We start from the raw sequence: 71,382 nt of genomic DNA, 5'->3' as shown, positions 1-71,382 counted from the left end.
CATGGAATTCTCCAGGCAAGAGTGGGTTGCTGTTTCCTTCTCCAGGGGCTCTTCCTGACCCTGGGATCAAACCCAGGTCTCCCGCATTGCAGGCAGACGTCTTTACCATCTGAGCCACCAGGGAAGCCTATTCCTGCCCTGCAAATAGGTTCATCAGGACCAATTTTCCAGACTTCATATATATGCAGGGAACAGCATGTTCGTCTTTAAGACTCTTCTCTCAGGCCCCAGAGAAACGGTTGATGAGGCAGAGCACTCTAGGAGATGAAGCACGGTCAGCAGAATTTGTCAGTGAAGAGCACGGTTAGGGCTAGGAAGGTGGAAACGTGGAAGGGAGATCCCATTTTCTAACTCACGCAAGTGCTAAATTTTGTGTTTCTATATTAGGGACTTATCATATTTTCAAGACATGGTTACAAAATCTGAATACCATCTGGGTTACAGCAAAAGATATTTCTACATGTTACAGCTGCTAAACATGGCAGGATTTTACCTGAGTTCTTGGACTGGGCACTCTTGGTTTCCGACAGGAAGACGTAATTAACCTTAAGGCTGGGTACTAGAAATTCAATTACGCCTCCATGTAGCATTGGTACAACAAGTCTCAAGGCTGACAGCTTTATTTTACTTATTTGTTTTATTTGTACTTTATTTTATTTATTTACTTATTTACTTAATTCATTTTACTTTATTTTACTCTTTAGCCAGGAGCTATTCTCACCTAGTAAAGAGAGAATGGAGAAAAAAAAAAGTGCCTCTGACTCCATCCTGTTATTTACATCAACCAAAAAAGCTTTGTTTGAAACTTTCTTTAGAACACTGTAAAATGTCTCCAACTTTCCCAGAAAGCACATGAGATTCTGTTGCCAACTCTTCAAACCCAAAAACAATTTCACAAGAAAGATCTCTCAAACCATCATTAAGATGTCACCACAGGTCATCAACAAAATGCTGTTCTTTTCCGAGCTTGCCTTACATTTTGGAATCGACATAATGAAAACCTTTCTGTATTTTTTTCCTTTTATTTGCCAAGATAAATTTTCAAAGAGTGCCATCTTTGGGGTTTATTTATTTTTTTAATATCCATGGATGTCTAAGTTAGAATGCTTCTAGAAGCTTGCTATGCACTGGCCCTGCACAGATAGAGAAGTATTTGCTCTCTACTTCCAGCCACCTGGGTGGTGTCAAAAGTCTCAAACTCGAGTTCAATGTCTGAGAACTCGACCCAAGCTTCTTGATGAGCTCAGGCTGGAAATCATTCCAACAGGATGGGCGTTGCCAGAGTGCAGCACTTACAGACTGGGAGGCCGTGTCAAGGGCCTTAGTGTCTGGCAAATACACTTGGTCTCCCACATCAGGGACAGTTTGCTGTCCCTCTTTTGCCAAAGGGACCAGAGCTCCACACACCACGTACTTTCCAGCTCTCATTCATATTCAAACTGGCATCAACCCTGGAACCTGAAGGTTACTTATTCCAACACAAAATACTGCAATTTCTCTTATTCATTTGAGTCACTAAGTAATTTATCACATCAAATGTCTTTTTTTGGCAGTTTTTATTGAAGTATAGTTGATTTACAATCTTAATTTCTGCTATAGAGCAAAGTGGTTCAGTTATACATATGGATGTGTATTTTTAATGTTCTTTTCCACTATGGCCTACCCTAGGATGCTGACTGCCGTGCTCCCCTCATGGTTCCTCCATCCCACATATCAGAGCTCACATCTGCTAATCCCAAACTCCCACTCCACCCCTGCTCCACCGCCGGCCCCCCGTATCACATCAGATTTTAAACCTCTGACTTACTCTAGAGGATTCAACATGTATCCAACATGACAAAGTAGTAACCCTCCTGATGATAACAATCTTAAAACTCAGTGCAAATATTCAAAAGCAGTGGAGAACAATCAGAGCATACAAAACCTGGATGGAATACGACCCTTGAAAGGGATGCTCCATATGCGTCCAGCTTTCCTCCGGAGGGAAATCTCTGATACTTACCAATTCCAGGAATTGAGCCTAAGCGGAAGGTAGCAGTCATAGTGGATTCAGGAGACAGAGTCCAGAGTTCACAGCTTTAACAGCAGCTGGAAAATAATCCTAGAAAGGAGGGAACCACAGACTGTGAGCCCCAAATTCCACACACAACGGCCCTGTAATAGTAAGGTGTATGAGAAGCCCGTACACCTTAAAGAATCCACTGGCCAACGCAGGAGACACAGTTTTGATCCCTGGGTTGGGAAGATCTCCTGGAGAAGGAATGGCAGCCCACTCCAGGATTCTTGCCTGGGAAATCCCAAGGACAGAGGAGCCTGGTGGGCTAAAGTTCATGGATGCACAAAGGAGTCAGACATGACTTATCGACTAAAAACGCTGGTGTATACCTGAGCAGCCTGTGCGTATATTAGAGCTCAGAGAAGTCTGGTGGAAAGCAGCAGAGAGAGGGGTTGAACTGCTCACGGAGATTCAGAAGCTACCTTGTAACTTGCAAAGTCAGCAAGGATAGAGGGGTTTTTCTGTTTAAATACAGAAAAGCAAAACCCAAGTAGACAAACCATCACAGAACTCACCATCAAGGGGGACTGCTGGGTCTCCACCTGCTGCCAGAAGAAAACTCGTTTGGAAGGAAAAAATCTCCCAGAGACCCTAAACGTAGTCAAGGATAAAAAGAGAGTCAGTTGACTGTCAACGAAGAGAGACAGCCCAATCTTGTTTCGTTGGCAGGAACGTATGTTTGAACCATATGGAGTTGCCATTTCTATAGGTTAAAAACAGTCAAAGTGAAAGTGGAAGTCGCTCAGTCGTGTCCGACTCTTTGTAATCCCATGGACTGTACAGTCCATGGAATTCTCCAGGCCAGAAAACCAGCATGGGTAGCCTTTTCCTTCTGCAAGGGATCTTCCCAACCCAGGGACTGAACCCAGGTCTCCCACATAGAAGTTGGATTCTTTACCAGTTAAGCTACAGGGGAATCCAAAAACAGTCAGACACTGGCAATTTCATGTATTTCTATCTAACAGTCAAGACATACATGCTGCAACGTGGATTTCAAATTTTCTTTCCCCTCTGTGCTCACATCTGTAAGATGTAAATCAGTTGTTTGCTTGGAAAATTAAAGCCCATTGAACCTAACGCTTTGCATAAGGGAAACAAAATACATGAATAATCAGGGTCTGCAGGCATTTTTGTTTTGTTTTTGTTTTTGTAACTTTTCAGCCAGTTATCTTCATGGGTGTAAACACTTCCTCCGCCCTGTTCCCAGCTTTTTCCCAGGTGGCTTATTTTTCTGCTCTTGGGTTTACCAGCTCTCTGCCTTATTTCCATCATTTTCTTTCTAGTTCGCTTGTGGGTTTTTGGTGGGTTTTTTTTTTTTTCCCCGACCCTTAAGAGACTACACAAGCTTCCACATTGTGTGGTGGTGAGAGTATCGGATTGTTCTGCAAACAATATGGAGAAACGGGAGTAGGTGGGAGTCCTGGAAACACTGTGTGCTCGAGTCTCAGAGGGCTTTCTGTGCTCGAAACTCCCAGCGAGAACATCTGGGGCTACGCGCAGCTGCAGACAGAGTGGCTTGTAAAGGAGGGACAAAGCCCTTTTATTTAACGGGAAACCGCGGTTTTCATCATTGCAGAGTTACAAGCGCGCCCTCTCCTTTTGTCCTGTAGTGTGTGCCTTCCCGGCGCTCTGCACATTCTGGGGTAAAGTCCTCAATGTAAAGGAGAGATCCCTGCAGGAAGGGCTCCTGCTGGCTCGGCGTCCGCCTGCCGATCCCTGGGCTGGGACGATCCCCTGGAGGAAAAAACAACCCACTCCAGTATTCTTGCCTGGGAAATCCCACAGACAGAAGAGCCTGGCGGGTTACAGTCCACGGGTTCTCAGAGAGTCAGACACGACTGAGAGAGTGAGCACACACAAGTTTAAAGCATGCTGTGCAGTGATTAGGCACACAGACGTGCATACACCGTGGACACGCAATCAGATCTAAAGTGGAGAGACGGTTCCAAGCAGGAGATGCCCTGGGAAGCGCTATAGAACCCGGCTTTTCAGTAGGACTTAAAAACAACAGCAACTGCTCCTATCCATTGCAGAAGCGGAGTAAAAACTCTCCGAGCTTCTCATTTTAATCTGTGAATCCCTTTTGTGGAAAGGGGAGAAATGTTAGCATTTGGGGGGTCTGATATCTCATGTTTTTGAGCTGATGGCATACAGGAAACAAAGCCGCTCTCTAGAGGAAACTGGACCTCCCTGACACTGGGCCACGAACCAGCCGTGTCATCACACCCCTTTCACTTCCAGCGCTCACTGTCGCAAGACGCCTCCAAGCCAAGCTCCATTAACCAAATGCTGATGCAGCCAAACTCTCCCTCTGCCTGAAAGATGCCTCCGCCTCAGTCACTCGAATAGGGACACAATCTGAAGACTCAGAATTTCATACAGAAAAGCTCTGTGGTCATTTAAGTGTCTCTTGGGTTTGTTAGAATGTGAGTCTCTCCCCTAACAGTTGGCACTCAAATCACGAAGATCAATTCACAGTATCACATACTTTAAAAATTCTCATGCAATATTTGCTTTTACTGTTATTAAATAAACATTGTTTTCTTAGTAATACAAGTTCCTGTGTTGGTGTGTGATAGTGTTTTCCAGTATCGTGGCAGTTAAGGGACAAAGAAAACGATGGAAAACCCACAGTGCTGCTTAGAAGCAAATGATCAGCTGAACAGACCATCACACATTCAGGTGGTCTGGGTCTCAGCGACCTGTTTCTGCCCCAGTGAAGCGGCCCCAGCTGGAAGGATTGTGTCCTTTGGGGTGCAAAGTTCCCCTGGAAAGATTTCTTATTATCACCATTTGGGGAAGGGTGGTACAGCTGGGGTTAGTATATAGAAGCACCACTAAATAGAACAGCCACCCCCACCAAGAAGCACGGGAACTGTATTCAACGCCTTGTAGTAACCCTTGTGTGTGTGTGTGTGTGTGCGTGTGTGCGTGTGCTAAGTCACTTCAGTCATGTCCTACTCTGTGACCCCATGAGCTGTGACCCATCAGGGATCGGGTCCACGTCTCTTGCTTCTCCTGCTCTGCCAGGTGGGTTCTTTACTAGCTGTGCCATGAAGCCATGGGTAGACGCCAAGTAAATAAACCAATATTCACTTAATAAGTGGATTGTGAATGAGTCCAGCGCTCAATAAGCAGCGCTAGGAGTGCCGGTCATGAGGACAGCCCAGCTGAAACAACGACCTCACCCATGAGTCCCAGAGTGAACCAAAAACACGAGTGAATCCACCCTTGTGGGATATGGAGATAAATGGAGCTTCTACTATCTGCTAATGAGGTCGACTGATGTGCTGGGTAAAGCTTGGACTAAATGTTCTCAAAGATCCTTTCCAGTTCCTAAATTCCATGAGAATAAGAACTGTCAAATGGTCTGATTGTAGAAGTCAGGAAGTTTCTATTCCTTCAGGGCGGCCAGAAAGGTCATGGAACTGGAACCGAGAAGCTGTTTCTAGAAGAGGAACAGAACACCCCTCTCCCCAGCTGTACCCCCCACTTGTTATTTACACACAAGAGTGCCTTGTTCCTGCACCTTTCTCTGAAAGAACACGCGAGGCTGTCTCTAAAATTCCCAGAATGTACGCCGGAGATTTCTTTTGTCTGTTCCCCGCCCCGCCCCCACCCCAGGCCCTTCCAAAGAAACACCCAAGGATGGCAGGAATCTCCAGGATGTGAATTATGGCCTTTGACAATATTTGGTCTTCTTCCAATTCTGCTTTGGATCTTTGACCTCAATGTGAAAAACAGAAACGCCTTGTTTCTACTGAAAGGAGGAAATAGGTTTTCTTCTTCTTTTTTTTTTTAACTTTTTCTTTTGTGTTGGGGTTTAGCCGATTAACAGTGTTGTGATAGTTTCAAGTGCACAGCTAAGGGGCTCAGGCCACACCTACGCACATGTCCATTCTCCCCCAAACCCCCCTCCCGTCCAGGCTGAGCTCCCTGTGCTGGACAGCAGGTCCTGCCGTGTGCACTGGTCCATCCCAAACCCTAACGGTCGCTTCCCCCGAAACCTTCCCCACCTCCCACAAACACCACCGCAAGTTCCTTCTCTCCATCCGTGAGTCTCTCTGAGATGAGGACGCAGGCTTGCGGCCGGCGCCACCTCCTGGCCCAACGTGGACGCTAGCAGGGCAGATCCCTCGTTCGCTCTCAGCGTGGCCGCCAGGGAGGCAGGAGAGGAAACGTCAATATTTCAGACAGCAACAGGATGGTAGTGCGAGTTGGGCATTCCCTGTGAAACACATCAACATAGATGTTTTAAAATTAAAAATAGAGTTGCTATACGATCCTGCGATCCCGATCCTGGGCAATCTGGAGAAAGCGCTAAAAGGAATTCAGAGCAGCCAGGACATGGAAGCCACCTAGATGTCCATCGACAGGGGCGTGGGTAAAGAAGAGGGGGCCCCTACATACAGGGGAATATCACTCCACCATAAAAAGGAACGAAACACACACAGGAACGAGTCAGAAAGAGACAAACAAGTATCGCCTAATTAATGAGAGATGAGGAATCAAGAGCGATGGGACTGATGAGCCCGTGTGCAGGGCAGCAAGGAGAACGCAGCCGTGGAGAACAGCCTTGTAGGCACTGGGGCAAGGAGAGGGGGACCGAACTGGGAGCGGCATTAAACGGACATATCGCCATGTGCAACACAGCCGGCGGGGGAGGTGCCGTGTGCTGCGGGGCTCGGGCCTGCTCGCTCATCCCTAGCTTAGAGGGCGGATGAGGGGTGGGGAGGCGACTCGAGAGGGAGGGACGTGTGCATACACGGACGGGAGATTCGTGTTGACGTATGGCAGAAACCAACACCATATGGTGAAGCAATTATCCTCCAATTAAAAATAACTTCGTAAAAAAGGAATGACATAATGCCATTTGAAGCACCGTGGATGGGCCTGGAGACGATCACACCAAGAACTGAAGCGAGTCAGAGGAAGACAGATGCAGCAGGATGCCGCCTACACGCGGAATCTAAAATACGCCGCAAAGGGACTTACCTACAAAACGGAAACAGACTCACAGCCCAGAAAAGAGGCTGGCGGCTGCCAAGGGGGAGGGGCCGTGGGGGGAGGCGCGGACGCGAGTCTGGGACTGGCAGACGCAAGCCATCACCTAAGGAGTGGATAAGCAGCAAGGCCTGCTGTGTGGCACGGAACTATATGGGTATCCTGTGATACATGAACAATCACGGGCTAGAATCTGAAAAAGAATATATGCAGCCGAATCACGTTGCTGTACAGTAGCCCTGAACACAATATTTAAATAGCAGATCAACTCTATTCAATAACATTAAATTTTTTAAAAAATTTAATAACTGCAACATTTAAAGGAAAATATAGAGAGACATTTTTAAAAGAAGCATGCCATCAAGACATAGTCATAATAAGCTTATCTATGTACCTGACCTGTCACAAGGTAAATTCTTGGACTATATTTATTTGCTGTTTAACAAAATTCTACATGGACACCTCATTTCTAGGTTCCCCCCCACCCACCCAGAGATACATAGCTGCCCAGAGAATAGGGCCTTAAGGGACAGAGTGAAGTAACTCAGCCTTTCCCAAAGTGTGTTCCCTGGAACACCAGTTCTTTAAGATGTTCGGTGGAAAAAAAGAAAAAAGTGTCTTTACTCCAACAAGTTGGAGAAATAGTGTGTTGTTTTTGCCTTCTAGGAGAGGCACAGTGCATACGAGCCTGTGAAGGATTGAGACACTTGGAAGTAAAAAAAAAAAAAACTCCAGCAGATTACATTTTACTTCCCATCAAAATTTTCAAACTTCACGCACCAAAGAACGTTTATGTAGAGGACCATGTAACCAGGAGCACGCAGGAGTCAGTGTTCTAAGGAACACGCCATAACACGCTGCTCATAGAAAAGCAGGTGTGTGAGCTTTTTGTTCTCGTTGATAGTAATTTCCCAGAACAAGGAGACGGGCCTCAGGATGGGCCTGACACGCGGCTGCTGGGTGAGGATGTGAGCAACTCTGTGAGCTGAGAGCAGAACGGAGAGGCTCATTTAGCAGGTCCTTGAATCGCTGAGACCCCATCTTTACCCTCCTTCCCTGGTGGCTCACACAGTAAAGAAGCCTGGCAATGCAGGAGACGCGGGTTTGACCCCTGGGTGGAGACGATCCTCTACCACTGAGCCACCAGGGAAGCCATCTGGAGGGCTGGATTCTATTTATTTACTTATCTTTGGCCATGCTGCACAAGCGAACTTAGTGGCCTGAACCCAGGATCAAATCCAAAGCCCCTGCTTTGGGAGTCTTAACCACCGGCGGGGAACTCCCTGAAGAGCTGGGTTCTAACATGAGAAATGTAATATTTTGTCTCCACTAAATCTGGTAGTGTTCTTGCTGTATCTATCACTCTTCCAAAAAGGATTGGGTCTTTGTTTTTTCTTTGTCAAATGAGAATGACTGTGTTGGACTTGGCTTTCCAAGGCTCTATCAGCCTTAAAAAAAAAAAAAAAATTGTTACACAAACAAGTAAAAAAGAAATTCATCACATTCTCCTGTTTGATGCCTCTGTAGAATTTTAAATTTGTAAGAAACTTCTTTGTATGTTTTCCATACTAAACATAACTCCTTCTAATTTCTCGGTCACTGTTGTGGGATACTGTGCTTTCTGGTTTGGAGGAGAGAAAGGGAGGATTATATACCATAATGATCGTCTGGGAATTTGCAAATGGGTTTATCTGGCTGAATTTTGTGGAGGGTTAAGCAAATCTTCTTGGAGAAATGCAGTGTGCTTTGCCCTCAAGAGTAGTAAATTATAAACTGACCACATTTCCCTTTCCACTTGATCTTCATCTTCCACAGAGAATTCTTGTGCAAGGATTCGGCTCCCTTTATTTTGCTACTTTAAGCAAAAATAGATTTAAGCACCATGCCCCAGAAACCTACACTCCTCCTGGGTGTTTAAAGCTCTCACATCGCACTAAATTGCATCAAGGGATATGCTGTGGGGACTCGTCATGTGCTGTTGTGACCAGAGGTCCCATCTTCTTTCTCCCAAGAAGTTCAGTCGAAAGCGTCGTCTCCCAGGGGCTTCCCTGGTGGTCCAGTGGTTAAGAATCCGCCTGCCAGTGCAGGGGACACGGTTCGACCGCTGGTCCGGGAAGATCCCACATGCCGCGGAGCACGAAGCCCGCGCACCACAACTACTGCGCCCCGGGAGCCGCCACGACCGAAGCCCGCGCCCCGCAACGAGAGAAGGCACCGCGGTGAGAGAACCGCGCACCGCAGCCAAGCGTAGCCCCCGCTCGCCGCAACTAGAGAAAGCCCGCATGCGGCATCGGCGACCAGCACGACCAAAAATCAGTTCAGTTCGGTCGCTCAGTCGCGTCCGACTCTTTGCAGCCAAAAATAAATAAGTAATTAAAAACAATCTTTAAAAAATATAAAGTATCATCTCCCAGAGGGAAGCGCTCATTTCAGTAAAATCCAGAGGGACACCGCCCTCCTGGTTCCACACACGGCTGCTGCACCGCGTTGCCTGTCCCCCACCCCCACCGCTCTCTGGAAAATCTGTCTACAGCCAAGGAGACGCGTGGTCACTTCCGCCACGCTGATGGACCTAAGGGTCTGGGGGTTGCTGTCGTCATTGCTACTAGCATGCCTCAAAGTCAGAGATTTGAGAGGTGGGAGTATAACGGTCAAGTTGGAATCCGAAGACCTAATCTTGGACTCCCTAAGAAGACAGCTTGGCATTGCCAGCTAATAAGCCTTGTCATGTTCTGTATTTAAGCTGCTTCTAGACTTTTCGGCAAAGAGGCACCTTATTGGGAAAGACCCTGATGCTGGGAAAGATTGAAGGCAGGAGGAGGGGGGGACGACAGAGGACGAGATGGTTGGGTGGCATCACCAACTCAGTGGACATGAATTTATGCAAACTCTGAGAGAGAATGAAGGACAGGGAAGCCTGGCGTGTCGCAGTCCATGAGGTCTCAAGGAGTCGGACACGACTTAGAGGCTGAACAACAGAAAGCTTTTCCAAAGAAGTCCCTGCTAATCCCATTGGCTCACCACATGCCTCCAGGCCCTTGGGCAACTGCAAGCATTCTGAAAGGGCAGGTACGCTGCTCTGACCAACGACAGCCGTGAGGGCCTTCTTGTTCATTAGCTGCGACTGCGGCAGAGAGACGCTTCAGAGGACGGAGACCAGGGTTCAAAGTGCTTGGACACACTGCTTCTTTAGAATCCTGAAAAAAAAGAGGGAAAAACAGGACACTGAGAGTTGAGCGGGAACAAGATGCCCTCAAGTAAAGGTTTCCACTTCACTCTCCGCTAAAATGGTGACTCTCCAAGGATTATAGGAAGTCCCGTCTCAGTTCCTGGACCCCCAGAATTCCACTCCTCCAGACTTGAAACCCCACCCTTTGTTGGAGTCAGGTGTGAGGTGGCCAAGGGTGACAGGATTCTCCCGCAGGCATGGGCCAGCCCGCTTCTTTGCCTGGCCTGGAGACTGTGGAACCTGCTTGGCCTCGTGAGGCTCTCAGATCTCTTTATAAAAGTCCTCCTGCCGCTTCTTACGGGCTCCCGTCGTTTCTCACCAGCCCCCTGCTTTCACTGAGGGTTTCACCGTGCAACCATCCGGTCCCAGGGAAGCTCAAGAAAGGGATTCTAGCATACCCCAGGGTCTCATCAATGACTCCACAGTTTCAGGGGGCATTTGTGGTCAACATGGAACCCTAAGGTACTCTTAATCTCTGCCCTCTTTGACTGTAGCTACTTTGCCTTATTGATGTGCTTGAAATAAAAAAAAAAAAAAAATTAGGCAAAGAGAAACATCGCCCTCTACAGGGCAAGTGAATCTCAGACTTTGATAGGCGATCACTTCCAAGCAAAGAACATCTTTTTAAAATGGAGTCTTCCGGAAGGAGATTCAAAAAAGAGGGGAAATGTGTATACGTGGCTGAATCACTCTGCCACACAGCAGAGGCTAGCACAGCTATACACGCTCGGTCACTCAGTCCTGTCGACTCTGCGACCCCGTGGACTGTAGCCCACCAGGCTCCTCTGTCCATGGGATTCTCCAGGCAGAAATGCTAGAGCGGGCTGCCACTGCCTTTCTCCAGGGGACCTTCCCGACCCAGGGATCCAATCGGCATCACTTGCTTGGCAGGCAGATTCTTTATCACTGAGTCACCTGCGAAGCCCCTAAAACAACTATACTCCAATAAAAATTAAATAAAATAAGCAACGAAGTGCTGGGTGTCAGCCTAGTCTGCGACTTAGCAGCAGCAGCAGCCTAGTCTGATAAAATGATAGAACAGGATAAACGGAATGTTCACTCTTTTCTTCTGTGACATCGAGGTGAATGAATGCAGCCTGCAGGCGGTCTTGTTTCCACCGTTTCACTCAATCCTCAGACAATCATGGACAGAATCGGAAGCGTCTGAGGGATGTGCCCAGGGCCTCCCAGCCCACCAGTTTTAAAGGACAGTAATCCAGCGGAGGCCTGTGTGAACCCCGCCCTTCCCAGTGTTCCCCTCTCTCTCTCCCAAGAGGATCAGTGCATGGAGCCTGCCTGAGGCACAGCGTGAATGGGGCCTGTTTCTGCAGTCCTCCTGCTAAATTAGGCCATATAATTTGCAGTTGATAAAAATAGCCCTACAACAAGTCTCTCCACCCCTACTGTCCTTTGAGCCATTGAGACAGCCCCTTTCACACTAATCTTACTGCGACACCAATCTGCGCTTTTTCCACAAGCCATTGAATCAAGGCCACAGCACTAGACTTCGAGCCCCGAAGCTCCTCCATCCTAACACAACCCTGTCACACCTGGCTTTGCTCTGCACACCCTCCCCCCCGTTCTATCCCTGAAGCGTGTGGTTGTGTCTTGTCCAGCTCTGAGCAAGCGCCCTGTGCTGGCAGAAGTCGTCTCTTCTTGTTCCTCTTCCCCTCTGCTTCCTTTAAGAATGACCTCAAGTGCCCAGCGTCCATCCTGGAGATTCCCAGGACCCTGGAGTCGGACTCCATTCACCCCACCTCCGCCACTTCCTAGCTGGGTGCCCGTGGACAAGTCACTTAACGTCTCTGTGTTTCATCGAACTCAACTACAACATGAGTACTAACGTGAATACTAGTACCTTCCTCTAAGAGGTGCTGTGAGAATTAAGCAAGTCACTAGATGAAACTTGAAACAGTGTCTGACATAGTAAATGCTCTCTAGATTTAACTGTTATCAAAAGTTTCACCATCGTCAAGAAATGTTTCATCATCACGTCATTTCCTGATCAAATTTTCTTTAGATCTTCTAGTACCTCAGTCAAAGGTGTACACTCAGTCGTGTCTGACTCTGTGACCCCATGAACTCTGGCCTGCCAGTCTCCTCTGTCCATGGGATTCTCCAGGCAAGAATATTGGAATGGATTGCCATGCCCTCCTCCAGGGGATCTTCCCAACCCAGGGCTCGAACCTGAGTCTCCTGCATTGCAGGCAGATTCTTTACCACTGGGAAGCCCCTCAGTAAAAGAGGTAAAAGCCAAAGTCCCGCCCTCGATGGTCTGTAAGTCCAATACAGTCAGCCTCCAATTACCTCCTTGACCTTGAACGCTCCGCGCATTTCCCCAGGCCCAGTCACTCAGCTCAGATACGGTCTCACCTCAGGGTCTGCGCACACTCTGCTCTCTGCACCCCGAAACCTCTCCCCTGAATATCTCATGGCTGATCATCTCACCTCCTCAGGTCTTTGCCCAAATCCTATCTTTTTAGAGGCTTGCCCACCCACCCCAGAGAGAATCACTGTCTCCTCTGTCCCCCCCACCTGGCTCTTTGTCCCGAGGGTCTCCCCACCTTCTCATATAACAGTGTCCTGCCTTGTAAAGCTCCCCATCGCCTTCTCTGCTCTAACAGGAGACCCACAGGGCAGCGATGTTTCTTCTTTGCTGTTTGAGGCAGATCCTCAACACCAGGAACAGACGCTGACGGCAGGCAGGAGCTCAGTCAGTGTGGAGTGAGCAGGTCCAGTGGCTATGACTCGCCTTGCCAACGCAGGGGGCCAGGCAAGTCCCTGGTCGGGAAGGTTCCACCCACTGAGAGGCAACTAAGCCACACATGACTCCAGACGCCTGCACGCCTGGAGCCCGGGCTTCGCAACAAGAGAATCCGCCGCAATGGCAGCCAGAGCACTGCAGCCGGAGGAAGCCCACTCGCAGCAGCAGGCCCAGCACAGCCCAGAGAAGACACAAAGACCATTGCAAGGCACGGAGTGATGAGTCAGGGGAGCTGAGGCTCAGCCTGGGCCATGTGAGCTCTTCCGAAGGCACCGTGGTGCCTGCATGGCCCTTCTGATGCTGACTGAGCCTAAGCGTGAGTCTCCAGTAGCTAACGTTGCTGGGCACCACCATCATCCATCCTTTGGCTGTCTCTGCTTAGGCACATTACAGCTTACTGATTACCTGCCCAGGATTCCACAGCTCCTGTTAAGACAGCTCTAGGTAGAGAAGGTGAGCAGGCAAACATATGTTTGCTTCATGATAACATGAGCACAGTCAGAAGCTGGAGAGAAGGCAACAGACCAGACAGGAACAAGCCAGGGGGCCAGCCAGCTGGCAAGAAGCCCCAGCGGACGGCACCCTGAGTGTGGGGTTTGGCTTGATTCAGCCGCTTCTTTGCTGTTGAAAACTCGGGGATCCGATCTGGTTTTTTTATACTGGGGCTTCTCTGATTGCTCAGATGGTAAAGAATCTGCCTGCCACACAGGAGACCCAGATTCCATCTCTGGGTCAGAAAGATCCCTGGAGGAGGGCATGGCAACCCACTCCAGTGTTCCTGCCTGGAGAATCCCACGGACAGAGGAGCCTGGCGGGCTACAGTCCACGGGGTCGCAAAGAGTCGGACACGACTGAGTGACTAATATTTTGCACGATCCAAGTCGTACGAGTGAACATCATTAACCGGGAGGTCCACACTGAAGATGGAAATCGAAATGGTGATTTAGAATTCAGAGTTTCCAAGGAGTGCAGAGACTTCTAAGGGCGTCAGGCAATGTGTCTCCATCGCCAAACAGCTCCTTCAGCGGGCACTGCAGTACTCCCCTGAGACTCAGGGTGGCGCTGCTGCGCTACCCAAGAGAGCCTGGTCTCCTGCCGCAGGCCTGGCCGTCCAGGCTTGGTAACTCAGCCTGCAAGACAGCCCTCAGCACACAGGAAGCATACAGTTGCTCCTGTACACAAGCTTGCCATCACCGCCAGCACAAAAAATTACTTTTTGGATGTATCCTTTCTTAGGTGTTCCATCTCTTTGGTAGGATTTAGAGGGCTCCAAGGGTTTTTCCAGCGGTCATGTATGGATGTGAGAGTTGGACTGTGAAGAAGGCTGAGTGCCAAAGAATTGATGCTTTTGAACTGTGGTGTTGGAGAAGACTCTTGAGAGTCCCTTGGTCTGCAAGGAGATCCAACCAGTCCATTCTAAAAGAGATCAGCCCTGGGTGTTCTTTGGAAGGAATGATGCTGAAGCTGAAACTCCAGTACTTTGGCCACCTCATGCGAAGAGTTGACTCATTGGAAAAGACTCTGATGCTGGGAGGGATCGGGGGCAGGAGGAGAAGGGGACGACAGAGGATGAGATGGCTGGATGGCATCACGGACTCGATGGCTGTGAGTCTGAGTGAACTCCGGGAGTTGGTGATGGACAGGGAGGCCTGGCGTGCTGCGGTCCATGGGGTCGAGGGAGTCGGACACGACTGAGCAACTGAACTGAACTGAAGCAGATAACCAAGGCTTCCCTGGTGGCTCAGTGGTAAGAATCTGCCTGCTAAGCAGGAGACACAGGTTCGACCCCTGGGTCAGCAAGATTCTAAGGGAATGGCAACCCACTCCAGTATTTTTGCCTGGAGAATCTCATAGACAGGAGCCTGGTGGGCTAGTCCATGGGGCTGCAAAGAGTCGCCTGGAGTCAGTCGACTTAGGGACTCAGTTCAGTTCAGTCACTCAGTCGTGTCTGACTCTTTGCGACTCCATGGACTGCAGCATGCCAGGCCTCCCTGACCATCACCAACTCCCGGAGTTTACTCAAACTCACGTCCATCGAGTCGGTGATGCCATCCAAACATCTCATCCTCTGTTACCCCCTTCTCCTCCTGCCTTCAGTCTTTCCCAGCATCAGGGTCTTTGCAAATGAGTCAGCTCTTCACATCAGGTGGCCAAAATATTGGAGTTTCAGCTTCAGCATCAGTCATTCCGATGAATATTCAGGACTGATCTTTAGGACGGACTAGTTAGATCTCCTTGCTGTCCAAGGGACTCTCAAGAGTCTTCTCCAACACCACAGTTCAAAAGCATCCATTCTTCGGCGCTCAACACTCTCACATCCATACATGACTACTGGAAAAACCATAGCTTTGACTAGACAGACCTTTGTCAGCAAGGTAATGTCTCTGCTTTTTAATATGCTGTCTAGATTGGTCATAGCTTTTCTTCCAAGGAGCAAGTGTCTAATTTCATGGCTGCGGTCACCATCTGCAGTGATTCTGAGCCCCCAAATATAAAGTCTCTCACTGTCTCCATTGTTTCCCCATCTAGACTTCGGGACTAGACGACGACGGTAAAGCAGATAACCATTTGAGCAGTCCCATTAACCCACCAAAGCACGGGACACCCCTCGGCTCATAGGAGAGGAGGGGGCCATGCTGGCTGGAGGTTGGCCCACCACTGGGTCGTGTTTCTGCCTGCAGCAGGGAGAGACCCTCTGCTCGCCGTTTTGGTGCTCTTTCTTTCCCAGTCTTCGGAGCTGTCTTTTGAAGAAGCCACTGGAGCCTGAGGGCCCAGCAGGCTTGCCTGCCTGATCCTGCACACAGGGCGTGACTCACTCCGACCCCAGGACGTCAGCTGCCCGCAGTTCTAGCCGAACAGACTCTGTCTGTGCCTGGCGGGCAAGGCCCTCAGTTAATCCTGCTGGTGGTCAAGACCATACCCTGTCATTAGCCCATGTACTTGACCGCAGAGCTCAAAACATTTTAACAGCATGGGCTTGTTTAATCCTTGTAATCTTTGGTAAGTCTGCGGTGACCTTACTTTTCAAATTTCTGCTTTGTGTACTGGGAAACAACCAGTTGGGTTGAGAGACCCTGCAGAGGTCATCCAAGGATTCAGAATTAGAGCCCTGGACCCTTGACCTTCAATCAGGGGTGCTGACTTTTCTAAATCTCTGCCACAAATCCCTCCTTATCCCCCCAGCCCTCAGCTCCCAGTTGTCCTTTCCCTGTGGCTATAGTGTTCGTTTTGTTCTCTGCTGTGGCTCTTGTTGGTCAGAGCTGTTGCATCTGACTCTTTGTGACCCCATGGACTATGCAGCCTGCCCGGCTCCTCTGTCCTCCTCTGTCTCCCAGAGTTTGCTCAAATTCCTGTCCATTGAGTTGGTGATGCAGTCCAACCATCTCATCCTTTGCCTTCAGTCTTTCCCAGCATCAGGGTCTTTTCCAGCTCTTCGCACCAGGTGGCCAAAGTACTGGAGTTTCAGCTTCAGCATCAGTCCTTCCAGTGAATATTCAAGGTTGATTTCCTTTAGGATGGACTGGTTGGATCTCCTTGCAGTCCAAGGGACTCTCAAGAGTCTTCTCTCCAGCTTCACAGTTCAAAGGCATCAATTCTTTGGTGCTCAGCTTTCTTTATGATCCAGTTCTCATGTCCATACATGACTACTGGAAAAACCATAGCTTTGACTAGACAGACTTTTGTTGGCAAAGTGATGTCTCTGCTTTTAATATGCTATTCAGGTTTGCCATAGCTTTTCTGTCAAGGAGCAAGTGTCTTTTAATTCCAAGGCTGCAGTCACCATGCACAGTTACTTTGGAGCCCAGGAAAATAAAACCTGTAATTCTTTTTTTTTTTTTTAAGAGTATACACATTCACACAAGTACATAAATCCATATCTGTTTCTGCAGATTTAAGCCATGTGCCAAAGATGTTCTGTTCCTGGTGCAACCCAAAAGTTACCACAACCATCACATACCTTTACAAGGTCTGTGACTTCTAAAATATACACACGATCTCCCTTGTTGACATACACAGTTCAGGATAACCGATGAGAAATCCTGTAAAAACGCAGTGGTTTTACTCGTTTAACCACATGTTTTCCAAGCTTCCTTGAATACAGGTGACTTTCTCGCACAGTGCTCTCTGTTGACAACGCTGTGATCACATTCCTTTGAGTCTCCGTTTGTAAATGATGCATAAAATCATAATCTCTTTGGAGCCTAGGGTTGGGTGTGCAGGTGACGACCTCCACTCCTAGTCCACCTTGCTACACTGGAGAATTCCCGAGTTCACACAGTTAGTCCTCTTAGAGACAGTGGGATTTCTGCGGCCTCCCATAGCACACTGGTGGTTGACGAAAACCAGGCCCCACGGCAGTTTCCCCAGCCTTAGATTATGGAGCAGAGCACAGCTTGATTGCCCTTCTCTCCTCCTCTGAATTAGCCCTGGATATTCACTGACTGATGCTGAAGCTGAAGTTTCAGTACTTTGGCCACCTGAGGCAAAGAGCCAACTCATCGGAAAAGACCCTGATGCTGGGAGAGATTGAGGGCAGGAGGAGAAGGGGGTGGCAGAGAATGAAGTGGTTGGATGGCATCACCGACTCAATGGCATGAGTTTGAGCAAGCTCAGGGAGACGGTGAAGGACAGGGAAGCCTGCTGTGCTGCAGTCCACGGGGTCACAAAGAGTTGGACAGAAGTGAGTTACTGAACTGAACTGAACTGATGTCTGATAGAAACAGTCAACAAGCCTGCTTCCAGTGGGCCCATCCCACCCTACCAAATCACCGGCTGTCTCCGCCCAAGGCCCCTGGACCCCGCCAGCTGTCCCACTGTCGGCGTCAGTGAGAACTTCCTATTTCCAGCCCTTTGGAAGCGAACCCATCAGTCCCTTGAAGGTTTGATCACCAGGATAGTTCTACAAACCCTTTGGTTCTTCACCTTTCTCCAAACCAAAGCCGTAATAACCCGGAGGCAGTAATTCTTTTTTCTACAATGAGAAAAATCTCAACTTGCTCCAGGAACATATTTTTCATCCCTTTTATTTGTTCAGAAGAGCAGCTGGCTTTGTCCCAAAGTTGAAGTTCCTCCACCACCCCTGGTAGCCTTTCATAGCCAGAGGAGCTAAGAAAAACATGGGCTTAGTTTGAAATCTTTGGGGAACAGAACCCTTACAGTAATGAGCCTTCCTGTCATTTGTTGTTGAACGTAACTGCATGGGTTAGTTTTCCAGCGCTGTGGAAGTGTCCTGGATCATCTCAGAAAAATGTATTGACTTCAGTCAGTCAGTTCAGTCGCTCAGTCGTGTCCAACTCTTTGCGACCCCATGAATCGCAGCACGCCAGGCCTCCCTGTCCATCACCATCTCCCAGAGTTCACTCAGACTCACGGCCATCGAGTCAGTGATGCCATCCAGCCATCTCATCCTCGGTCGTCCCCTTCTCCTCCTGCCCCCAATCCCTCCCAGCATCAGAGTCTTTTCCAAGGAGTCAGCTCTTCGCATGAGGTGGCCAAAGTACTGGAGTTTCAGCTATTAGCATCATTCCTTCCAAAGAACACCCAGGGCTGATCTCCTTTAGAATGGACTGGTTGGATATCCTTGCAATCCAAGGGACTCTCAAGAGTCTTCTCCAACACCAGAGTTCAAAAGCATCAATTCTTCGGCGCTCAGCTTTCTTCACAGTCCAACTCTCACATCCATACATGACCACTGGAAAAACTATAGCCTTGACTAGACGGACCTTTCTTGGCAAAGTAATGTCTCTGCTTTTCAATATGCTCTCTAGGTTGGTCACAACTTTCCTTCCAAGGAGTAAGCATCTTCTAATTTCATGGCTGCAGTCACCATCTGCAGTGATTTTGGAGCCCCCCAAAATAAAATCTGACAGTGTTTCCACTGTTTCACCATCTATTTCCCATGAAGTGATGGGACCAGATGCCATGATCTTCATTTTCTGAATGTTGAGCGTTAAGCCAACTTTTTCACTCTCCTCTTTCACTTTCATCAAGAGGCTTTTTAGCTCCTCTTCACTTTCTGCCATGAGTGGTGTCATCTGCATATCTGAGGTGATTGGTATTTCTCCCAGCAATCTTGATGCCAGCTGTGCTTCCTCCAGCCCAGCCTTTCTCCTGATGTACTCTGCATAGAAGTTAAATAAGCAGGGTGACAATATACAGCCTCGACGTACTCCTTTTCCTATTTGGAACAAGTCTGTTGTTCCATGTCCAGTTCTAACTGTTGCTTCCTGACCTGCATATAGGTTTCTCAAGAGAAAGGTCAGGTGGTCTGGTATTCCCATCTCTCTCAGAATTTTCCACAGTTTCTTGTGATCCACACAGTCAAAGGCTTTGGCATAGTCAATAAAGCAGAAATAGATGTTTTTCTGGAACTCTCTTGCTTTTTCCACCGTCCAGCAGATGTTGGCAATTTGATCTCTGGTTCCTCTGCCTTTTCTAAAACCAGCTTGAACATCAGGGAGCTCACGGTTCACGTATTGCTGAAGCCTGGCTTGGAGAATTTTGAGCATTACTTTACTAACGTGTGAGATGAGTGCAATTGTGTGGTAATTTGAGCATTCTTTGGCATTGTCTTTCTTTGGGATTGGAATGAAAACTGACCTTTTCCAGTCCTGTGGCCACTGCTGAGTTTTCCAAATTTGCTGGCATATTGAGTGCAGCACTTTCACAACATCATCTTTCAGGAGTTGAAATAGCTCACCTGGAATTCCATCACCTCCACTAGCTTTGTTCATAGTACTTAGAAGGGATTAAAATGCTGGGCTAGGGTGATGGTTCCATCGTGCCATGCTGAGCGATTCTCTCTGGCTCCTTCCTGAGCTTTGGGACCAGCAACGAGCCTTGTCTTCACGTTGTGACTCCTGCGGACATTGGTCTGAGGATAACCATCTTAGTTCTTCCTTAAACAATTACAAGTGCCAAGCCTAGAAGGGCAAGGGGACCTGAGAGAATCAGCCCCTTTTCTGTGGATCAGATATATTCTCTAAAGAACCAACCACTCCCCCAAACTCACAATCACACACACACACACACACACACACACACACACACACACGCCCATATTGCTTACAGGGCTAGTACCCTCTCCATGTGAGACATTCAGGATGACTGCCTGAGCCTGACGGCCCGATTAACCAGATCAGCTCCTCAGTATTGCATTGGTGGCAGGCAGTGCCGTTCCCCTGGGTTTAGGTCAAGCCTTGCAAAGGGTGCATTCTTGTTTTTACAACTATTTTTAAGCTGTGGTTATGTATCACCATCCAAACACAGCAGGCACTGACCCGACTCTTTACTGTCTGAGCCACGTGTCCACCTAGAGAGAAGGGAAAGCGAAAGTGAAGTCGTTCAGTCGTGTCCGACTCTTTGAGAGCCCATGGACTATAGCCTACCACGCTTCTCCATCCATGGGATTTTCCAGGCAAGAGTAATGGAGTGGGTTGCCATTTCCTTCTCCAGAGAATCTTCCTGACCCAGGGATCGAACCCAGGTCTCCCGCATTGTAGGCAGACGCTTTACCATCTGAGCCACTGGGGAAGTTAGAGAAGGCAAGGGAAGGGTTTTAAACTGAACTGAATTTGATTTCAATCTTGAAACAGGTTAGTGAGTTTTGCTTGTTTGCAAGAATGTAAGGTGGCCACATCTCCTAAGCTGTAAGTGTACCTTAGAAACGATCACGTAGGACTTGCCTGGTGGCGTAGTGGATAAGAATTTACCTGCCAATGCAGCGGACACAGGTTCGATCCCTGGTCTGGGAAGATTCCGGACGCCTCAGAGTTACTAAGCCTGTGCGCCACAACTACTCAGCTTGTGCTCTAGAGCCTCAGAACCGCAACAGGGGAGGCCGCCGCAGTGAGAGGACCGTGCACCGCAGCGAAGCACAGCCTGGCTCGTCGCAACCAGAGAAACCGCACGCAGCTACAAAGTCATTTACATAGACAAGTAAATAAAGACTCACCCGTTCAGTCAGCTCAACTGGCAAACGTTTATTGGCTATCAACTATGGACCAACAGCTAGGTGCAGAAATACTAAGTTTTAATAAGATGTGGATGCTCCCCTTTGGGAACATAGACTCAAGGACACCCATCAAAGACGCCGGTGCTGCCGAGGGAGAAATAGACATTGTTCAATGTTCTCTGAGTCCTGTTAGAAGTCACAAGTTCCTAGCTTCGTGGTTAAAGAATACAGCTTCTAGGATCAGAGGGTCTTAACCAAGACCCAGCTCTACTCTCTGCTAGCTATGCCAACAAGAGCAGACTATTTAATCTCTTTCGGTTTTGGTTTCCTGACCCACAAGGTGGACGTCATCTTGGCCCCTGTCTCTAAGTTGCTGCAGGATTAAATGAGACAGTGAGCGGAAACCACTCTGAGCGACACACCGCGGAGAGCTAGCTCTCCACCGAAAGCAGCGCTGACTTCCGTCTTCTCCCCTTCCCACGCCAGGAGGTAAAACAGCACAGCTACTTTCCCAGCTGCTGCTCCATGTCCAGTCTCCAGCACAAAGCCATTTCCTGATGCAAGACCTACAAGAGAACCAGATCCCTTCCTTCTCTGCCGGCCGCCACGGTCAGCATGACATTGCCCGAAAGTCAAAACCAAAGGACTAGGGGCTTCCCAGGAGGCGCTAGTGGTAAGCACCTGCCTGCCGGGGCAAGAGACACAGGAGACCTGGGCTCGATCCCGGGGTCGGGAAGGTCCCCTGGAGGAGGCCTGGCAACGCGCTCCGCTGCTCCTGCCCGGAGAATCCCATGGACAGAGGAGCCTGGCGGGCCACAGCCTATGGGGTTGCAGAGTTGGGCAGCGCTGAAGCGACCTAGCGTGCACACATACAACAGAACCAACGCAAGGGTGAGATCGAGGTCTGATCACCGCAGGGCCCTTTAGCGGGCCAGCGTCCATTTACACATCTTTGTACCTGTGCTTTCCTGTCCCAGGGGAGAGCTGAGCCTCCGGGAGGGGCTGAGGGCTCTGGACAGCATGGTGTCCTTCCGTCATCAGCCACCCAGCAGCCCTTCTCCAAGGACATCACACAGACATCCCGGGAGTCCCCATCTCTGAAGTTCAAGGGCAGATTCTCAGTTATTCCAGGGATGCACTGAGCGAGTTTGCTTTCACTGGCCCTGGATGGTCATGCAATATGCCTGGTGTTCTCACAGTGAGGAAAGAGTGAACTGCTTTCTTTTAGGCAAAAGCAGAGAAAACTCTGTAACTCTCTCCTTTAGGGTGTGCTGCCTAGCACATCACCTGGAGAAGCATAGCTACTTCTGCCAACAGCAGCAAACCCTGCCCAGAGCTCGTGCCAGGATTCCCAAGCTCAATGTTCATCTTCCTGATTCACCCTCAAGACACCAGTGCTGTCAGACAGTTAATCAGAACATGCTCCAGTGCAGAAGCAATCCTGGTTCAGTTTCTTAACCATACTCTGCACTCAAATGCCCTTAAAGAGAAGCAGAAAGATTTGAAAATAAAATCAAGCCAATAGGACGTTTCCAAGATGGTGAAGGGTCCAGGATCAGGGCGTCACAGCTAATTGGTAAAGTTTTCTTTAAAGGAAGCCTCCGTAATCGTTCATCATTGATCAGCTTTTGCTGTGTTCTAGGCACCATGCTCAGCACCTTACTTAGGTTTTTCTCAGCACATCCTCTCGCGCTCTCTGCAGAAGGTGCAATTACCTCCGCCGCTTAAACCCAAGACAACACCAGCACTTTCGTGAGGTTTAGCAATTTACACAAGGGCATGCAGGAAGTTTTTGGACCCTCTTCATTTCTAAAAAACAGCAACAACAGAAACTGTATCATCTGGATAAAGTCAAGTTTTAGCAACTTCAAAAAGAAAGAAAAAATATAATCTCAACATTTCTCGGATTGCCTAGGCAGTAGAAGGGCTGGTTGAATGAATCTGATCTCAATGCCTTTAACTGTTTCTGGTTGAACCATCTTCTTCAAAACTAACTGTTTCTGAAGGCTGGATTGACGTAATCAACCAATTCTGAATGGCAACACAGTCTACGTGGTTTTACAGCCGTTCCTCTTCCCGCCTCCCAGGCTGGCATGATCATCTACTAGGAGAGAGGAAGACCAGGAGGTCGGAAGAGCAGAACAAAAAAGCTCAGCCATCTTCCCTTCCTCCTAAATGGACTTAAGAAACCATCACGGTGTGATCTCATTTTCTCGTTTGAAGTGTAGACATAGCTCCTTCTCAGTAACCAGAGCCCTCGAGGTCCTGCTGATTCCAAAACGGAGTCACAGCACCACCACAGGCTGCGTTCACACAGGCTTCCCATCAAGCTAAACCCTCTCCGCTCACCTTCCTCTGCCAGCCATCACGTACCAGGCTTAAGTCTCCCCAGGAGTGTGTACTGTGTGGGCAAGTGAAAACAGTAATGGGGAGCCAGGCTTCCCAGGGGCTGCGGTGGGAAAGAATGTCTGCAAGGCAGGAAACACAAGAGACGTGGCTTTGATCCCTGTGTCAGGAAGACCCTCGGAGGAGGAAGTGGCAACCCACTCCGGTATTCTCACCTGGGAAGCCCATGGACAGAGGAACTTAAGGACCCTAAGCACGCAACACACACTCTCTCTCTTTCTTAGGGGACAAAGGTTTAGGACCTCTCTGCCACACAGGGCTGCCATCCTGCTGAAGAAGTCTTACATCTCACTAGGTCGCCCCCTCTCCTTCTGGTCTCCTGTCCTATGTCCGTCTGCTCAGCTTCGTCAATGAGCCCGGCTGCACCAAGACCCCACGGTGTGGGTCTTGTTTGTACAACCACAGGTACCACCAGGCCAGACGCCACGACTGAGACCCCTTAGGGCTCTAGGGCCCTGACGGACCATGCAGAGAAGATGGCAAAGGGCAGATTTGGCATCCGGCCACCCCCTCGATTGTACTGGCCACTGCTGACCTTAAAGTCCGTCCTAAAGGAAATCAACCCGGAATAGTCACTGGAAGGACTGATGCTGAAATTGAAGCTCCAATACTCTGACCACCTGATGTCAAGAGCCCACTCATTAGAAAGGACCCTGATGCTGGGAAAGATTGAGGGCAAGAGGAGAAGAGGGTGACAGAGGATGAGACGGCAGGATGGCATCACTGACTCAATGGACATGAGTTTGAGCAAACTCCAGGAGACAGTGAAGGACAGAGGAGCCTGGCAGGCTGCAGTCCATGGGGTCGTGAAGAGTCGGATGCAACTGAGTAACTGAACAACAACCTCCCTCTTGAACCTGCCTCCCACCTCCCACTCCACTTCACGCTCTAGGTACCGCACCCTTCCAGTGCCTGGAAATGAATTCCGTGCTCTCGGGGACTGGGTAGGGAGACTCAGTCTCACGCTCCGCGCCCCCGCCCCCCACACTTCCAGAAGAGAGCCTGGTCTTCCAGCCCTTCTCCACCGCGACCCATCCCCACCCTAGGGAGCCAAGCCCTGAGGCGCCTGCTGCTTCTAAGCCACTGACTTCTCTGCTTTGCCTCCGTGAGCCGCCTGGACTTGTGCTTCCCTTGGGAGGACTCAGAACAGAGTTACTCAATTCATTTTTCTGTAAGGATTAATGCTTTTGTGGAACTGGGGTTGAAAAAGCTCCCACATAGGAGACTGGACTCTTGTTTCTTTCTTAACAAGCATAGCTTGTTTTAAGCAACCCAGATTTTGGAAATTTTTCACTGTAGATCCAGAAAACTAAGACAATTGTGTTATTGTTGCTTTCTTTGTAAAACTATTAAAATCTCGGTTAGATATATCCTTAGATTTTGTTTAATGTTTTTGATGTCAGCAAAAAAGCACCATTTTTAAAAAGGTTTTTATCTAATTGTCTTTTTGTACTACATTGAAGGGCTTCCCAGGTGGCTCAGTGGTAACGAATCCTCCTGCAACGCAGAAGATGCAGGTTCGATCCCTGGGTTGGGAAGATCCCCTGGAGGAGGAAATAGCAACCCACTCCAGTATTCTTGCCTGGAGAATCCCAGGGACAGAGAAGCCTGGCAGTCAGTGGGGTCATAAAGAGTCTGACAGGACTGAGTGATTAAACAACAATAACATTATGTGGGAATCCAGCTGATTTTCCAAACTGACTCTGTATCCAACAAACTTGCTTTTTCTTTTCTTCCTGAAGGATGTTTTCCCTGGATGCAGAATAGTGAATTTATAGCTCTTTTATTTCAGCACATGAAAAATATTATGCCATTTCCTCCTGGCTTCCATCATTTCCAATAAGAAACCATAGTTAAGGTGTTACATCTCTCTTGCTATTTTCAAGGTTTTTTGTTTTTTTTTTTTCATCTTCAGGTTTCTGGAGTTTGGATGTTCTGGGTCTTGGAGTTCCGGTCTCCTGGGTCTTGGCAAAGATTTCTTTGGTGTGAATTTCTTAGGATGGTGCACTGGATTTGGCTCACAGGACAGAGTTTGGCAATTCCCACCTCGATCAGATGTTCTAATTTTACAAGAAAAACTAGAAATAATGGAGTGTTTTTTTAAACTTTAAATCCCCTGGTTTTTCAAAACTCTCAAGAAATTCTAGTTTGTTTATGCCAAAGTGCTGGATTTAAAAAAAAAAAAAGAAAACAAAAAGGAAAACAATCTTCCCAGCGCCAGAGGCCTCGGGACATATTCGTTAGCCCTTAAATGTGATTCTCTTTAAAGCAATAAAGTACCCTCTTTGTTTCATTTAATGCTCTTCAAATACTTTAACTGTGACACCAGGATGAAGATTCATACTGTGTTTTAACTTACTTTTTGCCTGCCCTGACTTTCCCATTCTTTACGTTCAACCCCTATGAGTCACTTTGTTTTCCTGGCGTCTCTTTTCTCAGCTTACAGTCGGGTTCAGCTTTGTGACCTTCAGCTTTGTGACCCCGTCGTGTTTTAGAAACGATGCTACGTAGCCCACTTACTGTTACTGACACACTACATATGATTCATCTTAATTTGCTTCCTCTGTGATGAGTGTCTGGGCTTCTGAAGGCACAGATGCAGCTACAGAACTACATTCCAGCAAAGATTTAGAAAAGCATGTGGTCGCCATGACTACATTGATAGGATTTCATATGTCTAATCCTCCATGGGATGTCTAACCTCTGATAACTCAGTACTTAAAAGATCATCCTCACTTATTTACAGGGACAAAGATTCCCCTGAGAAAAACCTTTGAAGAAAAAGGAATTTCCGCCCCCCTTTCTGCCTCCCTTTGGCAGCAAGCAGAGGAATGTAAAGCCAGAGAGGCCAGTGGGGTTTTCTCTTTCCCGCACACAGCGGGCGCCCCTCACTCCAGAGCCGCCGGCTGTCCAGCAGCTGGCCCTCATTCCAAGAAGCGGACGCTCAGGCATGTGACCCCGGGACTCACTCGGCTGCCCCCTGAAGCAACTGGAAAAATCTGCTCACTCGGGCTCTTTTGCAGTCTTGCAACAAGTCAAGCTGCCAAAGATCAGAAAGGCATCATGAGAAAATGCCCTGCTTATTACAAGCCTTCTGCTTCTGCGTCCTAAACAGGGATGAGGACAAGGGAGGGGGCCTGGATCTGAGCCCCACATCTATATCATGGACCCAACATCCATCCTCCCCCCAACCCTGCACTTCCCAAGCCCCGTGTTTAGACTGAGGGGGCAGGACTAGAGGGCGTGGCGGTCGCCAGGAAACTTTGAGAAGGAGAGGAACCGCAGAGCATCTCTCTGGCAGGCCGGTCACGGGATGATGGACTCTCCAGCTGAACTTCCAGGCACCTGGGTTGGAAACCGCACGGCTCCTTCCATCGAAACTGAGGCGCCCAGAAGGGTCAGATCACGCTGGTCCAGCCAACCTGAGCTGGCCAGGAGCGAGGCTGGGGTTTCTCAGCCTTGAGGGCCAGCTGTGTCCCAGACAGCACGGCCCAGGGAGGCAGCCAGTCCAGGGACTCACATCTCCAGTAGATTCCTTGTCAGCTTCCATTAGGCTTCACAGACAGAAAGCCAGGGATTCAAGTTTAAGTTTGCCAAAAGCCCTCCCCTGGACCCTAAGCAGTGGCCTTTGCTGAGCAGAGTGAGAGACTTGAAGTCAGGCTTAGATTTGAACGGTGTCTCTGCCACTGAGCATCCACGTGACCTTCAGTTACGCTCCTAAGAATGAGTTGAGAGATTTCCCTGGTGGTCCAGGGGCTGAGACTCTGTGCTCTCCACGCAGGGGCCCAGGTTTGATCCCTGGTCTGGAAACTAGACCCCACAGGCCACAGAGAAGATCCCACATGTAGGAACTAAGACCAGACGCAGCCAAACAATAGAAAGAAAAGGACTTAACCAAAAACGGGAAGAGAATGAAACGAGATGTGCCCAGAACACCTGCTGCGCGTGTGCTGAGACCCCGTGAACTGTAGCCCACCAGGCCCCTCCCTCGATGGGAGTCTCCAGGCAAGAATACTGGAGGGCACTTCCATTTCCTCCTCCAGGGCATCTTCCCCACCCAGGGATCGAACCCACGTCTCCTGCACTGGCCGGCGGATTCTTAACCATTGAGGCACCAGGGGCGCCCCTTAGTTCCCCTACTAGGGATCCAACCCAGGGCGCCCTGCACTGGAAAGGCAGAGTCCTCACCACTGGACCACCAGGAAAGTCCCTTATTATGGATATTTTAATTCAATTAATGTTTAGTAACAAATCCATGACATAAATACTTTCAGTATCCCCATTTTATAGATGAGGAAACTGAGGCACAGTGAACCCAGGTCTATAGCCAATAAGTGACAGAGCCATTTTATTTTAACCCAAACTAACTCGCCCCAGAGAAATAACTGGCTTAGAAATAATGTTTTCAAAGCCCTAAAAAGTGGACCTGTTTAATCACATTCAAGAACACTTCCAGAACTAGACTATGCCCTTGGCGCCTAGAAACAGACAAGGCCACCTGCCTGTTTGGGTGGCTCGGATGTCTCTGCACGCCTGTACACAGAATGAAGTCTGAACACCCTGCGTTCTATCGAGAGCCATCAGGACTCTTCCCCGCTTCCTGGAGAACCTGCCGGCCATCTTCCTTCCCACACTGGACGACTCGCAGGATCCTGCACCCGTGGAACACGCTCCTCCCTCTGCAGCTCCGCCCCGACCTGCTGACTGCGGGGTGGCCCTGCACCCACGCTCACTGTCCCAGTTGTGCCTGCCTCTCCAGACCCTGCTGAGATCTACCCGGCCCAAGCACTCCCCACGCTTTCCTTCCTCATCAGAATGCATTCACCTCTCCCCATCCAAGGTGGATCTGTGGGGGACCTCCCTGCCCGCCCAGCGGTTAAGAATCTGCCTTGCAATGCCGGGGACTTGGGTTCGATCCTTGGTCAAGGAACTAAGATCCCACGGAGCAACTAAGCCGGAGCATCGCAACTATTGAGCGCCCCCCACCCCCGCGCCACAGCCAGAGAGTGTGCACTGCAGCGAAGGTCCCACGTGCTACAACCAAGACCGCTGCAGCCAGAAAACAGACAAAAGAATAAATGAAGATGTTAGAACATCTTAAAAAAAAAAGAAAGACGGGTCTGTGATTCTATCACCGTGAGTGACGTGCATTGAGGGGCTTCCTGGTGTTGGTGAGAAGGGTGCCGGGCGGGAGCTGGGGGGCCGGCTTCCTTGCGCTTCAGCTGAAATGAAGCGACCGCTTCTTATATGGGCCCTTGGGGGGCGGGCGGGGCGTAGGAGGCAGTACACACATCAGAAGGGAAAACAAGCGCTGAAAACGACCATGTTTCACACTCACAGATAATGCTAGAAAGATGACGAGGGGGATATAAAAATAACTGAGTCCACTCAAACTTATTTTTTAAAAAATAAGTCATCCTCACTTGGTGCTTTATTATTGGTAAGAAATTGCTGATGACATGTTTCAGGACTAATGGTGCCCACCGGAGGGTGCAAGCCTGGGGCAAGGCGGGAGAGGCTGCTCCTGGGTCTCCCCTGACTTGAAAGGCTCTGGAGGCCTGGACCGCGTCTTAGTCACTTAAAGAGGCAGCTCCGAGCTCGAATCAGAGCAGGAGCTCCTTACCGTGCCTGACACTGACCTGACTCCTTGATCAGGTGTGATTGAAGGTTTGGTCAGACCAGCTCCCAGAGTAGAGTACTCTGGTAAATAAGCACTTCTGCATGCCCTCCGGGCACGACGTCTTGGGAGCAGACACTTGAATAACAGTTACAAGAGACGACGCCCATCCCCAGCCTTCAGAGAGGGCGCCTGGGAGGCAAGACCCACCAATATGTAGTCAGCATAAACACGAAGAGGAAAGTACAGTCATCCCAGGAGTCTGCCGAGGGGAGAATGGATGGCCAAGCTGGAAGAGATGGGCCACAGGGTCCCCGGGCGAGCAGACGCTGGCTGCATGTCTGGTTCACCCGGGCACTAGCAGCCCGAGAGAAAAGGCCAGGCAACACTCTGCATCGGGTCTCCAAGCGCATTCTCCGCAGTGGGGAGAAGGGCGGAGGCCCGCAGGGCCCTTCTCTGGACTTCTCTTCCCAGAGCGTGTCTCCGGGGGGCTGTCAGGCTCCCCCTGGTGACCCTGCAAGAGTGACCTACCTCCCTGGGCACCCAGATTAGGGTCAAACAGGACCAACGTGCACCATAAGGAGGATTCAAGCTTGCAGAGCTGGTGTGGGTGGTCCAAGAGAACCCAGCTTAACACCGACTCTCAGAATGTGCTGATAGGCGTAAAGCTCCCAGAAAGGCGCCTGGAACACCCATAGCAGCTTCCACACCATCCACCTGGAGTAAGGGGCTTCCCAAGGGGCGCCAGTGGTGAAGGACCCGCCTGCCAATGCAGGAGACATAAGAGACACCGGTTCCACCCTCGGGTCGGGAAGTGCCTCTGGAGGAGGAAACGGCAGCCCCCTCTAGTATCCTTGCCCGGAGAATCCCGTGGACAGAGGAGCCTGGCGGGCTTCAGTCCGTGGGGTCGCACAGAGTCGGACACGACTGAGTGACTTGAGATGCACGCACGCACCTGGAGTAAGAGGGCCAGTTGCAGTCCACCAAGTGATTCTCTGGCCCCACCTTCACCCCCAGGGAATTCCAATCTCCTCCAAGTCCCTTCCAGAAAGGCCTGGGGGTCCCCAGGGAGTGTCCCCCCTACACCTCTACTTCATACTCGCTCGTTGGGCCTCCAGCAAACAGACCCGCCTCACAGCGCCCCAGCCCTGCCAGAGACTTTAATACTAAGTCAGCGTGGTATCACTTGCTGTATCAGGACTTGGCTGGATTACGGTAGCTACCCCCATGGGAGAGCGCCTGGCACTTAGAGCCAAGCTTTCAGAGCAGCCTGACCCAGAATCAAAGCTGGGCAAAGCCACTTACTCACTCCGTGACGCTAGGCTGTTCGACCTTTTTGAGTCAGGTGTTCTTTGTAAATAATAGTAGCTATTCAGAGCCCCCAAGATTTTTCTTTTATCAAACATGTAATTTACTAAGTGCTTATCAAATACGAACCTATCTAGTCCTCCAAACAAGCCTATGACGTCGGTGCTATGATTACGCTCAGCTTAGCGAGGCCACCACAGCGCAGAGGGGCCAAGTAAGAGGCTGAAGGTCACACAGCTGGTGGGACTGAACTGGCAGAAGCAGGAGGCGAACTCTGGTGCTCTAGCTTCTGAATCCTTGTCCTTAAGCACCGTCCTACTCAAGTGTTAACAGTCAAACAACTATTTTTCATACTTCTGTTGACATGAGAAATTTCAAACACACAAAAATAATGAGGATTCCCTGTACTCAGCATTCAACCTAAGCAATCAACACCACACTGTTTCAGTCATTGTTAATCTTCTTCTTAAACTGCAATAATACATTTTTTTTTCATTCTTTTTGATCTTGCTTAACTCATCGTCACGTTGCAGTAATTTCCTTTAGTTTCCTCAATCATAAAATTAAGACATCGGGTTCTTATGTTTATAAAGGACATTTACAATACCATTATTGTATATCTCTATGTATAGCTTATGGAGCACCTTTATTTGATTACTTCATTGGATTTTTCAGCAACCTCTGAAGACCGGCAGTGAGACTGCTAGGATTCCACCTTTAAAAATGGTCAGATGAAGCCCAGAGACCTTAAAGAATTTGCTCAAGTTCACAGTTTGATTTTTTTAAAGTTTTCAGTTAATTGGTTCCCGGAACATCAATTTATAGTGGAGAAAATAATGGCTCTGGAATTCAGCAGCATTCAATTAGTACAATATATGATGTAAAATCAGAATAGTCCTGTGTAGATAATGTGTTTGATCAAATATAGACGGAAGTGGTCCATATAGGGGTGTGTGTGTGTGTTTGTGTGTGTGTGTGTGATGACTAACCCACTGAACATATGTTCTCTTCCCCCTTCTAGACAGGATCACTCAGAAAAAAAGTGCCGATTACTCAGGTCGCCTTCGATCCTTCCGAATCCCGTCAGCACCAGGATATTCACTGGAGTCCTGGATGCTCCAATTTTCCCCCCAAATTGCTGGCTTCTCTGGTTCTCAGGTGAGGCTGTCTCAGTGTTATCAATGACAGGCTTCCCCTTTCAGGAAGATCCAGGAAAACCATCATTACTTTATTTGAACTCTGTTTCCTTTTGAAGGCCGGGTTGGAGATTTTATGATACACTTTTTATAAGAAGAATCATTTGGGTATGATCACTAACAAAAAAAAAGAATGTCCCACCAAAATTGCTCCCCCCACTGCCACAAAGCCTTTTCTCAGTAAAATAAACACATCCGTGGCTCCCTGTCTTCCTTCCGTGTTTACCAATAACATTCACTAAGAATATCGTACAGAATTCATTTTCAGTTCAAGTCTATTAGACTTGTAGCTTCACTGTGGTTCAGATGGGAAGAATCTGCCTGAAATGCAGAAGACCTGGTTTCCATCCCTGGGTCAGGAAGATCCCCTGGAGAAGGAAATGGCAGCCCGCCCCAGTATTCTTGCCTGAGAAATCGCAAGAACAGAGGAGCCTGGCGGGCTACAGCCAGTCAAAGACTCAGACACACACACACACACACACACACACACACAAGGTCTACGGAGGCCTAGTTTTGGAGCTAGCACACGGATGCTTCCACATTAGACTTCAACAGCGAAGGAAAGTTTGTCTTTTGTGACTGGAAAAATCATCTAAGCCGTGCTTCTGTCCTCATATGTTTGCATTTAAAGTTTCTATGGTTTCCATGGAAACTACACAGAGACTTTTAAAGAAGAAATTCAAGAAAAGCCGTTCCTTCCACGTGTCCCGTTACATGAGGCAAGTCCCTGACTTCAGACCATAAGGCACAACGCCTGGAGCAGGGTTGGAATGTGGCACATTTGGCCGAATAATAAACGGCGAGTAGAATCATCCGGGCACCTGGTGAAGTGGATGGAGTGTCACATCCTCCAAAAGCCGTTGGTTAGGCCTCTTCTTCCACGCGTGTGTGAAGCAATTTCAGTCAGAGAGAACAGGTTCTTCAAATAGTGATACCTTGGGAATCGGTTCTAATGAATAAAGATAATAACATCGCGTGAAATGATTGATCATCTAAGGTTTTTGCTCAGCTGATAAGCTGTGTCCGACTCTTTGTGGCCCCACGGACCACAGCACACCAGGCTTCCCGGTCCATCACCAACTCCCGGAGCTTGCTCAAACTCATGTCCATAGAGTCGGTGATGCCATCCAACCATCTCATCCTCTGTCGCCCCCTTCTCCTCCTGCCTTCAATCTTTTCCAGCATCAGGGTCTTCTCCAATGAGTCAGCTCTTCACATCAGGTGGCCACAGTATTGGAACTTCAGCTTCAGCATCAGTCCTTCCAATGAATATTCAGGGTTGATTTTCTTTAGGATGGACTGGTTTGATCTCCTCACAGTCCAAGAGACTCTCAAGAGTCTTCTCCAGCACTACAATTTAAAAGCATCAATTCTTTGGTACTCAGCCTTTATACAAATAGGTATTTTTTAATAAAAGAAAAGATTTCCTGTTTTACTTTAAGTCTCTCTCTCATTCCCTCTTTTCTCTTTTTTAAAACAGAAGATGAAGGGAACCTCAGCTTTTCTCCATCTACAAAATTGTAACTGGAGCAGGGGCTATATCTTGCTTCCTCCTCATCCCTCAGTCCAGGTAAAATCCTGGTTCTCAATAAATGTTTATTCCATAAAAGAATTGTTTCACTGCTTGAGCCTCCACGTACCAGAGGGACACATTCTGATTTTGCTCCTCTCTGAAATGCTTGGGTTCTTGATGGGATGTTTTCTTCCCTCTCTAAGGCTCTCTGATTCTGACTCCACGGATAACCAGCATCGGCAACATAGCGTCAAAATAGGTTGAACCCTGTGCAATTTACAACATTTGATTGGCTCACAAAAGCAGTCATTTCAGAGAGATTAAAAGCCAATAGAATTATGACATAGAATTTCTTAAAGTGTGGTTTTAACGTCCGTCTGTTACAAACTTATCAAGTGATCAAAAAATAACAATGATGTTGGATATTGGAACAGCCTGATTAAGACACTGTATGAAATTCACACATTCAGAAATTTATCTCAACTCTTTTAATCTGGATTCTTATCAAGACTTTGAGAAATATTTCTAAAAATTGAGCACTCACTAGGCCATAGAGGACATCTTAACAGGTACCAAAGAACTGGTAAAAACATATATACTATATTCTCTGACCATAGTATGATAAAATAAGGACTCAATTTTAAAAATAGTCAAAGTACTTTTGTATATTTAGAAATTTTAAAAGGTACCACATCTTGTGTATATGGGCCAAAGAAGAAATCATGCTAGAAATTAGAAATAATGCCAGGCTCAGCCTGGACGGGAGGGGAATTTGGGGGAGAAGGGATACATGGGTGTGGCTTAGTCCCTCCGCTGTCCACCTGAAACTGTCAGAACACTGTGAATCAACTGCACCCCAGCAGAAAATAAAAGGCTTAAATTAGAAAAAAGAAATAGCGTCAAGTTGCTTTGTCCTGGCCTGATTTTTCCCATTTTATTCAGGATGGTTTACCATCTGATGTCACTAGTAATGGAGAAGGCGATGGCAGCCCACTCCAGTGCTCTTGCCTGGAAAATCCCATGGACGAAGGAGCCTGGTGGGCTGCAGTCCATGGGGTCGCCAAGAGTCAGACACGACTGAGCGACTTCCCTTTCGCTTTTTACTTTCATGCATTGGAGAAGGAAATGGCAACCCAGTCTAGTGTTGCCTGGAGAATCCCAGGGACGGGGGAGCCTGGTGGGCTGCCGTCTATGGGGTCACACAGAGTCGGACACGACTGAAGTGACTTAGTAGCAGCAGCAGCAGTCACTAGTAAAGCTAACAGAGCAGGCCTCAGGAACAAAAAAAAAGTCTGGTTTTTAGTGGGAAAAACCATAAAGTCTTAATGAGATGGCTTATTTTTTAATAGCTTATTCATTTCACTCGTTTGTCCATAGATTCTGTGTCTAGATTTTTATTCGGATGATAAAGAATCCGCCTGCAATGCAGGAAACCCAGGTTTGATCGCTGGGTCGGGAAGATCCCCTGAAGAAGGAAACGGCAACCCACTCTAGGATTCTTGCCTGGAGAATTTCACGGACAGAGGAGCCCAGCGGGCAACAGTCCATGGGGGTTGCAGAGAGTCAGACGGGACTGAGCAACTGATGCTAACGTTTCCTGCACTTGACTCGCCAGGGCTCGAGTCGGAACAGTCGCTTCCAGCACATGGAAAAGTCAGCCCATTCCTGTGTGGCTCCAAGGCTGCCTCCATCCAAGGCTCTTCTGGAAGGACCTGCAAACTGTGGACAGTGGAGGGACACCCCTGTGAATATGAGAGACAAACAGATGGCATCTCACGATACCAGCACGCTCCACTTACAACAGGGTTCCCGATGACAGCACCCATCTACGAGAGCCTGCTAGGCCGAGGGGATGGGCTCCCCAGGAGGCTCAGTGGGAGAGAACCCACCTGCCAATGCAGGAGACTCGGGTTCAATCCCTGGTCTGGGAAGAGCCCCCGGAGAAGGGAATGGCAGCCCACCACAGCGTTCTTGCCTGGAGAATCCTTGGACAGAGGAGGCAGGCAGGCAATAGTCCATGGGGTTGCAAAGAGCTGTGTGTGACCTGAGCAGATCTGATCATGTCTCTTTTCAGTTCCAAGTCAACAAAAACACAGGAATAAGGCATCGTTCAGAACAGCCAATGCGTCCCAGTCACAGCTACACACACCAGAGCAGGGGATGTATTTTGCTTCCTGCTCATCCCTCAGTCGGAGTAAAACCCTTCCCCACCATCACGTGCTTGAGTGCACAAGGGAGGGAAAAGCCACGCCGAGGTCAGCAGAGCTAAAATCTCTTCTTCAGGACTCCAGCTCCAAACGGCTTAGGAATTCCATGGGCAACATCACAATGTCAACATTCCAAGGAAGTCCAGAGCCCCCGGAATCAAGGGCTAGGATACCAGAGAAAGGATGGCACGCGATCCCCGTGAATCCTGGGATCTGGTGTAAGGGCAAAGGCTAAGAAGCCGGAAGTGAAGAGAGAAATTCCGTCCACACTACTGAATCTGAACACCATCCGAAGAATGTCTCGTTTCAGTAACCGGAAGGCCTACCAGGTCAGCAGAAGCTTGATGTCATATGACGACATCAGGTAAATATCCATCCCTTTCTTCCTTTATGTCCCTGGAGACCCGCTCTGGGTGTCGGTAGCCGAGCTGTCCTTAAGCAGAGGGTTTAAAAAAGCTCACAGCTGCTACGGTAGTCCTTTCAGTTCAGTTCAGTCGCTCAGTCGTGTCTGACTCTTTGCAACCCCATGGGCTGCAGCACACCAGGCCTCCCTGTCCATCACCAACTCCTTATCATGTCCATCGAGTCGGTGACCCCATCCAGCCATCTCATCCTCTGTCGTCCCCTTCTCCTCCTGCCCTCAATCTTTCCCAGCATCAGGGTCTTTTCAAATGAATCAGCTCTTCACATCAGGTGGGCAAAGTATTGGAGTTTCAGCTTCAGCATCAGTCCCTTCAATGAACATTCAGGACTGATTTCCTTTAGGATGGACTGGCTGGATCTCCTTGCAGTCCAAGGGACTCTCAAGAGTCTTCTCCAACACCACAGTTCAAAAGCATCAATTCTTCAGCACTCAGCTTTCTTTATAGTCCAACTCTCACATCCACACATGACTACTGGTAAAACCATAGCCTTGACTAGACGGACCTTTGTTGGCAAAGTAATGTCTCTGCTTTTAATATGCTGCCTAGGTTGGTCATAACTTTCCTTCCAAGGAGTAAGCGTCTTTTAATTCCATGGCTGCAGTCACCATTTGCAGTGATCTTGGAGCCCAAAAAATAAACTCTGACACTTGTCCCACTGTTTCCCCATCTATTTTCCATGAAGTGATGGGACCAGACGCCATGATCTTTGTTTTCTGAATGTTGAGCTTTAAGCCAGCTTTTTCACTCTCCTCTTTCACCTTCACCAAGAGGCTCTTTGGTTCTTCTTCACTTTCTGCCATAAGGGTGGTGTCCTTTAACAACATAAATAAGAAAACCGTTTCTCTCTTTTTTTTTTTTAAGTGGATGTCTTTGGGGTACGGTAGAGGGGATGTGGACATTTTTCTTTCCGTATTAATTTTGTTTAAATTTATTAGAGTAAAATTAACTAAGTAAAAGTCGTTGCAGTAGGTGAAATGCATTCAGCACCACTAATCTGACTAGCCGTGGCTCCAAGGCCACAAGTGAAAAGTGAAAGTGAAGTCGCTCAGTCGAGTCCAACTCTCTGGACCCCGCAGACAAGTCTCCTCTGCCCATGGGATTCTCCAGGCAAGAACACTGGGGTGGGTTGCCATTTCCTCGTCCAAGGGATCTTCCCGACCCAGGGATCAAACCTGGGTCTCCCGCATTGCAGGCAGACGCTTTACCCTCTGAGCCACCTCGTAAAGCATCCCTCTTGTAAGAAAGGCTCGGAGAGGGCTTCGGAGTTTACCCAGAGCACAGTGGAGTGGAGAAAACGAAGTCGTTCGCCACCAGTGTCTTGCTCTGGAGTTCCTGGTCCTCCTGATGGCCGAGAAAAATCAAAACTGCCCGTGAAGGGGAACTTACTCTGATCCTGTTTGAAGCATTTCACCTTGAGGTGAACTCAGCTTCCTTTGGGGGCATGAAGAGTCAGCTCGAAAGCTTTTCTCCCTCGAGGGGTCACTCCTCCCGCCCCTTCCCAACACGGAGCCGAGTGCAGGGCGGGTGCAAGGCCGGGCTGGGTCCTTGGCGGCGGGCGGCGCTCTCAGCGCCTGGGCGGGGCTCACTCAGCTGCAGGGCTGGCCGGGGTCGTCGGCCGGGGTCCTCGGCCGCGGGCGGTGAGCTCTCAGCGCCTGGGCGGGGCTCATCGGGTGCAGCTGCTCTCACTGCCCTTGGGGCGCCCTGCTGGCCTCTGCCAAAGCCCGAGGTCCCCGCAGCCCTCAGACCACCCGGTCCCTCTGCAGGGCGGGCCTCTGACCACAGGGCTGGGCCAGGACCAAGCGCTCAGCACCCCGGCGACCTCTCGGCAGGGCCAGAAGGGTCCCAGCCTTCTACCTCCTGCAACCAGGCAGACACAGGGGGCCCGGGGTGGACCACCCTGTGCAGACTCTCCCGAGTCTGACGCCCCATCATCCCGCCCGGTTTGGTTAAACCAGGTGGAGTCAGGGAGGAGATGCCTGGAGGAGGAAGCGGTGTCTTCTCTGGGACCAAGCCGGGTTAGCATCCTAGCTCTCTTCCCTCCCAGACAAGCCCCGAGTGGGGGTGGCCTCCACTTCCTCTTCCTGTGGGATGGGCACTTCCCCAAAGCCATTTCTTCCAGCTGCTCTGCACTATGGCTTTCTTAAAACTTATTTTTTCATTGGAATATAATTGCTTTACAATCCTGCGTTAGTTTCTACTGTACAATAGTGTGAATCAGCCATAGGTATACGCTAATCCCCTCCGTGTTGACCCTCCCTGATCAGGGAAACCCTTAGGCATTTAGAAAACCCTTTCTCTCTTCACAAAGCCAGGTTTCTACCTAGCTGTGGATTCCTTGCAAACGGGAGATGAGGACTTTAAAATGACTTCACTCTCTCTGCTTTCTGCTTCAATAACCCTAATTGTCTCCAGTTCAGTAGAAGCTGCATCAGCTGATGGCTTGCTAGAGGTAGGATAAATCTAAGCGGCTTTACAACGTTATGGGAGCCCCACGGGGAGCGGGAGGAAGGAACGCGTAGCTGAGGCTGGTAACCCCGTAAGCGTCACCACCCGGAGATTCGAGGCCCGACAGTCCGAAGGCAGGCTCACCAAACCCAGACACACAAAGTGTGGAAAGAGAGCAGGTAACCTTTAGTTCAGCTTCCCGGGTGGGTCAGTGGTAACGAACTCACCTGTCAATGCAAGGGACACAGGAGATGAGTTAAACGGGGGTTTGATCCCTGGGTCAGGAAGATCCCCTGGAAGAGGGCACAGCACCCCACTCCCTGGAGGATCCCATGGACAGAGGAGCCTGGCAGGCTATGGCCTATAGGGTTGCAAAGAATCAGATGTGACTGAAGCACGCGTGCAGCCTTCAGCTGAGATCTCAGTACACTCAAGACAGCCTCCCAGGGAGGAGCCAGCCCAAGGAATGAGTACTGCCATCACTTTCCTCCTTCTTTTCATCCCCCGCTGAGCATCCCGTCCGCCTAAACTAACTGGACGCCAGAGGCAAGGGGTCCCCTGAGAGAATCCAACTGGCAGCTCCACGATGGGGAAGGATGGGCAGTGGGTGGGCTGGACGAGAACCAGTCTAAAAGCTTTTCCTGAAACAGCAAGGGGAAGGGATCAAGTACAAGTGGGTGAAGGAGATAATCTTAGGTATTTTTCAGAGAGATGACCTCCTTAGAACATATGCCTGTCCCAGCCATAGCTCCGTTCCTGCCAGTGTCTAAGTGTCTGCTGCGCCCATCCAAGTATGGATTTCAGCCAGATGCCCGCTGACCTGTGAAGTGCTCTGGTGAGGATAACCGTAGCTGGCCCAAAGGGTTTCCCGCGTGCCAAGCACTGTGGGAAAACTTACTATTTCCTCCTCAAAGAAACTTCAGGGGTGAAACTTATTATTAGCAGCTCCATTTTACAGATGGGGAAACCGAAACTAAGAATTAGAAAATTCGTCCAAGGTGCTACGAGCTGGTCCACAGTCCATATGAGATAAAAGGCCAGGCTCTCCAAGATGGGTGGGCTTCCCAGGTGGCTCAGCAGTAAAGAATCCACCTATAATGTGGGAGACACAGATTCTCTCCCTGGGTCGGGAAGATCCCCTGGAGAAGGAAATGGCAACCCACGCCTGTATTCTTGCCTGGAGAATCCCACGGACAGCGGAGCCTGGTGGGCTACAGTCCACGGGGTCACAAAGAGTTGGACACGACTAAGCAACTAAACAAGAACAACTCCAAGACCGGCAGGGAACCAGGCAGGACACACGGGGCCTGGACACCAGCTTCTGGATCATCGCGCCGGTCGCCAGCTGCAGTGGGGGGCCCCAGGCCACCAGATGGCTTTTCAAGAGCAGCTTGTAATCCATGTTGCACAGGAAAGTTCCCACTTCTGTGCAGTTTACATTTTTTGTTCAAATTGATTTAAAGTATACAATCAGGAGGTCCAGTCTGCAAACCTCTGCTCGACTGTAACAGAGAAAACCCACCCAGGACCCCTGCACCTCCCCCGCAACAGACACACAACTGCAATGCTTGTCAACAGCCTTTCAGGAGCCGCAAACCAGGAACATTTGTTCCCTGTCCAATAGGCAACCATTGCGTTTGCAAGTTTGATAATAAAAATGTGATAGACAGTTTGTGGTGACCAGTATGAACTGTCTCATGCTAAGAAGGTTACACGTGTCATTTCCTTTTGTCTTCACAACTACTCTGCAGCTTACATATATCTCATTATTCATGTCTTCCAGAGAAAAACAGAGTTCAACGATATTTTCAGAAATACTGTATGATATCACTTATATGTGGAATCTAAAAAGTACAACAAACTAGCAAATATAACAATGAAGAAGCAGGCTCACATATGTAGAGAACAAGTCAGTGGTTACCAGCTGGTAGAGGCAGGGAGAGGTGAGATGGGGTGGGGACTAAGGGGTACAAACTATTAGATATAAAATAAGCTACAAGGAAAAAATAATAAAAGAAGATACAAACATATACTGTACAACAGGGGAATATAGCCAATATTTTGCATCACTCTTAATGGAGTATATCCCTTAAAACTGTGAATCACGGCCTAGTACACCTGTAATGAGAAGGCAATGGCAGCCCACTCCAGTACTCCTGCCTGAAGAATCCCAGGGACGGAAGAGCCTGGTGGGCTGCAGTCCATGGGTTGCCAAGAGTCAGACACGACTGAGCGACTTCACTTTCACTTTTCACTTGCACCCATTGGAAAAGGAAATGGCAACCCACTCCAGTGTTCTTGCCTGGAGAATCCCAGGGGCGGCGGAGCCTGGTGGGCGGCCGTCTATGGGGTCGCACAGAGTCGGGCACGACTGAAGAGACTCAGCAGCACATCTCTAATTTGCACAATATCGTACAGCACTTATGGGGCTTCCCAGGTGGCTCAGCGGTGAAGAATCTGCCTGCCAGCGCAGGAGACGTGAACTAGATCCATGGGTCAGGAAGATCCCCCGGAGAAGGAATGCTTATCACAATCCTCAAGTCTTAAACTAGATGACTGTAGAGCTAAGGACTCGACTGAAGCTCTCTGACTCCCCAAAATTAAGCTTCTTGTACCAAAAGTAGAAGACTTTCCCCTGCATGGCTCCGAGATTCTAGGCACACACACCAGAAATCCGCTGGGACAAGTTTTTCTTCCAAGTGGGTCACCAGCGATAACCGCAAGTGAATGCATTTTGCAATGCAGGCTGCTCACTAATCATTCAAACATCACGCTCGCTAAGAGCACCATGGACACCTTCAGAACCAAACAGAAAGGGAGATAAGCAAAGCAGAGCACGGAACGGCCTGGTCTCAGACGCCAGCAGGCTGGGGGAAAAACAAACAGAATCTGCTGAAAATTACTAGGAAGGCAGAGACCTACTGAAGAAATGTTAAGGGGAGCCTCTGTACTTTTTTTGGCTTTTTCAATCCCTGATGTACAGAGAAAATGTCATTTTTAAAGAGTAGCTTTTAAAAATGGGTTCCACTTGCTGGAACTGAAAGGACAGCATTGAATAAGTAGCGTGGATCACCCCTGCTGGGTTTCCCTGTGGCTCAGATGGTAACGAATCCGCCTGCAATAGGGGATACACTGGTTCGATCCCTGCGCTGGGAAGAGCCCCCGGAGGAGGAAATAGCACCCCACTCCAGTGTTCTTGCCTGGGAAATCCCACGGACAGAGGAGCCCGGGGGGCTACAGTCTACGGGGTCGCAAAGAGTCAGACACGACTGACAGCCTAGTTTCTCTCTGCATGGCTTGTTCTTAACCAATTTGTTCTGGGGGGACACACTGCCTCACGCAGGATCTTAGCTCTCCAACCAGGGGTCGAACCTGAGCCCTCTGCAGTGGAAATGCAGTCCCAACCACGGGACCGCAAGAGAAGGGCCTGAATGTCTCACTCTTATCATTCAGGCCTCAGATCCAAATTCTCTTGCCCAAAGAGGTAGACCAGTCCATTCAGAAGGTTGTCGCTGTTCAGTCGCTCGGTTGTGTCTCTTTGCAAGCCCGTGGACGGCGGCATGCCAGGCCTCCCTGTCCCTCACCATCTCCTGGAGTTTGACCCAGTTGGTGCCCGTTGAGTCGGTGATGCCTTCCAGCCATCCCAGCCCCTGCAGCCTCTTTTCCTTTTGCCTCCAATTCCCCAGCAATTCGGAGGTGGCCCTCACAATGACTGTCTCTCCCCCTTGTTAGTTTCCCTTCCGGCACTTTTCACAAAGGACACCCACTCCCTTTAGATATTCACTCACTGAGGCTCTTGTCCCCACTCCACCCTAACACCCAACACAGCACCTGCAACACCACAGGGAGCAGAAAACAAGGGCTGGTAAACAGAGCCCCAGGCCCCGTCCTGTGGCGCCGGCAAAGCGCAGACTCACAGCGGAGGGAGCGCCTCGAGTGAGAAAGCAGAGAGCCAGCTCCACCTATAAAAACATGCTTTCAGTTAAGATCACAGGAGATAGCTCCTAACTGGTTATGCTGAGCTGGGGAGTGAGATGCAAAGAAAATAAACACATTTAATTGAAAACAGATGCAGAGCAGTCCGTCCCCCATGGGTGACTTGACGGAGGCCCTCAGACTACTCTTCTCGCCAACATTTTACGAGCATAATTTTATATGCCAGAATACGTTCTCACGAGGGGACATCTCTGCCCCCCAGCAGTCACTCAATGGTCAATCCATCTTGGCAAGGAGTCCTGAGGGTCCATGCTTATTTGCATTTCTGCCCAGGTCTGGTAACTGGTACTGCCCAGCTCCGACTTCATAAATAAGAATCGTAACAGAGGGACACGGCCTAAGATCCTTGAATAGGGCACGAGAGACACTATAATAGCATCTTTATTGAGTGTTGATTTCCTCCTTGTGCCAAAACACGCCTCTGGGTGATCGGTTCAAATGATACAACTTGCTAGCAAAGCTGGAGGTTTCTGGCGATCAGACACAGAGCAGATGTCCCCTGAGTCCAAGAATGTTGTTTTTCTAAACAACTGCCCAGCAACTCACAACTGCGGCACACAAACTGCTGGAGCTGCATCTTTGCAGAGGAGCCCAACGAGCGCACAGGGGCTTCAGAAACCAAGTTTAAATGCATCAAAGAAAAGCCGCACGCTTTTTTAAGGTTTGGAGAAAATTCCAGGTGCCCGTCCAACCTCAGGGAGGACAGTTCGATGCCTGGTGTTAACCCAGGGCTCCCAGAGGGACACAGTAGTATCTAAATCTTAACATTCTCTTCTAATTATCATATCCAGGCCGTTGGGTTTCAGATGCAGCTCCTCTGGCTCTCAGGGAAGAACTTAAGCTCGCCAGAGATGTTACCACTTAGTGCTTCTTCAGATGCTAACCACAAAATGCAAACACAAAATCATGTCCTCTTTTCTGAGCCTTTAGTGTAGCTGGACACTCTTGATGAATCTCGGGTCGACCTTCATTGGTACAAGCAGCACCCTGACTCTCTGCTCCTGACCCACTCTGGGTGTCACTGTGGATCTGAGGTGTCTTAATCATGCCTCCCACTCTCTCTTCCACATAGTTCATATTTTTGATCTACTGTCTTTTATTCTCCTCAACCTTTACCCTATATTTTGTCCTCTACCCGTCCATCCACCCACCCACCCATCCACCCACTCACCCATCCATCTATCACTCCATCCATCCACCCACCCAGGCATCCACCCATTCACCCACCCATCTACCCATCCGTCCATCCTTCCATCCACCCACCCACCCACCCATCCACCCACTCACCCATCCATCTATCCCTCCGTCCATCCACCCACCCAGGCATCCACCCATTCACCCACCCATCTACCCATCCGTCCATCCGCCCACATGAACCGAGCGTCGGTCTCTCACCAGATACAGTGCTACGTGCTGGGGACACACTGGTGAACAAGAGAGAGTCTAAGCCCTCGTGGAACATAAAACCTAATAGTGGAGACAGGCACGAAGACGGACCATCTATTGCCCTTGCGGTCATTACTAGAATGGAGATGCTTAAAGGGGGCTGGGGACCAGAGGGAGGGCAGGTCTATACGGATGGGCGGGAGGCGTCATGGACCACTCCATGGAGGACTGACAGGGAGGAGTCCCCAGGAGGGTGGGAGCACAAACGAGGAAAGGGAGACAGTGTGGCATTCCAGGCAGAGTGAGAAGCACAGCCCGAGGCACAGAGACCCGGGCCCTGGATGCCCAGCGCTGGGGGCGCGGAGGGGCGGGGAGGAAGCGGGCAGGGCTGAGTCAGGACGCTCCCGGTGGGTCCTGCCAAGAGGGGTGCCTTGGAGGTTTGAGGGTGACCCGAAAATTGTGTTTGATACTCCCCCCAAATAACCTTCTTTTCAACTGGTCTGCCTGCAATGCGGGTTGGATCCCTGGATCAGAAAGATCCACTGGAGAAGGAAATGGCACTCCAGTGTTCTTGCCTGGGAAATCCCATGGACAGAGGAGCCTGGCGGGTGTAGCCCATGGGGTCGCGAAGAGTCAGACACGATTGAATAACTAGATAACAGCAAATATTAAGTTTACCCCATAAAAAAGAAATACTAGCTCTTAAAAGTGTCCTGACTTGTAAGAACTTTTCTTCCATTCATATACATGGATGTGTATAGATATGTATGTGCACACATGCACACATACACACACACAAGCACGCACACACTTGCTCTCTGATCGCCCTGCTACTTGGGCATTGGACACTCATCTCTCCCTCTACTATACGCAAGGATAAGGGATCGCATCCATCCATTTTCTCTCCAGTTTACATTCTTTTTCCTGAAGTTAGGCTCTCCGTTCACCGCTTTCCACTTAAGCCCGCAGGCCAGGCCCCACGTTCGGGGGCAGTTGACGCCCTCAGAGCATCGGCGCTGATGGGGGTTTTGTGTTTAGAGCACCCCGTGAGAAGAGAAAGGAGAAGAAGGAAGCCCTGTCTGAAGAGCAGCCCCGGCCCCTGGGTCAGAGGCTGCCAAAGGGGGAAGGGGCCCAGGTCACGGGCAACAAGGCCAGGGACGTGGGCGACGACAAGGCTGCGGAGGACGGCGCTTCTCTCGGCAAGAGAGAGTCCCGGAAGGAAGCCAGGGGTAAGGCCAGCCATCCTGGGGAACCTGCGGGCTTTCTTTCATTTCAGGAACTGGGGCTCGGGGGCTCGGGCGGAGCTGATGGGATGGGACCCAAGGGATGGAAGCTTATAAAATGCAAGTCTGCAGAGCTACCGTGCTCAGGGCTTAGCGTCCGACCCCAAGGCTCTCACTTCTGCATTCAAGTCAAACCCAGGGCTGGGCAAAAGCGGACTGCTCCCAGGGACACCAACAGCCAGGCGGGGCAGGGGGCTCAGCAGCCACAGATTGCAGGTGCCTCACCCTCAGGGAGAGAGTCTGCTTCTGGCCAACGACACACAAGCCCTCCCCAGACACACTGCCTTCATGTCTGGGAACTGGGCTTTTCCCGCAAAGCAGAGACCGAGCCGGGCACGCCTCATTCAGGAAGGAAGAGGTCAGCTGCCAACGAGGCATCTCTTCGAGAATGGGGGGCAGACGCACATCCCTGGTGGTCCAGCGGAGAAGCAACCAGGTTGCAAAGCAGGGGACTCAGGTTCCACTCGCCGCAGGGCCACCAAGCCTGCCCACAGCGGAGAAGATGCCCCAGGATGCAACGGAGACCCGACACAGCCTAACTTCTAAAAACAGGGAGAATGGGGACGCGTCCCCTAGTGCCAGCGGCAGACACCAGAGCGGGGCCGCGGTCGGGAGCGGGAGCTCAGAAGAGAGAGGAAGACAGAACGGCAAGGCATCTCCGAGTTTCCATCTCCTGCTGTAGCCAAAGAGGCCGAGCCTTCTGCAGAGATGTCCCCGCGAAGCTTCTGCTCAGCGTGCCTCCTGGATGCAGGAGAGAAAAGCAGGGGGTGTTTCTAAGGTGAAAAGCTATCCTCAGGCCTCACTTACTGACTGGATGGTGCAATCCTTTTTGATCATTAACTCAGAGCTGTCACTTACACCAAGTCCCAAACAGAGTGACAAATTCCAGTTGCCAGAGCCAGGGTTACATAAATCCTCCTGACTGCCTCCTGTTCCCGCTGTCACACAGAATCTGATTCTGTTCACACAGAATCAGGAAGGGCTCAGTGATGCAGACCTGGCTCGCCTTTTGCAAATCAGTTTCTAGTCCCTGAAAGTCTTCTTGGATTCGGTCACGTGGAAGCCAGTGAAAACTGTGAAGAAGCGAACCAGATAAAACTGAGCTTGGAAAGCTTTCGCAAGCTTTGCCAAGTCTGGTCCTGCTCCCCAGCACTGAAACTAGTCCTTAAGAAGCTTTGTGAGGGGACTTCCCTGTGGCCCAGTGGCTAAGGCTCTATGCTCCCAATGCAGGGGGCCTGGATTCAATCCCTGGTCAGGGAACTAAGATCCTGCATGCCACAGCTAGGACCTGGAGCCACCAAATAAACAAATAAAAACAACATTTAAAAAAAAGGGAGACTTGTGGGAAAGGGAAAGAGGAGAAATACAGCAAAAGTAGGAGAGAGGAGACAACTTATCTTAGGATTTTAACAGCTTCAACCTTGAAGCAAAGCAAGTGCAAACTCCTCATCTCCAGCGGAATTCAGGATGAGTGTCAACGTCAAAGGCACAGGAGACAGACATCTGGCTCCTCCTGCCTCTCAGCTCAGACGCCTTCCGAGGGTCTGCACACGAGCCCACAGCGTCCCAGACCCCTGCACGCAGCCGAGTCGATTCTCCCCGGGCTTCCAACCTCCTCATTCACCTTCCCCCCGAGCTCTGCGTCGAGATCAAAGCCTCGGTGTCGTGCATCACTCACACGCACGCTCCGCTGCGGGGACTCGAGGGAGCGTGTAGGGCGCAAAAGTGGGTTCATTCTGTCATTCACTATCTGGTGAGCATCCACTCTGCTCCAGACACTGTTTCAGAGGCTGAAAACACCTCAGTGAATGAAAACCAGAGGAGATCGTCCACAACACAAATGCAGAAATCATTCAGATGAGAGACGAGGGTAGCACGGACCTGAGTGGAAACAGTATCAGAAAGGTCCCCCTCTGAAACACGCGGTGCTCCAGGAAGAAGTTCACATGGAAGCCCACATGTGTTGGGCTTCCCTGGCGGTTCAGATGGTAAAGAATCTGCCTGCAGTGCAGGAGACCTGGGTTCAATCCCTGGGTCAGGAAGATCCCCTGAAGAAGGGAAGGGCAAACCCACTCCAGCATTCCTGCCTGGGAAATCCCACGGACAGAGGAGCCTGGCGGGCTACAGTCCATTAGGTCATGAAGAGTTGGACATGGCTGAATGACTACCCCTTTCACTTTCACATGTGTTAAATCTTATTGTATGTGCCTAGATGCTCTGTTGATAGACTGACAATACATCCATGATTAACGACATAAAATGTATAATTTATACTTTATCACTAAAAAAGGCTTCCCAAGTGGTAAAGAATCCACCTGCCAGTGCAGGAGAGGCGGGAGGCGTGAGCTCAGTCCCTGGGTCAGGAAGGTCCCTGGAGGAGAAAATGGCAACCGATTCCAGTATTCCTGCTGGGAAAATCTCATGGACAGAGGAGCCTGGGGGGCTACAGGGGGTCACAAAGAGTTGGACACGACTAACCAACTGAGCATATCATTAAAATGACACAGTGATGCAGAGAATGCATTTATGGACCATATTCTGTTCTCCAACTCGTCTCCAGCCTCCCAGAGCAGTGTGGGCAGAGGGAGAATTTGAACGCCACCTTTATCTACACAGGGTCCCATCTGGGCCGAATCAGCGACCCCAAGAAGGTCCGGGCTTAGACCCCGAGGGGCCGGCGGAAGCTTTGGAGGCGTCGTGGGAGCCTGCCGTTCAGACTCCGCTCCGTGGGAGCCGGGCCGTGTCTTACTTTCCTCCCACTTGACAGGACTTTCTTCCATTTGGGGTTTTTTACCCACTTCTGTCCCTGGAAGGCTCCGGAAATTACACAGCAAGTTTTCCACCAGATGCTCCTACAGAGGCCGACAGTCCCTCACAGCTGCCCGGCTGCCCTCCCCACATGTCGCAAGCCTGACGTGGCGCAGAGGAAGGGAGACTCGAGCCCACAGCCCTGCCGCCTGCGGAATGCCCGGCTCCAAAGCCAGGCTGCCTGTCACAGCTTGGGGAGGCGCCTCTAAACTGCCAGGGGTTCCACCAGGCTAGAGACCCTGGCAGGAAATACCCAGACGTGTAAGATGTCAGGGTGGAGTGGTGAGGAGGGGGAGACGGAGAAACGTTCCAGAAGAAATGGGCTTGCTTGGAAAAGTGTGGTTTCCGCAGCGATTTTTGGAACCTCAGTGCAGAGAATAGCGGGAGCGGCTGCATTTGGGGAACCGGCAGGCGCTCCCAGCCCCGGAGTCACGTGCGGCATGAAATCTGAACCACAGCCCTTGCGTTCGACCGCCTCTGCTCGGGGGTATCTGAGATCTGGAAGACTGCAGGTCAAAGGAGCGCTTGCTCCAGCATGTCAGGGTCAGGGGAACACGACCCCCCGGGCCAGCACCGCACAGTCTGGCCAACGTGCTCGAGACCAGAAGGCTGAGCAGAGCGTGGCTCGGTCTTCTCGGAGAAGAGCAGACGGCTGAACAAGAAAGGAGAGCAGAGAGCAAAGGCTCAGAGAGGGCGAAGGTCCGCCCCTCACACGTGGCTTCGTTCACTTCACCCTACATCCTGGTGCCTGGCTCTTCTTGGGCAAAATGGAGCTCACTGTACTCAGCTTGCGAAGTCACTTCAGTCGTGCCCAATTCTTTGCGACCCTATGGACCATAGCCCTCCAGGCTCCTCTGTCCATGGGATCCTCCAGGCAAGAATACTGGAGTGGGTTTCCATTCCCTTCTCCAGGGGATCTTCCCCATCCAGGGACCAAACTCAGCTCTCCTGCACTGCAGGCAGCTTCTTCACTATCTGAGCCACCAGGATGGGACCATATGTGGACGAGACTGGCGTTCAGATTCTCCCTCTGCCCACACTGCTCTCAGAGGCTGGAGGCGAGTGGAACAGAACGTGGTCCATAAACGCATTCTCTGCAGTAGTATTTTTTTAAAACCAAGCCTCATCCAAGCTCGCCTCCCTGAAGCTTCCTTCCATCCACAGGGTCTGGTCAGACGAGCTTGACCCTTCTTCGTGGCATCCTGCCATGACTGCATGTCCCCCGCCTGACTCACTCATCTTCCATCTAGCCAGTCCCTCTCCTTGCAGTCACGCCCCAAAGAACAAAGAGCGTTGCAGGGTTTCCACACCATTGTCACCACTCTCCTCTGAAGGAGCCACCCTGGGTCCAGGTGCCTTTGAGTTGAGTTCAAGGGGTCACCTGTGATGAGATAAAGAAGAGACAGCTGGGTCCATCTCCTTCTTGTTCCAGACTCTTTGTCTGCTGATGCAGGCGGGGGCCTTGCAGACAGGTTCTCGGTCATTCGGTCATGTCCAACTCTGCAACCCGTGAACTGTAGCCTGCCAGGCTCCTCTGTCCATGGGACTTTCCAGGCAAGAATCCTGAAGTGGGTAGCCATTTCCTTCTTCAATCCACTCACACAGTTCAGTTCAGTCACTCAGTCATGTCTGACTCTTTGTGAACCCCATGGACGGCAGCACGCCAGGCCTCCCTGTCCATCAGCAACTCCTGAAGCTTGCACAAACTCATGTCTATCGAGTCAGTGATGCCATCCAACCATCTCATCCTCTGTCGTCCCCTTCTCCTCCCACCTTCAATCTTTCCCAGCATCAGGGTCTTTTCCAATGAGTCAGTTCTTTGCATCAGGTGGCCAAAGTATTGGAGCTTCAGCTTCAGCATCAGTCCTTCCAATGAATATTCAGGACTGATTTCCTTTAGGATGGACTGGTTGGATCTCCTTGCACTCCAAGGGACTCTCAAGAGTCTTCTCCACACCACCATTCAAAAGCATCAATTCTTTGGTGCTCAACTTTCTTTATGGTCCAACTCTCACATCCATACATGATTACTGGAAAAACCATAGCTTTGACTATATGGACCTTTGTTGGCAAAGTAATGTCTCTGCTTTTTAATATGCTGTCTAGGTTGGCCATAGCTTTTCTTCCAAGGAGCAAACGTCTTTTAACTTCACGGCTGCAGTCACCCTCTGCAGTGATTTTGGAGCCCAAGGAAATAGTCTCTCACTGTCTCCACTGTTTCCCCATCTATTTGCGATGAATGGTGGGACCTGATGCCATGACCTTAGTCTCCTGAAAGTTGGGTTTTAAGGCTCACGGCGGGCAGCAAATTTGTCCTGCCACCTATTTTCCTAAAGCTTGCAAACTAGGAAGTGTTTTCCTGTTTTTAACTGGTTGACGGAGAAATCAAAAGAAGACTATTTGGTGACACAGAAGAATGACCCACAAGTCAAAATGTCGTGCCCACGAATAAAGTTTTACTGGGACACACTCAGCCACACCCACTCATTTGCATATTTGCATACTGTCTGTGGCTACTCTGGTGCTGTGATAGATGAGATGGCCCACAAAGACTTAAACGTTTATTATCAGGCCATCGGCAGAGAAAGTCCTCCAACCTCCACACTCAAGTCAAAGAATAATCCTGCACAAAGGCAGAAAAGTGTGAGGCTTACTTAAGTCACCCTTTAATAAACCAAATTAAATGACATGTCAGAGCCCCTAAGAACCTTCTCTACTCAGTTAAACCCCCAGAGCAAGAATCAACTCAACCTGTGTGGCCTCAACTCACGAACAACGAACGTGGCCTGAGACACATCCACCAAGCTGGTCACATTCCAGAAAAGCAAATCGGAACATCGTCACAAGGGTTCCGTGGGTCTCCTAACAAGTGCCTTCATTCTGGGCCCTGGGGTGAGGGTCTGCCTCTTTCTCAGCCGCACAAGCCTCTTCCTTGTTATGCTGGGGTCAAACACAGACAGATCAGCCCTGGTCATGGTGGGAAGGAAGGGGTGCAGTGCCAGGGTCCTCCACGGTGCCCTTTCTCTCCTCATCCCCCAGGAACAGACTGGAAGCTGCCAGTTCCCCTGGGACCTGTTTATCCACCTTTGGTCTCGAGTCTGAGCTCCGTGAAAGCCCTGGGACGAAGCTGGGAACTGACTCCTCCGACAGCGAACAGGTTCCGGATACACAACGTGAGTCTCCTGAGAGTCCCTTGCCTCCTTCGTCCTTTGCAGGCTGAACAGTGAGAACGGCCCCGTCCAGGGGTGAGCTGAGCAGAGCGCTGAGGCCAATGCAAACCAGAGGAGCAGGAGCGGCGGTGTCTACCCCTCCCCCACATCCCTGTCCAGCCCTGACACCTGGTGAGACCAGGGCGGGGGGAAGGGAGCCCCGAGTGCAGGTCCTAGCGCCCCCAGCATGACTCTCATCGGGGGTCCCCACAGAGAGAAAAGAAACCCCTCAGAACTGGGCAGTCTCCTGATGGGCCTAAAGGTCCCTTCCATGTCAGGCCTGCTCTGGTCCTCCCCTCGCCGAAGCAAACTTACGGTTACCAAAGGGAGAACACTGGCCGGCGGAGATAAAATGGGAGCCGGGAGGGGCACTCACACTGCTATACGCGAGAGCGATGACCCAGGGCCTCCTGCGCAGCACAGGGAACTCTGCTCCAGAGTCTGTGATAAACTATGGGGGAGGAATATGAAACGAAGAAAGCTTACGTGTTACGGAGGGCTTCTCCGGTGGCTCAGATGGTAAAAAAAATCTCCCTGCAATGCGGGAGACCTGGGTTCAATCCCTGGGTCAGGAAGATCCCCTGGGTTGGGAAGATCCCTTGGAGGAGAAAATGGCAACTGACTCCAGTATTCTTGCCTGGAAAATCCCATGGACAGAGGAGCCTGGTGGGCTGCAGTCTGTAGGCTTGAAAAGAGTCGGACACAACTGAGCTACTAACACTTACATGTAACTGAATCAATTTGCCGTACACCTGAATCTAAGACAACATCGTAAATCAACTACACCCCAGATAAAATTTTAAAATAATAGTAATCTGCCACAAAGGTGGGTGACGAGTCAAGGTCCCATAGAGAGAGCTCATGCCCTGGCCCTCTGGCCACTGACCCACTGACCCAGCGACACATGGGGGGTTAGGGTTGGTGTGTGTGGGGGGTTGCCCCTTTGATCTGCATCCCGGGGCTACAGAAAATGAAGAGAGGTACCCCGAAGCCCAACTCATGCACGAGAGGCGTGAACGAGAGCTGCCCCTTCTAAAAAGCCCCCGCCTGGTCTCGCTGTGAGCCCGAGGCACTCAGGAACCTTCATTTCTTGGGCTCCTTGCACAGGTGCACACGGCCCACCTGCCCCAGCAGGGCCCCTTCCAGAACTTCACGGAGATGAAGGCGGAGAAAAGGCTGGCCAGCCGCAAGGAGCGTCGCAGCCGCTTTGGAGACATCAACACTCACAAGTGCTATCAGTTTGGACAGATTTTCTGCCCTTTCCAGGCCCTCGCCACCACGGTGAGCAAGCTTTTCTTCCGCACAGGGTTTTAACATCTTTTAGTGAGAACCGGGACAAAGCCCAGGGCTTCCTTTCTTTGGAGGGGATTCATTAGTCAGTTCTGACCACAAAGCAAATTACCCTGAAGCTCAGTGCTTACGGTGGCAAGCATCTGTTTCTCCCTCGCCAGCTTACAGAGACATACATTCATTCCACTTTTGCTTGCTGCACGCCCACAGGGAAGAAAGAGTAAGAATTGAGAATAATCCTAACTGTCACAAGAGACTAAATCCAGTCTACCTACAGGTCTGCAACCCCAGATTTAGGGAAAGAGCTGAAGGCAGGTGGCCACAGTTGTGTTCAGCAACACAGCCGTTTCCAGAAGAGGAAGAGGTCTGGGGAGAGGGGAATCTTTTGTGATAAAGGATGATGGTTTTGGTTCCTTCTTCCTCACCTGTCACCTTCAGGACCCAGGTCAACTCAAGTCAGACTGTTCCGGGAGGCAGGCCCTTGGGACTCTCACTGTTACGTCTTTGTGGTACTTCCTAGAGCTGCAGTCTTGCCATTCTAAAATCTGAGTATACATACGAATCGCTTGGGGGACGTCCCTGGTGGCTCAGAAGTAAAGAATCCGCCTGCCAGTCCAGGACACACAGAGACGTGGGTTCAGTCCCTGGGTCAGGAAGATTCCCTGGAGAAGGAACTGGCAACCCACTCCGTTATTTTTGCCTGGATGATCCCGTGGATAGAGGAGTCTGGCGGGCAACGGTGCATTGGGTTGCGAAGAGTCAGACTTGACTTCAGGGCTAAAACAACAGAATGGATCACTTGGGAAGCGTGATACTCATGCAGTTCCCTGAGGCTTGCGGTCATTACCATGCAGGGCGTCCTGGGGGTCTTGGGTGGGGCCTCAGAATTTCCCTTTTTGATGAGTTCTCTGTGCTCCTTGTGTATCATCACTCAGCAGGACTTCCCATCCTGGCTCACTCCATCAGTGCCCCTAGGGCTGAAGGCCAGTCTGCCGGGCTGCCTGTAACCCATTCTCAGCTCCATCGTGTACACTGGAACCCGGGTCAGAAACTTCTACCCATCGGGAGTTCCCATATTTCCCTGAACTTAACAGTCACCTGGGCAATCACGCTCCTCCCCATCTTCCCTCCCCCAGAGCAGAGATCAGAAGCTCTGAGGTTGAGTCCCCGGGGCAGCAGCATGCTGTAAAGCCCGGCTGGTAGAGTGGCCAGTTCATCCCAGTTTCCCCAGGACTGACTTGCTCAGTCTTCCTGGGACTTTGTATCTTTTAATACTAAGAGTCCTGTCCCAGGACCCTGCAGTCCTGGTTTTAAAACTGAGTATCTCAAGTCCCTGGAACTCATGCAAACTGCACGGTTGGTCGCCTGTCCACTCGTGATTCCAGTGTGCAGCCACATAGAGACCTCTGCACGCCGACCTTCCCACGAACCAGCCCCAGCGCCTCCTCTCACAGGTCACTGCTGCCCATCTTCCCAGCCGCTGACCAGGATCCCCTGCGGAGGGGCCACGTGCCCAGAGCCAGGCATGCTGGAACATCCAGACACGGGATTTCAACCCCACCCTCAGGGAGGGTGAGCAAACTGAGCCACATGCTAGAAACACAAGCAAAATGGAACAGTAATAACAGCAGCGCCATAAACTGATGGGCCCAGGGCATGAGGGCCGGCCAAACTGGAGATGCTTTCTGCTAAACCCAGTACCCGCCCCGCATCCCTGAGGCCTTGCTGAAGGACGACGTCCCCAGGTAGGGACGGCCTCTCAACGTACAGGGCACCTGGGAGAGGGGATGCCCCGTGAACTGAAGACCACGGGACCCTTGTGTGGACTCCTTAGGGTGGGGTAGGTGTGGTGCCAGAAGCCTTACAAGGCCTTGGGCTCCATGACCTCGTCATGTGAGCATCATCCTCGCTTTATCCACGAGGAAACAAAGGGCTAGACGTTAAGGGATTGGCCCAAGACGGCTGCCAGTCAGAGCTAGAGCCAGGACGTGAGCCTGCTGTGCGGAGCAGGCACCCCCCGGCCCCCACACTCTAGTCTACGTTTTTTAATTAAACTACGTATATACAGTGGAATATTACTGAACCATAAAAAGAACCAAATAATGTCATCTGAAGCGGTATGGGGGGACCTAGAGATTATCGTAAGTCAGACAGAGACAAATACCATATGATATCATTTATATGTGGAATCTAAAATCTGCTGCAAATAAACTCGTCTGCAAAGCAGAAACAGACTCACAGACACGGAGCCCAGACTTGTGGCTGCCAGTGCGGGGAGGAGTTGGGGCGGGTGGACTGGGAGTCGGGTCAGCGGGTGCAGACTAGTACACAGGGATGGAAAAGGCAAGGTCCTACTGTGGAGCATGGGAAGCTGCTGCTTTTCCATTTTCTCAGTTTAAACTTTTCATTTGGTATCGGTATTTGGTACTTTATTTGACGTGACCGATTTACACTGTTGTGATAATCTCCGGTGGACAGCAAAGGGACTCAGTCATACATCTGCATGTACCCGTGCCCCCCAAACTCCGCTCCCGTCCAGGCTGCCGCATAACACTGAGCAGCGTCCCCTGTGCCGCACAGCAGGTCCTTGTTGGTTACCTTTAAATAGAGCCGGGCAAAGCTGACCGTTCCAACCTTCCTAACTATCCCTCCCCTCCAGCCATGAGCAGCGAGCTCCAGTTTAGCCATTATTCTCTGCCCAACAGGAGATGCAAAGACTGGTTTTCCCCCGAGACCTGCCCCTGAGCCCACACATGCAGAGACTGGGCATCTCCTGCCCCACCGAAGGGAGTCTTCAGGACTTACCCTTGTCTTCTGCAGAACTGGGCTTGGGGAAGGACGCCAACAACCATGAAAAGGAGAAACCTTCGAGCCACGTGAAAACACCTCTATTCCCCCCAATAGTTAAGGCAACAAAATCTAATGATAGGAAATAATAAACATTGCAGAACTGCATTGTGGCCTCTCACTGCAAGGACTAAAACAGCTCCCCAGGACTTGAGAAGCGCTCATTCTCTAACCCAACTTAAGGCGTTCCGTCAACATGCCTCTGTGAACAGTCTGGGAAGGATGAGCCACTTAGAGGCTGCAGTGTCCAATGAGAGCCGAATCCTCCCCGAGTCCACTTGTCTCAGGTCTCTGAAGACACAGGGGAGGAGGCAGGTACAAGTCAATGAGTCAGGGACCCCACTCTTTCCATCCTTCTGGTCTACCAGCACCAGAGTGTTGTATGGTGACCTTGGGGTTAGCTCTTCGTGGTCACCAAAGAGTTGGCACTGCAGCAACACCACATCCTCACAGGAGCACATCTAACCCTGAAAGGCTGAAGCTTCTGCCCACATCACACACACACACACACACACACACACACACAGCCAGAAGGAGAACCTCCCCCAGCCACCGCTGAGCAGATTTCCCAGCAGCTCTCCTTGGCAAGGATGTGGCTCGCCCATGCTGTGACCACAAGGGAAGCTGGGAAGACAAGTCTTGGATATTTGCTGGGGGCAAGTTCTACCCTTAGGAAAACTGCTGATAAGCAATGAGTGTCTGCTACCCTGGGACACTCCCTAGTTTGCGGCTCAGACCCTTTGAGTGAGAAATTCCTACTTAGGCTGAGTGAAGACCTGGCTTCTTACAGTTTCTAAGCATACATCCTAAGGCTGCTCCTCCATGTTAAATAGCTTTCATTTTTCATTTTAAAAGTAACGTATGTTTATAATAAAAGTCACTCAAAAATATAAATAAGAAAGGGCTTCCCTGGTGGCTCAGTGGTAAAGAATCCTCCCACAATGCGGGAGACTCAAGCTCAATCCCTGGGTCAGGAAGATCCCCTGGAGGAGGGCATGGCACCCCACGCCAGTGTTCTTGCCTGGAGAATCCCACGGACAGAGGAGCCTGGCGGGCCACAGTCCACGGGGTCACAGAGAGTCAGAGATGACTCAGCGACTGAATGGCAACAATAAAAGAGAAAACAACTGCCCAAATCACAATGCTGGGCAACAACCAGCGTTCGCATCTGGAAGCTTTTATTGTTCTCCGGGCCTGGATCCGTTTTCCAGACTTATTTTCTGGTTGCGCCACAAGGCATGTGAGATATCAGTTCCCCAACCAGGGCTCCAACCCATGGCCCTGCACTGGAAGCCCAGAGTCTCAACCACTGGACAGCCAGGCAAGTCCTGCCTTTTCTGCAGTTTTCACTGGGTGGTTTTTTGCCACCATGGTCCAGCACCTCTCAGAGAGTCAAAGGCCCCCCTCCGGGTCCCCTTCTGGGTGACTGTGGTCAGCAAAGTCACGGCCCCTGTTTGCATTACAGCTTTGTCCCCAGGCAGGGGGTCTACCCTTTCCTTTGAACTTTTGACTATACTAAACAACTTCCCCCAAAACTAAAAACAAAATCTATTCCTTCTTCATTTGTAATCTTTGGCCTTTTTTTGCTGATTCCCAGAGCTTAATTTTTTCACATCAGCAAGCTTATTTCTGAGCCACAGGACATGCACACCGGCTCGGTCCCCTCCTCTCTGGCACACGCCTCCTTCAATCCCAGGCAGACAGCTCCCCTTGCAACTATACTGATTAATTCAATTGCCTACTTGTTTTTCCTCTGACTGCTGTGATTCATGATGACATAGGCAGAATTTTATATTTTAGCCTTTCCCATCTCTCTTAAGCCAGGAATTCACACACTATGGCTCTCAGGTCAAACCTGAGCTTCCGGTTTTTTCTATAAAGTTTTACAGGAAAGGCATTTGTTAGCACAGCTTTTACTGTGGCTTTGGGGCCACGGCAGCAGAGTTGACCAGTTACAACTGCAACTCTACAGCTCAGAAAGCCGAAAATACTCACTCTCTGGCCCCTTCCAGATAAAGTTGTCTGTCCTTTCTTAAACCAAATTCCCCTTCATGATTTCCAACTAAGGGATTCTACTCCACTTATCTCCACTTCGCAAAAATATCCTTGAAATCTGGAGTCCATGACTATGTCCATCGACCAGCAGAGGAAGTCAGGAAGGTCTCCAGGTCTCTTTCTAAGAGGACGTGGGGTCGACAGCTATCTGATGCTGTCCCAGCACACCCTCCCTGCACACAGGCTAGTGTGCCTTCTGGTGAAGAAACCATCCTGCATGTATCGTGCGTGACCTGGCAGTGTGTGAAGCTTCTGTCTTTCTCTCTTTTTATTCTAACAATGAGCCACCACTTCACACCAGCTTCCACTTCCAGGTGGAGAATTCCATACAGAAAGACTGGCTCTCCATGGATGCCGGGGAGGGCTTAACCTCAACTACCCCACCTGGTTTCTTTTATGCAAGGTGTAAACTTCCTCCCAGACTCGAGCAGAGATAGCTCTAGACAATCACCATGGAATGCAGGGAGAGTGTGAGACCCAAGGAGGAGACTGTCCACACTCAGACCACGTGCCCAGGCATGAAGAGGAAGAACTACTAGTGAAATTCACAGCTGACAATGAATCTGCTTTACATCCATCTTTGCAAAAACCCATTAATGCACCGAGCGAATCTACACAAAGCTTTGCCCTAGGACTTGAGCAAGGCAGGACTCAGATGAAAATAATAAAAACCACACCACGAGTGTATCCTGAGTAATTACTTTGTTCTGCATATTGTATTCAAAGATTTTGTGGGGCTTCCCTAAAAAAAATTAGCATTATTTATCTCCTGATGAGTTGGGCTTCCCTGGTGCCTCAGAATCTGCCTGCAATGTGGGAGACCTGGGTTAGATCCCTGGGTCGGGAAGATCCCCTGGAGGAGGGCACGGCAACCCACTATAGTATTCTTGCCTGGAGAATCCCATGGACAGAAGAGCCTGGGGGACGACAGTCCGTGGGGTCTCAAAGAGTCAAACACGACTGGGCGACTAAGCACAGCCCACAGCACATCTCCCAGTGGCTCGGGGGTAAAGAATCTGCCTGCCGACGCAGAAGACACGGGGTTTGACCCCTGATCCATGTAGACCTCACATGCAGCGAGGCAACTAAGCCCACGCACCACAAATATTGAGCCTGTGCTCTGGAGCTCGGAACTGCAGCTACTGAAGCCTGCACGCCTGGAGTGTGTGTTCTGCGACAGGAGAAGCCACCGCAGCGAGAAACCCGAGCACCGCAACTAGAGAGGAGCTCCCGCTCGCTGCCGCTAAAGAAATACCCGCCCAGCAATGAGGACCCAGCACAGCCAAAATAAATAAAATTACATATCGTTTAGTCCACACTACTATTCCCCTAAATTAATCCACCATCATTAAGGATGAGAAAACTGACCTTTAAAGAGATTATGGTGGCATCGGGCAGGCACTGGGCGGGCAGCCTCGACAGCCCAGACGCGCCCCCCAGGCTTGCCCCAGCACAGCAGCCCCACTGGCGTCGTTTATCTCACACACTTGTTTAGAACCCGCCGCACACATCCTCACCCGCTCCTGCCCTGTGGTTTATTTGTCCTCTGCTCTTTCCTGCACTCTCTTGATAAAATAACCCACGCGTACGCAACAAATGTTAATGGAGTCATCTGTCACTGCTGGTAGATAACGTCTTTCAGTTTTCGCCGCTGCCTCCTAGACCTGAGGCCTCAACGTGAGCGCCTCCCCTCCTGGCCTCGGAGGGGGCGAGGACCCGGAAGGGAGACGCTGGGCTCTTTATGTGCAGGGTCCCCAGGGACAGGGCCCGGGGTGGACGGGTGGAGAGGAGGGGAGCTCTGGGTACTGCCAGCAGCTTCGAGCTGGTTCAGGGAGAGCTTTGCCACTCAGGACAGGACAGCCTTGGGCGTGATGCCTGTGCAATGTTGAGGAGTCCGGCTCCTGGTGAACAAGCTCGGTCTGATTATTTAGGCCTGGCCGTCCACAGTTGCAAGGCTTTTCCTGGCAGGTCACAGGCCAGGCCTGCTGGCAGTCACGCACCACAGACTCTGAAGGGTCCCCCTGGCCTGCTGGCTTTTCACACCCTTGTCTCTCAGTGTCTGGGGGGGAAGGATCGGCCCCAGGACCCCCTGCGGATGCTAAAATTACAGGGTGCTCAAGCCCCTTACTCGAAACTCTCTGCTTGTGACCTGCACACATCCTCCTGTACACTTCAATCATCTCCAGGTTAATTCCAGCCCCTAATATGCTGTTGGCACTATGGGGACCGTTGCCAGTGGGGAGGGAGGTTGCAAATTCAAGTGTCACTTTCTGGAATTTTCTGGAGCCTTTTCCCACAGTGAGTTGAACGCAAGGATGAGGGATGAGGAGACACGGAGGGCCCACGGTGCTGGCAGTCCCAGCCCTGGCGCTTCCTTTCCTGGTGTCTCTCTCTGCAGCCTTGGGTGCCACGGGCTTCTTCAACAGCTACTGGGGGTGGGGGTGGGAGGACCTTGAGACCCCGCCCCACCCTGACCCAGGACCCCGCCCCCTCCCCCGCCTTCCCCTCCCCTGGCCGTCCCTGAGCCAGCCTCAGGTTCCCCTCGCAGAGGCACAGCTCCCTGCCGCTGGGATCCAACCTGGGGGTCACTGCTGCAGGGAGGAAGATGGCCCGGGGCTCAGCCTCTCCTTCCGTTTCTGTTTCTGGGCCCGTCGCAGTCGTGTCTGAAGGCTTCACTCCCTCATTCTCGGCTGCTGCCCCGGATCGGCAGCGGCTCAGCGTCCGTGTCCAGCTCCCCGAGCTCCAGGCAGACACGCCCGCGGCCCTTCTCCAGTGACACGGCTGACGGGGAGCCTGGAAGGCGTCCAGCGCAGGGCAGTTGCTGCCATGCCTTTTCCCTCACCTTTTCCAAGACTTGATTCTAAGCCTCACATCCAGACCTCTGTGCACATGTGTATGTGAGTGTGTGTACGTGTGTGTGCACACGTGTATGTGAGTATGTGGGTGTGGGGTGTGTGCACACACGTGTGGGTGTGTGTGTGCACGTGTATGTGTGTTGTGTGTGTGAGTGTATACATGTGTGTGCACACGTGTATGTGAGTATGTGGGTGTGGGTGTGTGTGCACACACGTGTGGGTGTGTGTGCACACGTGTGTGTGTGTGCACGTGTATGTGAGTGTGTGCACACACCATGAATTCAGGGAAAAGCTGCCTGCAGCCCTCAGTCTGCGACACACTCCCTCCCAGCCCCCCGGAGGAACCCACCTTTCTCTCTGATGCTCACTTTTCTCCCCAAAGTGGAGAAATTCTCCTGCCCAAAGGGCGGAGGCCGCGTCTGGCAGAGAAGGCCGGCCTGGGGAACCACATACCACCGTTTCTGCAAAACTAAGCCCCAAGCTCCAGGACACAGACCTAGCAACAAACGGCTGTCACAGAGCTCTATTTTCCGACAAAAATAGCTAATGACAAAGACCTACCCCATAACACAGGGAACCAAACTCAATGACCTATAGTGGAAAAGAATCTGAAAAAGAATATATATGGATATAATAAGAATATATATATATAATAAGAATATATATCTCTACATATATATATATGTCTGTACCTGAGTCGTTTTGCTATACAGCTGAAACTAACACAGCGCTGTAAATTAGCTATGCTGTGCTGGGCTGCACTTACTCACTCAGCCATGTCTGACTCTTTGGAACCCCATGGACTGTAGCCCACCAAACTCCTCTGTCCATGGGGATTCTCCAGGCCAGAATACTGGAGTGGGTAGCCTTTCCCTCCTCCAGGGGATCTTCCCAACCCAGGAATCGAACCCAGGTCTCCTGCATTGCAGGCGGATTCTTTACCAGCTGAGTCACCAGGGAAGCCCAAATTAACTGTACTTCAATTTAAAAAGCGAACTGAAGAACAAAAACAGCAAACAGCCTGTCCCATTTCTTTATGATTTTGTCATATCAGGAATTTTCAAACAAGTCTTGCTCCTCATTAGTAGGCCTGGGTCTCACATTATCCACATCCTTGTGAAGCCAAACAAAGCAGGAAAAAAAAAAAAAAAAGACTTGCTCACAGTTTTGTTTTGTTCCTATTTTTTGCTGACTGGGACTAAATGCTGCCATATGCTGAGAAAACATCCAGCGTTTGCATGTCGGGTTTTTTTCTTGTTTAGTTATATCTGGTCGAGTCACGGAGCCCTTGGCTAAGAAAGCCTGTAATCTGTACTCCGTGAATAACCATGTAATCGAGCGACTGCAGTCACGGCTGCGGGCTGCTGTGTGCACAGTAGTCTTTGGGGTTTTTTTCTAATTTTTTTTTCTGGAATGCCCAGAAAGGGAGCACACGAGTTGGTTCTCGGGGCTCCAATCCTGGAATCTGCAGCCTTCTTCCAGGAGTGATGAAGGTGAGGAAACAGGGCCTCAGAAGCCCAGGGAATCCATCTTGGGAGTTTCCCAGGGTGATTTTCTGGGTTGGTTTGTTTGCTTTGGTTGGAAACTTGGGAAAAGCTAGATCTGTGCAGAACCCACTTCAGTGTTTGGAAGGGTCTTTTCAGAGCTCTGTGTCATGGGAGTGACTGTCTGCAGACAGGCTCCCTCCTCAGTGCACCAACATAAGCCCACTGCTTGACATCGCAACACATAGAGGGGTGGGTGGGTGGGTGGAAGGGTGGGTGGGTGGGTGGGTGGATGGGTGTATGGGTGGGTGGGTGGGTGGGTGGATGGATGGGTGGGTGGGTGGATGGGTGCATGGATGGATGGATGGATGGGTGGATGGATGGATGGATGGGTGGATGGATGGGTGGGTGGATGGATGGGTGGTTGGGTGGATGGGTGGATGGATGGATAGGTGGATGGGTGGGTGGGTGGATGGATAGATGGATAGGTGGAGGGATGGATAGATGGATGGACCACTGAATATTCTCAGGACCCAGAACTGCTTTAAGTTGATCATATACATGAGAAAATTATAATGCTTCAAGGTGCCAATCTTTCAACACTCCAAGTAACACAATGATTCAACCCAAATCCTCATGTTACTTTAAGGAATGACACTCATGAGTGAGATGTGAGAGTTTTCAGAAGGTTGCAGGCATGGACATTTTTTGGTCCCAAATGACACCGAGTCTGCCTGCATAAAATACTAGTCCTGGCAGGAAGTACCAGCGGCTCCTCACCACTTAAGAATGAAAATAAGCGGCAAACAGGAAACCGCGTTTATTTTTTACTACAAGTCAGCCAAACTCCCACACCTGTGCTGTGCATTTCCTCTGCTGGGCGTCATAAAGGGCAGCAAGAGAATGACACCTGCCTCCTCTCTTTCTCCCAAGAAGCTGTCTCCCTGCTGGGTAGTGTCTGTGAGGAGAAGCAGGGGAGCGCAGCTGGGACAGCACGGGGAAAGTCTCCATCCCCCAGCCCTGATCCCCCAAGAGAGTCACTGAGCAGCCAGCCCTCCCAGGGATGCTGAGGGCTCCTGGCAGTGGCTCTGGGGACAAAGTCGCATTTAATGAAACACCACATCCAGGACACAGCTGAGTCCCAAGGCAGAACAAGTTGCTGCTGGAAATTATCCTGTGATGAGATGATACGGAAGGAAGCGATCGGCCCTGAGAGCCGCTGGCCATGTTCCCTGCTTCTCGCTCGTCGGGCCGGATAGGTTTGCCTTCAAGAGATGATTGCCCACAATTCCTTCAGGAAGTTTCTTTATCCCAGGGAGCCTCTTCTTGAGAATGGCTGAACTGTGAATACCTGTTCTAAGTTAGACGGCTCTTTCAGCTCCATGTAAATTACTATCATCGTGCTGGCTTCCTTAATGACGCACCTTGGGAGGCCAGAACGTCTCTGAGGTGCAGGGCCTTAATGAGGAGCTTCGTCCGAGAGATATAATTTGAGCCGTCTGCCGTGAAGCGGTCCCGACTGAGCCGGGCGCGGTCCCCGCTGGCGCTGAACTTCCCCTGCCCCTGAGGAGCACTCAGCTTGGTTCTCTCCCTTTTGCTCACGGCCCAGGCACTGACGTGTCTTTCTGCTTGGAGCTGCCCGTCTGGTCTTCACATAAGAATAGCATCATAGTTGAACACGAATAGACAAATTGGAGACGTGTCCTTCTTCATATTCACAGGAGTACAAATATGACCATCCGTTTGTCTAGTTGAGGACCAAGTCGCTTTGTTTTTTTAATCTTTTTATTGTATTGGAGTAGAGTGGATTCACTCTGCTGTGTTAGCAGCTGATGCACAGTAAAGGGACTCAGTCACATACACGCGTATATGTATATCCTTTTTCACTGTGGTTTACTGTAGGCCCCTGAGTAGAGTCCCTGCGCTGTGCAGCGGGTCCTCGGTGTTCATCTACTTTATATATAGTCGTGAAAAGGTTGGCTTACAGCTCAACATTCAAAAAACGAAGATCATGGCATCCGGTCCCATCACTTCATGGCAAATAGATGGGGAAACAGTGGAAACAGTGTCAGACTTTATTTTTGGGGGCTCCAAAATCATTGCAGATGGTGACTGCAGCCATGAAATTAAAAGACGCTTACTCCTTGGAAGAAAAGTTATAACCAACCTAGATAGTATATTCAAAAGCAGAGACATTACTTTGCCAACTAAGGTCCGTCTAGTCAAGGCTATGGTTCTTCCAGTAGTCATGTATGGATGTGAGAGGTGGACTGTGAAGAAGGCTGAGCGCCGAAGAATTGATGCTTTTGAACTGTGGTGTTGGAGAAGACTCTTGAGAGTCCCTTGGACTGCAAGGAGATCCAACCAGTCTGTTCTGAAGGAGATCAGCCCTGGGATTTCTTTGGAAGGAATGATGCTAAAGCTGAAACTCCAGTACTCTGGCCACCTCATGCGAAGAGTTGACTCATTGGAAAAGACTCTGATGCTGGGAGGGATTGAGGGCAGGAGGAGAAGGGGACGACAGAGGATGAGATGGCTGGATGGCATCACCGACTCAATGGACATGAGTCTGAATGAACTCTGGGAGATGGTGATGGACAGGGAGGCCTGGCGTGCTGTGATTCATGGGGTTGCAAACAGTCGGACACAACTGAGCGACTGAACTGAACTGAGAGTGTGCACCGGCTAATCCCAGATTCCAATTTCATCCTTGCCCTCCCCACGCTTCCCTTGTTGGTAATCGTAAGTTTGTTCTCTATGTCTGTGAGTCTTTTTCTGTTTCATCAATGAGTTCGTTTGCATCATTTTTTTAGATTCCACCCATAAGTGGTATCATATGATATTTGTCTTTATCTCACTGACTTCACTCAGCGTGACAACTTCTAGGCCCGTCTATGTTGCTGCAAGTGGCATTATTTCATGCTTTTTACGGCTGAGAAATATTCCAGTGTATATATGGACCACACCTTCTTTATCCATTCCTCTGCTGATGGCCATTTAGGTTCTTGCCATGTCTTGGCTACTGTAAACAGTGCTTCAGTGAACACTGGGGTGCGTGTATCTTTTCACATTATAGTTTTCCCCAGATGCCTGCTGAGGAGTGAGATTGCTGGGTCCTACGGTAACTCTCGCTCTAGTTTTCTAAGGACCTGCCCTGCTGCTCCCCACAGGGACTGCACCAGTCCACGTTCCCACCAGCAGGGCAGAAGGGCTCCCTTTTCTCGACACCCTGCCCAGCGTTTGCTCTTTCTGGACTTTGGAATGACGGCCACTCCGACTAATGTCAGGTGGGAGCTCACTGGACTCGCAGCTGCATCGAAGCTCAGCCCTCTCACTCCCGCCCCACGTCCCCACCTCCTTCACAGGTGAGCCCCTAAAAGCACACACCAAGGGACCTGGTCACACGCATCTCCATCCAGGAGCCACCCCTGGCGTCATGGCAACCCGCCGGCCTTCTAGTCCATCCCCTCCAGCCTGGATCCACCCTTAGGTCTGACTTGTCTGAGCGTCTGCTTAAGACGGAGGATTTAGCGTCTGAAAAGCGAACAGCCAGGGCCTTCAGGAAAGTCTGCCAGCCGCTCTTTGCAGTTTGTCAAAATCACATCACCTCCGCCCTTCCCTCTGGCCAGGCTCTCTTTACGTCTCCCTGTCCCCACTGAAGCTGCAAATGCCACGTCTTCACAGTTAAAGGTTTGTTTATTCAGGACGATGTTCACCCAAAACAAAATCTCTCGTGAGTGGTTTTCTGCTCGCCTGTCACTCCCCTGCCTGCTGACCTCGAATCTCAGACAACAGGTCACGGGCAAAGCAGAGCTCAGACCTCCACGGCGGTCCCCAGGCTGGATGGGCCTGTCCTCACTCCCGCCGTCCTACTAATTGCCAGGTCTGTGCTCCTGTGGACTCACTGGCATGCGGGCCTGGTCTGGTCTTGATTTAAGAGGAGGAAATAAGTCACAAATCTTTATGGGCAAAGATAATTGCCATGGGCCGTGTTTTTCCTACCCGGAGTGTGCTCCTCATCGGCACTGGACTTCACCCCCCAGAGCGGGCGTCCGGGCCCTGGGCCTCGTGGCTTTCAGCGCGGCCATTGGCTAGACTTTGATTTCCTCCTCCTCCACCTCCTGCTACAGAGTTCCCGGGGCTTAAAGAAGCTTCCCTTAACTCTGCCCAGTGTTATGTGGCAGCCTGGGTGGGAGGGGAGTTTGGTGGAGAGTGGATCCGTGCGTGGTAGGTCTGAGTAGCTCTGCTGTGCACCTGAAACCACCAAATTGTCAGTCGGCTGCGTGACCGTGGGAGTGTTAGTCGGGCTCAGTCCTGTCTGACTCTTTGCAACTGCACGGACTGTAGCTTCTGTCCATGGAATTCTCCAGGCAAGAACACTGGACTGGGGTGCCATTTCCTTCTCCAAGGGACCTTCCCGACCCAGGGGTTGAACCTGGGTCTCCTGCATTGCAAGTGGATTCTTTACCTCTGAGCCACCAGGGAGGCCCAGTCGGCTAGAATCCAATATAAAATAAAAAGTTTAAAAAATAAAGAAATAAAAAATAAAAGAAGTTTCCCTTTAGAGAAACAACTCCCAATTGTCCAGAGAAAGGATTGTGTACTTGTCCATTGTCCATAGACAGAGGAGCCTGGCAGGCTGCAGCCCATAGGGTCCCAAAGAGTCAGACACAACTGAGAAACTTTGCCCACATGTGCTGTCTAATTTTTCAATTCATAAACTGGTGCATGAATTGGCCTGTTATTTCTAAATCTACTTATGCTGTGAAGTGGTCTAGGGCTCACGCACAACTCGGAAGTTGTTTAGGGAGACCACGACAGCTGCTGAAGAAGCTGAGGGTGGGGAAGGTCTAGCTACTCTCTCGTAAGCTCCCTGTCGGGGTGTAAAGAAAAAGAACCTTAGACCGAATTCTTCCCATCATGTGGACATTTATTCAACAAACGTCTCTTGGCAAGCAGACACAAAATAGTTCATGCAATCAGTTCTGTAGACACAAATAAAGCTCCAGCTCCATGTCTCTTGGGCGTGATGAACAGTTCATTTATTAGAAAGATTTGGTCAAGACAGACACAACTCTAGAAGCAGGATTCAGGTCTCTCCACTGGACTCAGGCCACTGGAAATGTTCCCGTGTCAGAGGCTGAACACAAAATTGCTCCCTCTGAGCGGACGGGCGACACCCTTGCAAGACTTTCCTAGCCTGGTCTTGGAAGATAAGGGCGTCTTCAAAGCACTTTGTTGTTGTCATTATTTAGCTGCTCAGCCGTGTCCAGTTCTTTGCGACTCCATGGACTGTAGCCCACCAGGCTCCTCTGCCCATGGGGTTTTTCCAGGCGAGAATACTGGAGTGGGTTGCCATCTCCTTCTCCTCGGGATCTTCCTGATCCCAGGGGTCAAACCCTTATCTCCTGTATCTCCTGCATGGCAGGCAGATTCTTTAAGCTGAGCCATCAAGACAAGGGTGCTTATATGCATATATACTGGCATTAAGAAATGGATTTTTTTATAAAGGAACTAGTTGCTTGAGTCTGGATTTGAGTTGTCTGAAGTAAAAGTTCTAAGAAGTCTCTTCTCTTCTCTTGACAAACATGAGCCCTTATTTATCTTTTTTTAGTAAGACTCAAGCAGGCCTTGATGTAGGGCTGGCAGGTTGAAACATTATGATTCCATCCATCATGTTTATAATTCATGCATTAGCATCTCTAAGGAACCAGATCAGAATAAACAAACTCCTGGCACTTTCTCAAATTTTGGTCTCTGTCATCTATGTCTTAATGATTTCCAGAAGAGGCGGTGGAAAAAAGCAGCAGTGGTTCACCCGGGGTCAGCTTCCAAGCGACTGACTGAGGCTAGCATCAGAATCATTCTTCAAAGACATCCTCAGAAGGGAGAGGCGTGTGGGCGTGTAAGGAGCAATCCCCTTATCTCGAAAGGGTGCAAGACACTCCACAGAGACACAATCCAGTGCTTCGGGTTTTCCTTTCTTTCTTCTGTGGCTTTGCTGTTTACTCTTGTTAGGAATGTACCCCAGCTTGTTCCACTGAAGTGAATGTCAGCATGGCCTTTGGAATAACAAGACTCAGAAGTGTATCTGTACCATCTCTTGTTGGGAAACCAGGAAAAGCGGTCCTGGAGGATCATTCGCTGCCCCAGATGTTTTCTTCTCACAGGTCTGGTTGCCCAGTTGTTTTATTTACAAATGAGAGATTAGCCAGTAGGAAGAGCAAAGTGAACGTGAAAGTGAAAGTCACTCAGTTGTGCCCGACTCTTTGCGACCCCATGGACTATTTCTCTAGGCCAGAATACTGGAGTGGGGAGCCTATCCCTTCTCCAGAAGATCTTCCCAACCCAGGAATCGAACTGGCGTCTCCTGCACTGCAGACGGATTCTCTACCAGCTGCCACCAGGGAAGCCCAGGGAGAGCAAAGCCCTCGCTCTTCAACGGTGCAGATTTCAGGGCAAAACCTAAGACCAGTCAAGTGTAGGGGTAGAACCAGGAACCGGATGCAGTTCTGATCATCTGACTCCTCCCCCTCCTTAGAGTCCAGGGTATTGTGGTTTGTCCTGGAAGCAAATAAGACAAGGTCAAAAGAATAATCCAGAGGCAAGGTCTGCTGAAAGTGGCTAAATGCAGAGCTACATAGAAAACCACGCAGTATCAGGGGACATGCAAGAGAAAAAGCTACCAGGAGTTCCCAAGTGGTCCAGCGGCTGCGACTTTGAGCTACCAGTGCAGGGGACTCAGGTTCCGTCCCTGGTGGGGAACTAAGATCCCTCGTGCTGTGTAGTGACGCCAAAAACCAAAAAAAGCTACCAGACTTGCTACCATTTATTGGGGAAATCAAATCTATTCACGTGGTGAAACGTTACAGAAAGAACACAGAGTAACAGGCCAATGGAAGAAAGGAAACCAGCCATAAATGCTGAAGGTGCAAGGGGTGAAAGATTAAGCAGCATTGGAAGGGGACTGTTTCTTGCAAAAAAAAAGTTTGTTTTTATATCAGGGAACCCCCACATCTTCATTAGCAATATGGATTTGGTGACAGTTATATATTAAAAAAAATTAGGGCTTCCCCAACAGCTCAGAGGTAAAGAACCCACCTGCCAATGCAAGAGATGCAGTGCAGGAGATGGGGGTTCAGTCCCCAGGTCGGGAAGGTCCCCTGGGGGAGGAAATGGCACCCACTGCCTGCACAGTCCCATGGGCTGGGGAGTCTGGCGGGCTACAGTCCATGGGTTCGAAAAGAGTCAGACCCGACTGAACACACACATACATATAAATTAATTAGTTTCAGCCCAGAAACAAAAGCATGAATGTGTGGGCATATAAAGTAGGATGCAGCATTGTCAAAGTGAGGGGGAAAGACAGGCATTTAACAATTGTGTAGAGATTTTCCATTTTGTGCAGGGAGTGAGATCTCTCCCACATATACAAAAATGAATCCCAGCTGGATTAAACAATCAGAGACAAACCACAAGCTACAAAAGAATTAGAAAAAAATGGACAAAATATTTTTGTAGCTTTAAGGATAAGGAAGACTTCACAATGAGGACATAAAACTGAGAAGGTCAAAATGAGACACTCCGACTGACCAGACAGCAGCAGCATGGGAAACCCACACACGGAGGGCAGCCCAGAGTCAGAGATGCCAGCACAGACCCCAGCATGGGACACCCGCACACAGAGGGCGACCCAGAGTCACAGACACCAGCAGTCAGACCCCAGCATCGGACACCCGCACACAGAGGGTGGCCCAGAGTCAGAGACGCCAGCAGTCAGACCCCAGAATCGGACACCCGCACACAGAGGGCGGCCCAGAGTCACAGACACCAACACAGACCCCAGCATGGGACACCCCCACATGGAGGGCGGCCCAGAGTCACAGGCGCCAACACAGTCAGACCCCAACAAACCGATAACAGCCTGAAAAGAAATGTCTCCAGCAAAGAGAAAGAGGCATTATCCAGAATGTCATGTTTATTACAAATTGACATGAAATGGGTGAGCATGGCACAGAAAACTAGCAGACAATGAGAGCAGGTGAAGGGCGAGACGCGGCGGCAGCAAAGGAACCCAAACCACGAGCACACACGCAAATGCGCTAAACTCCATCTAAACTCGAGAAGGACAAAAATGGTTACAGCAAGTATTTTATATTGATAATATCCCCCGCTAGCAAGAAGGCAAGATCAAAGACCCTGCCACACACTCTTGATACGACTGTAACCCCATAAATATTAATTCATTAATGCCCACATCTCCGGAATCAGAAATTCCATTTCTAAGAGTCTATCCTCCGAAAATATCAGTACTACCAAGAAAAGTTCATTAAAAAAAAAAATGCAGTAGCCTGTTGCCAAGATACAGAAGCAACTTAAGTGTCCATCAACAGATGAACAAATAAAGAAGATATGGTATACCCACGGGCTTCCCAGGAGGCACTAGTGGGAGAGAACCTGTCTGCCCATGCAGGAGACGTAAGAGATGAGGGTTCGGGAGCCCTGGGTTGGGAAGATCCCATGGAGGAGGGCATGGAAACCCACTGTGGTATTCTTGCCTGGAGAATCCCATGGACAGAGGAGCCTGGCGGGCTATATAGTCCACAGGGTCACAAAGAGTCAGACACGACTGAAGTGACTTAGCATACACACTTGCACACACACATACACAGGCAATAGAACGCTGCTGCTGCTAAGTCTCTTCAGTCGTGTCCGACTCTGTGCGACCCCATGGACTGCAGCCCACCAGGCTCCCCCGTCCCTGGGATTCTCCAGCAAGAGCACTGCAGTGGAGTGCCATCGCCTTCTCCGAATAGAATACTCCTCCCCTACAAGAAAGAACACTTTTACTCCCATCTGCGGCCACATGGACGGACTTAGGGGGCGTTATGCTGAGTGGGGTGAGTCAGGCAGAGAGAGACGAGCACTGTACGGTATCACCTACACGTGGAAGACGATAAACACGATAAATGAGGAAACAGAACAAAAAGGAAGCAGACTCACAGATATGGAAAGCAAACTAGTAGTTCCCAGTGGATTGGAGGAGGGGCAATATAGGGGTGGGGAGGGTACAAGCAATCGGTACAAGACGGGCGCGAGGCTGTACTGTCCAACGTGGGGGATATGATCAATACTGTGAAATAACTACATGAAGCATAATCTTTAGAAACTGTATAAAAAATTCAAATGAAAAAATTATTTTAAAAAATTAGGAACATCCAAAGGTAAGATTCTTGGTCAAAGGGGTAGGAAGATTTTTAAGTCCTCTATTTTAAACTGTCCCATTTCAAAAAATACTCTGTGCATGTTCTATACAGGACTCAGGATAAAAATAATTAAACTACCCTATAACTATTCATTCAGTGATTCTAGAGTTCCACTGTGGTCTGTAGGCCATGCCCAGCCTGGGCCTGACGGTCATTATGGAATGAGCAAAACTTTCTCAGCCTTGATCAAACACCAAACTCTAATGAAAGAAATAACTTCAGCTAGTTATGAGCGTATGAGACTTAATCCTAAGGGAAATCAACTCTGAATATTCACTGGAAGGACTGATGCTGAAGCTGAAACTCCAAAACTTTGGCCACCTGATACAAAGAGTTGACTCATTGGAAAAGACCCTGATGCTGGAAAAGATTAAGGGCAGGAGGAGAAGGGGACACCGAGGATGAGATGGTTGGATGGCACCACTGACTCAGTGGACATGGGTTTGAGCAAGCTCCAGGAGACAGGGAAGGACAGGGAAGTCTGGTATGCTGCAGCCCATGGGGTCCCAAAGAGTCAGACACGACTTAGCAATGGAAGAACAGCATGAGGCTCCAAGAAGGACCACGCTTTGTCTAATGGAGATGAAGTTAAACTAGCGGTTGGAGAACCGGATGACTTGAGTCAAATCCCCTTGTTGTTTAGTCGCTAAGCCATACCCGCCTCTTCCGTGACTCCGTGGACTGCAGCCCGCCAGGCTGCCCTGCCCACGGGATTTCTCAGGCAAGAACCCTGGAGCGGGTTGCCAACTCCTCCTTCATTTCCAAGTCACCTTAAGCAA

General features: G+C 50.1%; 1 protein-coding gene across 1 annotated transcript; it reads left to right on the top strand.

The window, feature by feature from the left end:
• Window positions 1-35,393: 35,393 nt before the first annotated feature.
• Window positions 35,394-52,497, top strand: LOC120866604. Its single transcript, XM_040244407.1, has 5 exons — window positions 35,394-35,618; window positions 44,545-44,735; window positions 50,637-50,770; window positions 51,914-52,094; window positions 52,385-52,497. Exons 1-5 carry the CDS (start codon window positions 35,551-35,553, stop codon window positions 52,495-52,497), a joined length of 687 nt encoding a protein of 228 aa, XP_040100341.1. The 5' UTR covers window positions 35,394-35,550.
• The last annotated feature ends 18,885 nt before the right edge of the window (window positions 52,498-71,382 follow it).

The sequence above is a fragment of the Oryx dammah genome, unplaced genomic scaffold, assembly GCF_014754425.2.
Source record: "Oryx dammah isolate SB20612 unplaced genomic scaffold, SCBI_Odam_1.1 HiC_scaffold_8, whole genome shotgun sequence".
Lineage (NCBI taxonomy): Eukaryota > Metazoa > Chordata > Mammalia > Artiodactyla > Bovidae > Oryx > Oryx dammah.
This window is presented reverse-complemented; position numbering and strand designations above follow the sequence as displayed.

Bases quoted from the DNA above. Each gene is read 5' to 3' on its own strand.
- LOC120866604 (XM_040244407.1), top strand. From the start codon at position 35,551: ATGTCTCGTTTCAGTAACCGGAAGGCCTACCAGGTCAGCAGAAGCTTG. The intron at 44,736-50,636 runs GTAAGGCCAGCC...CTCATCCCCCAG, and splicing joins GTCCCGGAAGGAAGCCAGGG to GAACAGACTGGAAGCTGCCA. The intron at 50,771-51,913 runs GTGAGTCTCCTG...CTCCTTGCACAG, and splicing joins ACAGGTTCCGGATACACAAC to GTGCACACGGCCCACCTGCC.